This window comes from Saccostrea echinata, unplaced genomic scaffold (assembly GCF_033153115.1).
Source record: "Saccostrea echinata isolate AGI-Se365-2 ecotype Australia unplaced genomic scaffold, CSIRO_AGI_Sech_v1 ptg000012l, whole genome shotgun sequence".
In the NCBI taxonomy this organism is placed as follows: domain Eukaryota; kingdom Metazoa; phylum Mollusca; class Bivalvia; order Ostreida; family Ostreidae; genus Saccostrea; species Saccostrea echinata.
Genome location: NW_026889761.1, coordinates 19004290 through 19065632, shown reverse-complemented (window position 1 = coordinate 19065632; position 61343 = coordinate 19004290). Strand labels below are relative to the sequence as shown.

The window sequence follows — 61343 nt, the reverse complement described above, 5'->3', positions numbered from 1 at the left end:
ATGGCAACTGTAAAAACTTTTGTGTTAATTAAGGGATCAACAGTATAAATTTGAGAATTGGCATGGGCTGATAAGTCCACTTTATCTTTGCACTGTTCCTTTCATTGTATTTTATTTCTTCCCTAGTGAACAGACTGGTGAAGCGATGGGTATTACTGTTGAAAATCATATAAAATCAGACTATGTGAAAGACTGAAAGAAAAAACAACAATATAAATAAACAAATTTAGATAGATAGATAGATAAATAAATAAATAAATAAATAAATAAATAAATAAATAAATAAATAAATAAATAAATAAATAAATAAATAAATAAATAAATAAATAAATAAATAAATAAATAAATAAATAAATAAATAAATAAATAAATAAATATAGATAAAGTTTATAATATTCTTACTACCGGTATATCATAAAAAAAAAAGGGGGGGGTGTCTTATTTTTAGCTATTCCCGCTCTCAAAGTTTTCGTTCAACCCCTCCCACCCCATCCCTATTTCATTAAACCTGATTGGGTTTTGTCAGGATTTTATGGTTTAAATCACAGTCTCTTAGTAGAACTTTTTTTTTACCGTAGAGTCATATTATTTAGCTACTTGAAGAGGTTTGACCTGCAAATGCTTCTGTAGATAGTATATTGCATTTTAATAAATTATCTTATAACATCATATATCTTCAAACAATTGTTCGTGCCTAATCATACGCAAAGGAAAAAATAGAGAAAAACATAAGGTACATGGAGAATATTCATCAATACAAACATTCCCTCACTAGATTAAAAATGTAATTATAGGGCCCAGGGATCTAATCCAGTTTTCCGTTTTTATACGATCTGCTACTGTACTTCCGTTTTGAACCGTCTTCTAATGAGCATTACCGACGCCATCTTATCTGACAAAGAGTGGCTGCAAATCAGGGACAAAGTTATCTCTTATTCAGACATGTCTTCGCCAACAAAGCCGCCAATGGAGGCCAAGAAAGAGGACTCAAAAGCAGAGGATAATAAAAATCAAATGCAGGGAAACAAAAATAATCCAGAACAGCAGGGAAAACCACAAGACAACCGTGGAGGAAACCAACGCGGTGGTCGTGGAGGATATCGCGGCGGTGGTAGGGGTGGTGGCCCAGGCGACAGGAATCAAAGAGGTGGTAGAGGGGGTGGTGGAAATAGAGGCCGCGGGGGAATGAATCGTGGTGGTAGTGGGGGAGGAGGTGGTGATAGACGAGGAAATCAGGGTCAGTTTGAATTTGGCCAAGGTGGTTTTAAGCAAAATGAACCACAAATGAATGTCATGGCTCAAGATACTGGCCCCAAAGAGCCCAAAAAGTTCACAGGCAGATGTCGATTGTTTGTTGGCAATGTTACATCAGAGACATCTGAGGAAGAGTTCAAAGAGCTGTTTTCCAAATATGGTGAAACTGGAGAGATGTTTTTGAATGGGGCCAAAGGTTTTGGATTTATACGTTTGGTAAGACAAAAATGATAAACAAAATGAGTATCCAGGATGCAGAAAAAAAAAGCACTCATCCACTTGTCATGGAAGAGTAAAAATCTACCAAGGACAAGTGGGTGTCATAATCTGCTTGCCTCTCGTCATGCTGATGTCAGGTGACAAGTAAAATTTTTGATATGGTACTAGACCAGTGTTTTTTTTTTCAGTACTTTGGGACTGGGGGCCGGGGCCCTCAAAATTTGGAATTTCAGCGTCAATTAGGCTAAATTGGAAATCTCCCAGAAAACCCAGTCACTTAAAAAGCATTGTCAAAAAGCTTTGTTTTTGTCTTTGTATTACTTTAACACACAATTGTTATAACAAATCAAGACTATTCATGGTATGAATTATCTAATTACTTGATCAAGAACAATATTGATATGAATAATCTAATTATGAAGAAATCAAACATGGCTGAACAACAAAACCTGCTTGAACTTCACTGAAAAACATGCAATAAACTGAATTCGATAACATATTTTGTAAGTTTTTCTTTGGGAAAACTTCCACTATGGGAAAATACAGGCATATTTTCAATTGGGACTGGGGCCAAATTTCGGCCCCAAATCGGCTATAAAAAAATCACTGTAGACAACTTCATTCCTAAGAGTTATCTCTCTGTTGGCGTAACGATCTTTTTTCTCACTATATCCTTTGTAACTTACCAGTAAATATTTTAAACCATCAAACGCTTTCAGGCAATTTTGTTTTTTTTTTTCACCTGCTGAGTTCGTAATAAAATGCCAAGTCTTTGATTAAACATCGGTAAAATGTAGTGTATATTTTTCTTTTTTTCTCTTTCCGTACATTTATTTATGTTTGGGTTATATTTATAGGATATTGAGTGTTAATAATTATTCTTTGTATCTTTGATATAGGACTACAGACATAATGCAGAGGCAGCAAAGGCAGCATTAGATGGAAGTCAGCATAAGGGAAGAACACTAAGAGTAAGATTCTCTAACCAGGGTTCAGCCATCAAAGTCAAGAATCTCTCTCCATTTGTTTCTAATGAGCTTCTTGAGATGGCCATGCAGCAGTTTGGGGAAATAGAACGAGCAGTAGTTGTAGTTGATGACAGAGGAAGGTCTACTGGTGAGGGAATCGTAGAATTTGCAAGGAAGCCAGGTGCTCAGCAGGCTTTGAAACGCATAAATGATGGAGTGTTCCTATTGACCTCGTAAGTTTTGTAAATGCACAAGAGTATATTTATACCCCCAGTTTAAAAAGTGGGGGTTATATAGTGATGGGGTGTCTGTCTGTACAACTTCCATCCATCTATACTATAACATCCTCATGTCCGTAACACTTGGTGGTATCCATCTCTAATCGGCAACTCCTCCAATGCCACCAAATAAAATTTAATGAAACACACACAGAATCTTCATTACATAGTCCCATTGTGCACCTCTTTCCAAACAGAATCTTCATCCTTGTGTCCCTCCTATTTTACATTTTAATCAAACAGATATTTGGGGTCTACCACAGCAAAACATGGACACAGGCATTCTTTCTATAACATTGGGGGGTACCCATCTCTTATCTGAAACTCCTCCTATACCACTAAGTAAAATTTAATGAGATGTTCATATATTCTTTATTAAATAGTGCCATTTTGCACTTATTTTACTTTCTGATCAGACATTTACATGTATTTGTGGTTTTCTGTAGCAAAAAAAAATGGACTTTGCCATTATACTGACTCATATGGGAGTATGGGGTATCATTTTGTGAGCTCATTGCTCACAGTACCTCTAGTTAATGTTTGAAAGACGGCATATTCATACTGATTGAAAAAAATCAGTGATTTTATTAATGTATTTATAAACTTTTATTGAAAAGGTAAAGTTTAAACAAATGTGTATTCTTGTTTAAACTTATTGCATATATATTATCTAATTAGGTCCCCACGACCCATTTCTGCTGAAAACTTGGAGGCCAAAGATGAGGAAGATGGACTCTCTGAGAGATTCATGCCAAAAAATCAACAGTACCAAGCAGAAAGAGAGAAGGAACCCAGATTTGCACCCCCAGGATCATTTGAATACAGATTTGGTCTAAAGTACAGAGAGATTGATGAGATGGAAAAACAACAGATAGAGAGAGTAAAGCAGGAAATGGACCAACAGAGACTGAAATTGGAGAATGAAATGGAAGGAGCCATGTTTGACTTCCAGGCCGAGCAAATTAGAGCAGGTAATGCACAAAACTTGAACAGGATATATATTGCTCTTAAAAAACTTTGTATATTTAAATTCTTGAAGAGTATTTGCTATTTTCACTAATTTATTGAAATAATGAAGAAGACCCACAAGATTTTGGTATACATTGTTTGTTGATAGATTTACTGAGACAGCAGGAAGAACTTCGTCGCTTAGAGGAAATGAAAACGGAGAAAATGAGGCGCAGACAGGAATTTGACTACAGGTGAGTTTTCTGCATATATTGTTTGTGTTGTTTCGTAATTCAGTTTTTAGAAGATATTAAGTTTTCATTTAACTTTGAAGTGATAAGATTAAATGGAAGATGTTTAACTTTAATTCTTTTATATGTGATGATTGGAAATTCTAGGGGTTGAATGTAAAATATTGCAACATTTTTCTGGATGCTGATTTATTAGTACCATAAAAATGAAACATTCCTATCTAAAATTTCCACTTTGTCATGTTGTTAAATTTTTAGTTTAATTGGTTTGAAATATTGAATCCTGCTGTAGGTTTGAAGAAGAGCAGAGGCTGATGATGGATGATGACAGACAACAGATGATAAGAGGAGGGCGACCAGGCATGGACCAGGTCAGTTGGTTTTCAGACTCTTTACTCTGGCAGATTTTGCAGTGTGGAGGATCATCCATGGACTTGATATTAGGGTCATTAGCTATTAAGGGTGGGAAGAAGAGGTTTTATAAATCTCAGATTTTGGTAATCAGGGTCGCGTGTGGTGGAAAACTCTACTATAGGCTCAGAATTTTGAGTAAAAACTTGGAATTCTTCATGTCAGTTGTGTTTCTGTGTGTAGGGTTGTCCCTAAGCCCCAGGGACCGGGGAATTTCCCTACCTATTATGACATAATACCCCGGTTATTCTGGTATTCCCCATCAACCTGCACTTTGGAGAGCAACCCCAGATCACCTTCTAGTTCAAATCTTTGGGACAACCCTGTGTTTGTATTAAAGATTATTAGATTTAAGAAAAATCATAAATGGATTCAAATGGTCATGGCATAAATTAAAACCATACAACATAAAGTTTACATTGCAACTGATGCATACGAAATAAGTTCTTAATGATTTATTTTGTTTCACATAATGTTTTAAAGAAAAGTATACAAATACAGTTAAGCTTATTTTGATGTGATATCTTGTAGCCTGGTGGAAGCATGCTGAGAGGTGAAAGCCAAAGAGCGGGAGGAGGCACACCTCTCCCTCCCCCTCCTGCTCCCCCGGCAGGGATGGGTTTTGACACAGCTGACCAGGTAAGTCTTCTGTTTTATACTGAAAACTTCACCACACTGAGCTAATACATAATGAAGGTGGTGTTGGCAGAGGACTGAGCTGTGAGGTTTGTATATTTGATATAGAAGATCAACCTAGCCCAGGAGAGAAAATTTCTTGATTACATCTTACTAAATTCTTTTTCAGTAGCAATGTGTCTGGCTACACAGGATGCAAAAAAATCACTTTTTCGTGTCATCAACTGACAAATTTTAAATGTATTAAATTACTGTATCAAGACACATTTTGTAAATTTCCTAGAAATATCATTAGCAAGAGAGGTGGATCTCCTGAAAAACTCAACATTATAACAAACGACACAAGTGACTTCAGTCAAATTTTTGTATGTAAAAACAGAAAAGAGAAACCAGAAATATGACAATGAGAAGCATAATCCATTTATAAGTTTTGATGCATTGTTCCTGGGATATTATCATCAAATTATGGATGAAGGAACAAATAAACATACGTGTGTTGCAAAATGGCCAGTCAAATTAATGCCGGACTGAAGACTGCTTAAAAATGCAAAAGAATGTAAAGAAAGATGTTTTTGATAGAGTATAGTCAGGTTATGAAAATGAAACTATTTTTGAAGCACATTGACTGTCAAGATGAGGACCTGTATGGGCATCATTATAATTTATGATACCAGGATCGGTCTTCAAACATCTTATTAAATGCTATGATGGGCTTGATCAACAGTTAAACAGGTTTTAGGGCTTATATTTTACAGAAATCTTTGGAAGCACATTCGAAAATATTCTATCATTTAAACACTGCGCGAAGGCATTTAAGCAGTGAATAGTTTTAAATCAAACTGAATGTCTGAATCCACAGTGGGGGAAAAATTGTTGACAATGTGTGTCATTTCATGGGATGGCATAGAAAATAAATTTACAAAACATTCAGAGGTGTGCAATTACAAAAATTAGTTACTAGCCTGTCGGGCTAGTGGCAGTAACAAAGTTACTAGCCCGAGGTTGCCAGTCACTAGCCCATTAACTACCGAGAACAATACATGTATAAGTATAACAAAAAGGTTTCCAAAAAACATTTAAGTTGAAATAAATAAAACAAATAATGGTTTGCTCTTTGTTATTGTCAGGTACTTCTCCCTATTTTTATCGACTATAATTGTCACTGAAACAACTGGCGATAGCAACACACAATACATATAGGTTAAAACGAATTAAAGATTATGATTTTATAACAAAGCTAATTCATACATCAATTCAGTCGACGTAGATATAGGTATACTTTCGTATTAGATTTACTAGCCCAGGTGTCAGGCGATGGTAATTGCACACTCCTGAACATTTGAGAAATACTTCATTGAAGGTTAATAAGAAAACATATACTCCTGCTTAAAAAGTGGGGGGGGGGGGGGGGATATAGTGGTGGAAGTGCCCATCCCTATGTCCTTTCGTCCATCCATTCGTTACACTTGGGGGTAGCCATCCCTTATCCACAACTTTCTTACTCCACTGAATTCAATTTATTGAAACTTTCATGAAATCTCTATTACAAAAAGCATTGGGCATATCCTATTTTACTTATTGCTAGGACACAAATTTGGGTTCTCCCAGAGCAAAACATAGACACTGTCATTCTTTCTACAATATTGGGGGTTTCCATCTCTTTATCTGCAACTCTTCCTATACCACTGTATTAAAATTAAGGAGACCTAGTTTTTATTACATAGTGGCTATGTGCACCTCCTATTTTACACTTAGATTGGACAGATGTTTGGGGTTTCCCCATAGCAAAACATAGATATATTCTTTCTATTATATTGGGAGTATGCATCTCTTATCCATAATTCCTCCTACACCACTGAATGCAATTTAGCAAAAAATTTCACAGAATTTATTACATATTACCGTTGTGCATCTATATGTATTTTATGTTTCAATCAGACAGATATTTCGGGATTTTCCCATAGCAAAATATGGACACTGCCATTCTTTGTACAATATTGGGGATACCCAAGTCTTATCCACGACTCCTCCTTTACCATGGAATAAAATTTAAGGAAACTTTCACAGAAACTTACTGCATATTCCTTTGTGCATTAATTTATTTTATATATTGATTGGACAGATATTTGGGATTTACCATAGCAAAATATAGACTTTGCCATTATACTCATATGAGAGTTGGGGTATCACAATATCTATAGTTATTTGTTTTATATTGAGGGGGGGGATAAGACAAAGTACAATATTGTAATTTTTTCTCATTTGTTTTTATTGTTTATTGATTTATTTGTTTTTGTTTTATGGTATGCCATACATTTATTAATGATACATTGTATGTGTATTAATAATATATGAGAAGAGGTTCAGTACAGGGTAAAGTTCAAAACCCCAAATGAAGCACTCAAAAAAAGGAGCATTTCAGAATCAAACTTCAGAAAAACTGAAATGCTGTTAAGAAATGATTAACAAATTTTCAACACACATTTTCAAATGTTTAGATGCAAAATTTAGAAAATCCAGTGATCTAGAAGATGGTAAGAAATTGAATTGTAACTTGAGAGAAATAAAGGTTGTTAAATAAATATTTTACACAGATTTCATATAAGCTTTTGGAAACTTGTAGTTGTAAATGCTGGTTTTACTTAGCACCTTAAGGTATCCGACCCATATTAGAACCTAATTTTCTAACCATAAATATCCATCATGTATTAAATAATCTGATATTAATTCAAAGCTTTTTAGAGTAGAAAAGGATTTACCAAGAGAAATTTTCAAAAATATTATACCTAAGCAGTAAGTAATTAATGAAGATTGCACTGAGGTCTATGGGGACAAGCAAATTTTTGAAAATAAAAATTTAGATATTAAGAATATCAATAAATGCTATAGTGGAAAGATGTATTGAATTATTAGGAATATAAAAAAGATTGAAAACTAATTTTTTAACAAATAGATTTTTTGAGAATTGATTTTTTTATTGATTAAAAGCAAAGGGGGATAACTTTTCATGGACAGGACAAGGTCAAAAATTAGGACACATTCCACTCTTACATATTGATTTGTTTGTTTATGTTGTTTAACGTCCCTCTCGAGAATTTTTCACTCATATGGAGACGCCACCACTTGCTCGGCACTATGGCCATTGAGCAGTGAGGGATCTTTTTCGTGCCAGCACCTACTGTGACAGGGGACTTCGGTTTATACGGTCTCATCCGAAGGACCGGTCTCCACATCCCACAGTGGGATTCAAACCCACGACATAAGGATCAAACTCCTTACTTCGCGACTCTAGAGCAGACGCTCTAACCACTGCGCCACACAGGCAACTCTTACATATTGATACTAAAGCATGAAGATTGTCTAATTATACTGAGTATTCAGCCAATATATATCTTTTATGCATTCAGATTCATTGGATCTGAGGCAATTATGGGTTGGATACCTTAGACATTAAAATATAACAATTTGGCATTTTATCAATTACAAATCAGCATTGAAATATTATAAATCAACCTTGATATCTTAAAAATCAATCATGGTACATGTAACTTACTTATTAAAATTGAACAGAATGTAAAGTAGCATTGAACTGAAATTTTAAAAGAAAAAAAAAAAAAAAAAAAGGGGGGGGGGTTAAATGTTTTGTACTTTTAAAAAAGGTGATCTGCTCTGAAAAGTGTTTTTAAAAAAATCTGATTTGGTGAAAATTTTACTTCAAAAATTAAAATCGTATATTTTATAGCTAGATTTATTTTACATTGGTTAGGGGTTACATCTTGCCATGTTTTACAAGGTTCTCAAAGTAATGTAGTATCATTCTGGTAATATGAGGTTTGATTCAAAAGAGAACATTTAATGAGTTTAAGGGGAACAAATTTTGTCAATACATCTGAAAGAACCTCTCTTTATTGCTAACTTTGAGGATCTTGTTACAATATGATGCTAGGTGATAAACATTGTTATAAATATTTACGTCTTCCTCAATAGATGCCAAGCGGTTCCTTTGGCAAAAAGGGAAGTGATAAGGGAGACAACAAAATGGTAATGTATCTTGTGGTTAATCACAAATAGGGAATGTGATTAATCGCTGTGTTGGGTGGGCTTATTTTTGTGCAAAATATATTTATTCATTTATGATTTATTTAATTATTGTTTATCAAATGTGTGATGGGTTTATTCTCAGTCCAAAACAACATAAGGTAAAATGGCAATAAAAAAAAAAAACCCAGAACAGATGGCCATTCTTCATAAAATATGGTCCATTGAATCATATTGATTTTTTAAAGCCCTGTGTCAAGAAGTGGATGCCTTTTAATAATCACTACATCTGCCTGTCAAAACATCTATGTGATGCAATAAATTGAGTACCTTTCAATCTACAGACTGGTTAGAGTAGATGCAGATTTTGAGGACAAAGGTCAAGGTCAAAGTCAAAATTTTAACACAATCTTAAATTGTATATATATTTTATCCTACAGTCTTCTTCATGCTTAACTACATAGCTTAACAGTTGCTCAAGGGACTTTTTTGGTTTGTGACTTGAAATTACTGGTGTGACCATTGTGATGCAATGTTAGAATTGTAACCTACAAACTTCAAAAGTAGTACAGTACAATTCATTTTTTATCATACCGGTTTTATATCATACTTCTTTTTTTATCATAGATATCTGAAACACAAAACCATTTCTTAATAATTCATTATAAATTTTGTCTGTTATTATCATAGGTAAAAGTATACACTTCGCTTACTATAATAGAAAATGTCTGTCCGTAATATTTTTTTCACACCTTTTCACTCTTGGGACAATCAACAAAACAAAAGATAACACCTATCTACACCTGTGGTTCATGCATTGTCGCTTGTCTATACACAATGGCTCGATTTTCTCTTTGAAATTTGCCGATAGTGAAAGACTGGGGAGATTAGTCACACTTCAGTGCACTTACCTGAGCGATTGACAGGGAGTCTGTTTATTTCATGAAGTACATGACAGGATAACACGAACTCTTTTTTTTCATAACTTATTTTCTTCTTATGTTAATCCTGAATTGTACGTTCGTAATAAATACGTTTTACCAAATGTGTTGAAACTAAATTTAGTGTCAATATTAACCCAAGCTTTCTTACGCTTGGTGTCTGGATCAATGTTCATAGTTAATTACATTTACAAAACTACCCGATTAATTAAAGAAATAATTAAGTGAAATTAACTCTTTCACCAGTCTGTCCAAGCGGCTTTGAATGCATATGCTCATCAGTGTATCAATTAATTTTAATTACGGCGACATTAAGTGTAAATAGGTAATTTTTTTTATGTCTACTTTGGATGAATAAAAGAAACAATTTGAATGCATGCTTTGTTGCTGTGTTAATTTATTTAATATGTGACCAAAAAAAAAAAAAAAAAAAAGCCCGGAACGAAACATTAGTAATTTGAATTGACCATAAATAAAAAATGAAAGTAGATCAAAATAAACAACATGGATGCCAAGGGATCTAGAAGATTGAATTTGAAGCGTATTAAGCTTTATTTAAGTGAATTTATTTATAATAAAAAGTTGAAACAGTAAGTACATATTGTGAAATGATATGTCAATTAACTTGTATTTCAAATAAACCTAAAAAATCGAAATTATATGTAACGTAAGATGTATAATACATCCAATAATTTATACAAACGTCGTATCGTCAGCCGTCCGACATGAATTTCAGCCAACTATGGTTATTGTAAAAGTCGCTTATTATAAAGTTTTGGCCTGACAAATAAACTATGATAATAAACAAATTGTACTGTACATAGGTAGAGAATGGTAAGACAAACAAAATTCTGGAGAATAGGGGGTTATTTGAACCAAGGTCAAAGGTCGAGATAATTGAAATGATCACTATGATGCAGTAACTATGACATTTTCATAATCACAGACTTTCTATATATAATGTAAAGTTTAGAGGAGAGTGATCGAAGGAAAGTATCTGTAGACTATGAGAATACTTCATTAAAGTCAAGGTTGAAGGGTGAACTTTTTTATATGACCAATTTAATGCAATACCTTCAACATTTTATAGCCTATAGACTTCATATAAGTATCTGAAGTGAAGAATATATTTTTAAAGACACTTATTATGTGATACAAATCTGTGAAACAAGTCCGAGAGTATTCCAAAATTCTTATCATTACACAATTCAAAGAAACCCCTATAGATTTAAAGGCCAAATGCTCAAAGGCAAGGTCAAGTTTATCAATCATGTTAATGTAAGTATACCATGAGACCTGTATGACTTTGTCAGTTTTTCTAGTTATTAAACCTTCTTGTAATTTATTTTCTTGATAAGATGCTTAAATTAATCGTAATTTTTATTTTAACTGATGACTTTATCCATGAAAAATATTGAATATACTGAATATTGAAATAGCGAAATCGGCAAAGTTGAATTTTGCTAAACTGGAAAAATCTTTTTCTTATCATGCTTATCTGGAGTAGGCATTGTTTTTCCAATAGGCCATAATAAAAAAAATCTAGATTTTCATCACCATCTACCCTGATTTTTTATAATTCTGTTTTCACAATCAAAATTTGGAAATTTTAGTATTTCTACATCTTGATTCTGTTTGGGAATCAGTATACAACATAACATTCAGCTTTTGTTTCAAGTCTTGCAAATAATGTTACCATGATTTTGACACCTGACGGGTGGTGTTTTCAGTAATATGTATTAAACAAGGATCACTGAATGTGAAGGATTGATGAGGTTGTAAAATAAGAGATATGTACATTTAAATGGAACTTGACAATGACTTATTCTGGTATAAAAGATAACTGCACCAAATGACAAGGTCAACCAAAAATATCAAATAAAAGATAAAATCCACCCACCCACCACAATTTTTCCAAACAAAAAATGGATCAGAAACTAGGATTTTTTTTTATTATGGTCTTATTGACAGTAAAATGCATTTTGAAATTATGAAATACCAAAAAACAAAAAGAGCACTGTCTTACATTTCACAGAGTATTTACTCCATAACCTTATAAACAATATGAAAAATATTTAAAGTGAAAGGGATGAAAATCCGTCTTCAAGAGTTTTGTCTTAACAAGACTAGAATGTTCAGGTGATTTTAAGGTGTATATGTGCCTAAGCACCTAAAAAAAATTTCTGCATGTTCAAACAAAATTGTATCAGTGATTCAGTTCATGTACTATAATATGACAACAAGAAATTCTTCAGTATTTGTACCATTAACCTTTGGTTTGATGACCTCTGAACCAAAGACCCAAGCTTTCTACAAAGAATTTTTCATATTATCCCAAAAGTTACTACAGAACATTTTGCCTCATGTCATGGTAAAATTGTTCCAAGCTACAAGTGACCATCATCAGTAGCTGGAATGAGAATAAAATAAAATACTAAAAAGACAGGCACTGGCAAGAAATTCCCAGATTTTTGCCATTAATTGTCTTAAATGCCTGTATTATATGGGCAGTACTATCAAGGAAATGTTAATGTTAATCATTGCAAAACAGTATGTAGCAAGTTATGTCTATTCATTCAATTTGTCATGCAGTAAAAGAACAAACTTTGATGCAACACAAAATTTATAATTCCATAGTAGAAGCAAAACTGCCCATTTCTGCTTACCCCCCGTTCACACAGAGCTGCGACTTTACGACGATCATCCCGATCAAGCCACGATCTGAAAAAGTTTTGGATCGGGGCGGATCGGAGCCGATCGGCGTCTAAATCGAGCAATTTGGCAAATTATGGTCTTCATTACGACCGTACTACGATGCCCCTACGTCAAACACGCTGCTAACACGCTTCTACTACAATGTTACGCAGACCGTTGCCGACCAGCGGTCGCGTTTACTGCGTTTACGCTACGCTGCCGCTACGACATTCAAGATCATACTACGACGCTACGCAGACCTAGATGACTGTACGACGATATCGCTACGGTGGTGCCGATTTTATTACGATTGTATTACGCTTCTAGTACGATTTTGGCGATGATGTATATATATCTTGGGTTTGAAACATATTTTTCACTTCTGTCCAAACTTTACCACGGGGTTTACGGGGCATTTTAATTGTAACTGTAACAAGATGTGAAAAGTTCGAAGTCTCAGCTGCAAATGATCGTCAAGTATAGTGTAACCCTTTACATGTAGTTGACAGATGATGCTTGGACAAATATCAGCGCTATAAAAACAAACTGCTGCCTGATAGGTCGTGGTATGATCGGCGTAAGGTCATTGTAGGTCTTCGTAGGATCGTCAGGAACGTAGAGAGATTGTAGTGGGAACGTAGTAAAAACGTATTCGGAGTGCTGTAGGAGCGTATACTTGATAAGTTCCCAATCGTACTACGCTTTTACTGCGCTTTTACCACGATCACGAAGATCTCTCCACGATGCTTCCGCGCTGCTTGTACGATTACGGCGCTTCTACTACGCTCTTTTTACGACTTTACCCCGAAGCGTGGCGAGAGCGTAGAGCTCTCCGATCATGAAGACTCTACCGCGATCATACTGCGCTTATAAAGACTCCACTTCGTTTCTCCTGCAATTTGTCACGATCGGCCACGTTTTCGGCCACGCTTTGATCGTAGTAGAAGCGGCGTCTATGCGTGAACGGGGGCTTAAGCCAGGGCGAATTGAGCACACATTCAAAAATATTCTTTGAAAAACATAATATGAATGTCAGTGCTAATGACCCCCAAAAATTGCCTGATTTTTAGACTGGAGAGAATCTGCCATTATCCATACTTTTTTATGATGCTTCATTGGTTTTTAACATTTAATTTTCATGTTTTACTTTCTTTGCATACATAATTTTATCAATAATTTGGTAAACAATGATTTTGATGATTTGAATACTGAAACATAACAGACATATCTTTTGCATCATGCTTGAAGTGTTCACAAAATGTTCAGCCCTACAATGTTGCAGTGATGTCTCTGGTGTTGTGTTTATAATGCGATTCCAAGTTGTGGTGTTAAAGAATTTCATACTTTGCAGTTAAATATGTAATTTGAAAATGTACATGTTTAAATTTTTAAGGTGTCTATTAAGTGGAATTCTAGATTTTGGAGCCACTGAATTGCAGATAAAAGTATTATTGATATAATATTTACTCAGTGCAGAGTAGAACATGTTGTTTTATTCATCACCAGTATTGGCAATTTGTTTAAGCTTACAATACTTATGTAAATTTAAGAAAAAATATGTGCTCCTTTGCCAAGGAATACAATTTGCCAAAATATTTTCATGAAATGGCTGTCTCATTTGAAAGAAAGACATGTACCATCCAATAACTTATTAATAAATATGATTTGAGTGTCTCTCTCCTGACGGTTACTATTAAATTTTGAGAACCTATTTGACAATACCTGTTCAATGCAGGTCCAGTAGAAGGACCCAGTCTCTGTTTAAAAGTGACTCTTTTTTCCCCCCAAAATGAAGGTAAAAATTCACAAATGACAAGCAGGTTGAGTTTTTAGTTCATTTTAATAAAAATCTCTTTCCTAAATTTTCAGATAGTTCATAATAATGTGAATATTAATTAAGAGTTACAATCTATCCTTCTTTCACAGTAAAACATGATACAATGTTTCCCAATTTTGCTACTTTTCAGTTTTTGAATTCCAAAATGAAAGGGTACAGGACCCTGTAGAAAAACAGTCAATAAAACATTGAATATGTAATAATAACCAAATGGAATAAACCTTAATGGAGTCTTTTTGTTGTTGTGTACATATAAGTTGTAACGGTACAAGTAAGAAATCGTATGACATCATGTTTGATCTAAAAGTACAATAATAGTAAGTCAGCACCCGTCATTGGAGAGGGATTTGTTCTTGAATTCTCTTTGTATGGTTGTTTTATTATGAAGTACAGGTCTGGTTATTATTTTACTTCTGATAGATGGAATAAAGCTGAAGTGAATGTAAGCATGTAAACACTGAATTTTATTTTAGACATGCCACTACATTCTTTAAGATTTAATTCTTTGACAACGGTTTTGTGGAAATGGATTGAGACATCATGGAAGCAACATTGTGGCTTTTATTATTATATGATGCAAATGATATGCCTATTGGTATGTAATAATTTGTAATGTGCTGAACTGTAGTTAATATAATTTAACCATGTAATGTAAAGTTTATTGCAGGAATCAACCAAATGATTGTTGTGTATTAAAGAAATGTGTGGAGGTTCAGATCAGAGGGAAGTAACTGGTTAAATGATAGTGACTTGCAACACTACTACTGGTCTGACATTAAGTGATTAATAAAAAGAAAAAAAAGAATATTGCTATTCTGATATTTTTGTGTCAGAAAAGACTATTGATATGTTGGAGAAGTGTATGCTTGTAATCTGAAGGAAAATTGTGATGTATTTTAGGTAAGAAAGTAAAACAATTTGCCTTTGAGATCAATGAAAACAGTTCCAGTTAAATGGATTTTGCATCATATGCAAGAAAAATTTATACAAATAATTAAAAACACATATTGATGTCAGACTATGCCATGGTTTACATGATAAAAACATTATTATCTCCTTTCCCTGTAAGTATTGGATGTGTAGCTATTTAATAGAGGTACTTGTATCTTGAGCGTTGGTTAGAACATAACATTGAGCATGTTGAGGGGTTTGTCCGATTTTCAGCAAAAAAATTTTTCTAAAATCAAAGCTGAATGTTGTGAAGTGTATGTGTTTTTTGAGATACAGCAAGGGTGATATTGGAAGTAATAACCTTTGAATTGTTAATTGGTGTTTTGAAGGCTGATTTCAAACATCTCTCATTTAATTTTTCTTTAATTGGACATTTCATTAAAGTATACAATGTCTGCTAATTGAATTTTTATTGCTGATGCATATGATTGAATACATCTGATGCATTGCTGTGTTAACATGGATATACATGTTGTATTTGATGTGAACTTTCATTTTGCTGAGTGTCCAGTACACAGTTGAAGACAGTGCTGGGTTTTAGTTTTAAACGTCCATTAAAGAGGGAAAATGAGAGAAAGAAATCAATGGGTTTGGGGGGGGGGGGGGGGATAAGAGATTATTAGAGAATTTAACAGACATTGATTGCAAAGTGAATGTAAAATACTCTTATAGTGTTGATTTTTTTTTTTTTTTTTTGGTTAAAACTTGAGCAAAGTGAATTGGTGCTGCAATTTGAACAGACCATTTCATGTCCTGACTTCGACAGTTTTAACTTTTATCCCCTGGATTGATATAAATATCACCAGACCGTAGTGTTGCTGTCCTGTCTAATGGTTACTCCCAGAAATGAGTATGGACCTCTCCACACATCAACTCTGTAAAGCAAGGTTACTGGTAAGAGATTCTAACTAATGATATTTTTTTTTCTTTTCTTTTTTCCCCGATGTTCACTTGGATGCCCTTCGATGATACCTGAAATGTTCCCGATGTGTGATTTTCTGCCCATTGGATATCCTTCTACTTTAATTAAAACCCATACAAACATTCCTGAACACTTTTCTGAATGTTATTTTGACAATGATACAGAATCGTTTTGATTCTAATGCTGGTAGTTTTGGAGGTAGCTCATCCAATTTCGGAGGTCACCCTGGTGGCAATGCGTCTAACCAAGGTGGTATGTTTGGTAATAACCGAAATATGGGTGGGATGGGGAATCGAAATGATAGGAGAAGAGATATGGGGAATGTAGGCGGTCCCAGAGATGACTATGGAGATATGAAGAGAATGAGGAGATTTTAAGCTAGTGTTTATTCGCATCATGAAAACGCATGGAAAATATAGTGATTTGACTTATGATCTGATTTTATCCATGGATTGTTGTAAAGTGCTGGATTTACAGATATTTTAGCACTATACTTCGGAGAATTTAAAGTTCATAACTCTGAAGAAGAAATCTGTTATTGCTTATTTTCTAAAATAAAAAAAAAATATTTTATCCTGTAGATAGCTATTTTTATATGGAAGAGGAATACTTTTAGCCATTTCTAAGCCATAGAAAATAGAACTACATATTACTTTGCTTTTGACTTGAAAGCAAACTTTAACATAGTACATGTTGTGTATTAAATGAAAGCAAAAAATCGTGTCATGTATTTCTTGATAATTGATGTCATTATTTGTAATTCATTGTATCATACACTAATAAAGATTTGAGTCTATATAAGCTGCTGAGGTTGAAGTTTTTCATGTGATTAAAACATTAGCAAGTATTTTTAACATATTAAGTAATTTACAGTTTGCCAGCAGAGTTACTAGGTAGAAACTCATAACTTGTAGCTCTTCAAAGAACGTCAAAAAGGGAAGGGGGTTGCATTTTCATTCTTATCCCATAATTAAAAATAATGCTAGGATGTAGCATGGTTTTCAAAGTGAGGCATAGTTAGAAAAATTACTGGCAATTGGGGGGGGGGGGATTCTCAATTCCTAACTGATGTTCCTGAAAAAAAAATCTCAGTTACAATGGCACAAGAGGGTCCAAACCTGCTGCAACAGAAGTTGGATTGCCAACCAGCCTTTGAGTTAAAACTTCCATACACAATTAACCATTTAAGATTATTTGAAGAAAGGGGGATTGGACTTGTGCCAGAGCCAGTAAGAAAATGCAGATCTAGAAATATATAGCTCTTGGCAATTATTTGATATTACCAAAAATGGACTTAAGTTTTATTAAGTGATATATTAACCACATGCTTATCTTTCCTTTGTAGAGGCAACAATGGTTCTTTTTTTACCTAACCTTTTTAATGGCCCAAAATTTGTATACAGATTTCATCAGATCTAAATTATATTTTGAACCTGCAAGTGTAGCATCCTTATCATAAGAGCCAAGTTCACTAAGTGCCTTACTTGGCCTTGTAAAATTCAGAAAAAATGAAATGTAAAAGATGAAGGTAACAAACAGTAATCAATTTCATAAATCCAGTGAAGAATACAAACTAGAAATGGAGGTGGGATCAGGTGCCAAAGAGAAGTAAGCACCCCTTATCGTGAGCCCTCTGTATTAATGAAGTAATCTGTTGACAAAATTGTTTAATTTTAGTGTACAATTCAATGTTGGTTGGACTTGAGACCACATAACTATTAGAAATAATTTTCTCCCTTCTCCATGTATTATTTCATAAAACATAACATTATTACTTTTCATGAATATTTTTCCTATTATGAAACAACATTTTTGTAAGGAGAAAAGCCTCCATTTTTTTTTATTTATTGATAGAACTGGTACTAACATTTATTGCACCTATTTTTATTTTTGGGATCAAGGATTGTGCTAAAAATATTGCTGAATGTACTTTTTTTCCCTGTCAAACATAAGAGCACTGCAATTTTACAAAGCCCACACTCCAATACGTAAAGTCTGAAAAAGGAACTTCTTTATGTGGAAATGAAAGCATGACGTCTAGGATTGAAGTTTGACCGAGAAAGACAACCGACTAATTTGTCCAGAGGCAGGGCCATTTTCTGATAATATGAACTTGGTTCTAAAGAGGCTAGAAAATGGAGAGATCTGTCTTACTACTACACCATGTGTGAGACTGCATTCTCCAAAATACATCTGTTACTCAAGGATTAAAGTGCTCAAAGGAATACTGGTAGCAAATGGCACTTGCTCAAAATGAGAGAATAACATTATAGTTATTTTTCTCTTTGTTCGTCAACAAAAAGAAGAAAAAGAGACTTGCTTCTTAGTTTCAGCATGAAATAATAAGGCTTATCTTTAAGAAACATGCTCGTATTTTCATGGGTAGAGGGTTGCATTTTTATTTATGTTGTGGATTTTATGTTATTGAAACAAATAATGCCTTAATTACAAGAGAGTGTTCTTCGTTTGCCATCCTGCGAAAGCTTAAAGCTATACGCAACATACCCACTGATAATTTTTCAAGATATTTTGAATTCAAAATTATTGAACCATCAGATGTTCATGGGCAAAAAACCAGCATGCATTACCAGGGGTTTTGAATAGATATCAAATGATGAAAATTCTTGTGTTATTCAAAAACAAATACACAAAAATTACTAAGCATATATTCAAGATGTTTTTTCCCCATCATAATTTGTTTTAGAAGTATATGTGGATTGTCTTTGTCATAAAAAAAATCCTTCTTGTAATATCTGAAGCCAATCGAAGAGCAGCATTAAGATTGGTTCAGTTTTCAATTTTTGTTTAAAGATCATTTAAGACCGTGAATTTAAGATTGCACAGAATATACATTACAACAACAACAACAAAATAAAAAAAAAAGAAAAAAACATAGATGAAAATTTTATTTTAGGCAGTTACAAGAAATTTGGATTTGAATTTACATGAGTTCTGTTATCAGTAAAACTCTAATTGGACAACACAGTATAAATCGTTGTAGCTGCATAGACCTAGAACCGTTTACCCAGTTGAATAGCTGGGCTAGGACTGTGGGTTATAAAAAGAAGGGGTAATTTGGTGAAAGAATTCATAGTTATAAACTTGTCTGGTAGTCTGTCCAGTGTCTATGAGCTTTCATATCACATAATCACTCCCCCCCCCCCCCCCCCCCCCCCCCGAAGCATAAAATTAATGTTTGCATTGTTTTATAGAGGCACATATGAACATTACGTATGAACAGTAGTACTTTTGTCTAAAAATGACGATGCCAAACTTTTTACGATTACATGTATCAGTGTGACCAATTGCTATAATCGTCATTATGAGTCATTCTTGATTAGTTAAAAAAACATTTTCAGCTTCTTTTCTGAGACTACTATTTTACCAATTTCCTCTTCCCAGGTTGAGACTAAGTTGCTCATACATTGGCAATGAGCCATATCTTTTTATATCTCCTTCTTTTCTGGAAATTCAGCTAATAAACTTTGGCTTGGTAATAACATGCAATGAAAATTGTAAAACTTAAGGACAGATGATACAAAAAAAAAATGGATGCCTGGATTGGTATATATTTTTTAACCTATTTTGGTTCTAAATGATTAGAATATTAAATTTCTAAAATATTAAGAAATTGGGAACTTTCTACGATGTTCACAAGTCCACCTTTTTGCAACTATCCTTATTAATCTATACAAATTTTTGTCACTTTAAATCCAATTATTGTGAAATTTTAAAAGAAAAATGAAAATCTATGCGGTTAAACTTATTCAATTTACTTATATAAACATGACTTTAGTTGTTATTTTCAAGATTTTTTATAAAAAATTGTTTTTATCATCTGTCCTTAATTGTCCACAGGGTTCAGGTTTCATGTCTTAGCTGGACTGAGTTCAAATATTGAATATATTTTATATTTTTTAAGTTCTGGGAATTTAGCAGATGAATCCTTTGCATATTAATATTAAAGTCTTAAACCAAAAATGTAAAATTCTGCTTGCCTCGTACACAGGATTTGGCCACCAGGATGGGCCCAAGTTGATTGCAGGTTGATAAATCCACGATAAACGTGTGACTATCAAAGCATATGGGTTTGTCTTTTTTTTTTTAACTTTTCCATTTTATTTATTTGTTAATAATATATTTTTCTTTTGCGTCGCACAAATTTATTGCAGAAATTTGCGTTAATGCACACCCTTCAATATATCAAAAGGAAACTTGACCAATTTACAGTCATTCTACAAAAACATGCCCAATTAAGCATTTTTTATGTTGCTCACAAATTTACCGTTGTAATTTAAAGCAATATGAGCTGCAACTTTTATATCGGAAATTTTTGTTGCAATTTTGTAAGTAACTATTTCAATGACAGAAAAAAGAACCTTTATACACTTTTCTTGTTTATATTTTCGATGGAAAAACCAATTTTAAGCTTTGATTTAAGCAAAATTACATTATTGTCGTCCTGTACAATATTGATTTGTTATATAATACTATACATTCCATTGTACAGAAATCTTTCTTTTGAAAAAATTTGATACTTAAATTCAGTCTAATTGATCATAAATGGTTTCAATTACGTACAGATTTATCATAACAGCACATTTTAACAGCAAAATAAAATTCTCAAAAATACAGCTCATATTGCTTTAACTATAAATTTAAAGATCGATTTCAACTCTAAGACTTAACATACACACATGGTTTTGTGAATATTTACCGATATGTGTGCAATTAAAGTTTTGATTTGAACATAATGTAATGTTTAAAAACGTAGTCCACTGCAAATCTTATAATGTCGCTTCATTTATTTACAATTTTCAGCCGTAAAAGCGTTCCGAATAGATTGCAATGAATGTTTAAAAAAAAATATCCTTCCTATATAAAAAGCAATCAAACCAATTCTTGCAAAGAAATGCATGGATCTTCTTTCATGCGAAATCATAGCATGTCGCTAAAAATCGATTAACTTCCGTAACGATTTTGTTTTAAATTTCACGCACAGAATGCAGATTTCAAAAAGAACTGAAACTTATCTGAAAAGTGACCACGGAACATAATATCATCGATTCTTTAAAAATTTAACTTCCGTAACGGTATGTCAGGAAAGGTTTTGCATTAAATGTATAAATTTCTTTATTAAATTGGGAGCGAAATGCTTCATACTTTCGTTTAATATCAGAAAACAAACTTTGATTTTAACTTTGCCGAGAATTTTAACTTTGATTGCTGGGAATAACTAGTAACTTCCGTAACGATTAACTTCCGTAAGGATGTTTTTCCCGAAATTTTAACTTAATTTCGGATTCATGCAAGAGTTCATGAATCATACTTTTTAGCATTTTATACTGAACACCAGAAATGTAAAATTGGTCAAATTCAGCTTTATTTTAAAATAATAAGACTTGATCAAACATTAACTTTTAACATTACCTTAAAATCAATGGTATATTGAAATTGTAAAAAGTTAACGATACCAGATTTGTGGACAATTTTTTTTCAAGTTCACTGATATGTCCTTTAGAGAATTATGATGTTCATTTTGCTATTTGAAACAATAATTCTTTTCATATGTTTTATATCCTGAATTGGTCCATTTATCGTAGAATGACTGTTTAATGGAATATAAATTGTTTTGTTTAATCATTTTCCCACTTACCTAATTATTATGAAAAAAAGTGAAGATAATAAACGGTGATCGATCTCAAAAAACCTACTTACTCTACAAATATGAGAATAGGACCCCGGATATTTCAGAGGTGGGATCAGGTGTTTAGGAGGAGTAACCATTCCTTGTAGACCGGTCACACCCGCCGTGAGCCTTATGTATTGATCAGGTAGACGGATCATTCCGTTGAATAAAAACAAAGGTCTAACTAGTGGTATGAAACACATAAACTAAAATATAACGCAGTCATGTTTTATAAATATGTTAACAAGGTCATTATGACGATCATAGAATTAAGGAATTGCTGATTTTAAACAAAGTTGTTGAAATCCCTTTAACATCAACTTATCTGTCAGTAGCCTGCCTCTGTTTAAAAGTCGATCGTGCCCAGGACATGTTCTTGAGTATCATATAAGATTGGAGATGTAAACACCATATGCAGGTGATAGCGGAATGTATCTACATAAACAAGCATTCCGTCAAAAATTAATGAAGCGGGATGAAATGCAAACTTGATCTATAACTAATGAAGGTAAAGCCACATACCAAAAATCAGCTCAATATCTACAAGCGTTTAGAAGAAAATTGCGGAAAACTCGTAAAAATTGAAAAGGCCGTAATTCCGTCAAAAATCAATGAAGCGGAGCGAAATGCAAACTTGATCTGTAACTCATCAAGATAAAATCAGCTCAATATCTGCAAGCGTTTAGGAAAAAAGTGCGGAAAACCAAGTGGGACAGAGGGACAGACAGACGGACGGACAGACTCAGAGGAACCCTATAGTCCCCTCCGGTTTCACCGGTAGGGGACTAATAAGGAAAGTTGACTACGGAAAGTCTGAAGTCATCTCGGTGTTGTTATTTTGCCCTTATCGTCTATAACTGTGCTAAAGAAATCCAGGATATTACCTAAATAACTATATCATAACAAAATATTTGTTGGGTAAAAGGTTAACTTGTGGTGATAGGTAAAGGGTTAACTTGTGGATTTTTAAAGAAATACGAAAGTCTGAAGATTTATTGTAAAAGTTGGATAACTTTTGAACTTAACATGTTCAGTTATCGATTTGAACGTACATTATTTATCCGTTAATTTTTTTTAAAAGTTTTTCCTTTTCCAACTTTGCCAGATTCAACCTAACAGTCAGTGTTAATGTGAATATTTTTTTTGAAAATGATTAAGACCAGAAATTCATTGTATTAAGAAAGCCAATAAATATATTTGTATGACTGTGTGTATATATTTTGGTGTTTCTGTGCTCATTGATTCTGAGCTAGATGAAATGTGATGGCCTATTGGTGATATATGTTTAATCATTTATTTAGAGCATTTGTTAGGATATGATTAAAGGAGGCTGAATGGTGGTGTCGATTTCCTGGACTGTTCAAACTTCCTGAAAAAGTTAAGTTCTGAACTAAAATGGGTAAATTTTGCACTAAATATTTTAGGTAGAACATTCTTTTCTTTAATTAATAATTTTTTAAGGCAAGAAATCAAAATTGGATGTGTATGGTAATTTGTTGACCACCCAGCCTCCTTATTTAATATTATCATAATCATAATACTTTCATCGTGGCTAAGTGAATTCATATTTTGGCGATGTCCATGAATTGGTGCCATTTTGCCGTTAAATGTCTTCAAATTATACATTTCATTCCAGTCGCCTTCCATAAATCACAGGTAAGCTTCTGGGACAAGGTTTGTTAAATAGACTTTTTTATTTTTCTGTCAAGACTACAGGTAAGTTTTTTAGATGGTGGGAGGGGGAGGGGGGAGACGTGGTAAGGGAATATAATTTAATTAATGCAAGATAAGAAAATATAATGTTACATTCAAAAAAGATATTTTTGCGAAAACCATAGAATAAAGTAGCTCTGGTATTTATATATCTTGTTCAATATGAAACGGTATTCTAAAAGACAAATGTTTCGACCTTTTTAAAGACCTAACTGGTCATGTGATTGTGTGGCAAATGGAAAGTTAGCCAAGATTTTTTTGAAAAGCCATGAAAAAGATTTAGAGTAGAAAAAAGATATTTGACTTCATTTAGTTGTTTGATTGTTTTTTTTTCATAGTGTGTCAGGGGCATAAATAGAAAGATGACGGACAAATTCAGTCAGCTGTTGTATTTCAGATTTGTTTAAATAGATTCGAAATAACACATTTTTGTACACTTTGTTTTAAGCCTCATGAAATTAAAAAAAATTACAAAAAACTTTCAAAAAAATAAAAATATATCAATTTAACATTGATTCTTTTGCCGATATATTTCCCATATTGATATGCCACTAAAAATCGGAAATAAATCTTCATTCTTGATGAGGTCGTACGACATCAGTAATTTATGAAAGATCAACGGTTTACTTGTGGGTTGTTCACAAGTTCCGAAGATTTACTGGGTATCACAGGTGCTTGACAAATTTTCTGGTGAAAGATATTCAGTTAAGTTTCGAGATGTATATTTGATCATATTTAAACTTTTTCAATTCTTTGATTTAACAAGATTCAGCGAAAAGATTAATTGTATGAATATGTAAAATTTACAAGATAAATAAATATGATAACAGTTTCAATGAATTTGTGCATATCTTCAAACTTTTTTTTCATGCACACTGGAACTGAGCTGTTACCTTTGTTCATATGCAATATAATTATTTCAGTGTTTTCCAAATGTCATGCAGAGCTAATGATGGAAGTATTGAATTGCAATTATTATCTTGAATTAAGACTGTTGGTTACTAGTTTATTTACATTCATCATATCTAAGGAAATATGAAGATAACGAACAGTATTCAAGCTTGAAGTCCATTTAAACTATACAAATCGGGAGAAGAGCAAAAACGGACCTTTAAAATCATCAGAGGCGGGATCAGGTGCCATGGAGTTTAGTGAATGCATGACGATATTCATGTATGCATTAAAGACGCATCTTCCCAAGTCGAGGGTTTCTTATCCACTCCGCTGTACAAATCATGGACTAAATGGGGTTAGAAATGCCCTCTCTGACTGGCTTCCTAAAAGTTTGCTTGAGCCAATCAAAACATTGTTTTATCTAACCTGAATCTAAATACACGACAGCTTTAGTCCGAAGAAAAATGTCTTTATCATCAAATAAAGTTAAAAGTTTTTGCCTTAGCTTTGAAGTTGAAGTTATGCTGAATTTATTATCTTTAAATATTTAATTCTCTTACTCTGGTTGGGCAGTAGCAGAGGATAACGGAGTACAAATTGTGTATTTTCACTAGATGGCGCGAAAGTAAACCCTATCAAAGTCAGTCTGTTCGGTCAAGGGCTTAAATGTGGATCAGAAACCCTTGACTTGAGAAGATGCAAAGACGGTGCACACGGCGATAAAATTTGAATTTGACCAAAAATAAGCACATTGAATGATTATGTAACTTAAAGCAATCAAGCTAGCTTTTTGCTAATTTACCCATTAAAAATCAAATTACACCACTGATTCCAGTTGCCTGAAGCATAAACCACAGGTGAGCCCCAGATCTTGAAAAAAATGTAATTTGTACATATAAAAAGAGAATATGATAAAAATTAATATTATGTTGCATTCGCATTTTTTTCTTCAAAGTTAACACAAAGTGGGACTTGATTAAACCAAATTTGGTCGTTCGTGTATGGGTATTGAAGAAAATTACTGAAATTTATACCTCTATATTTTCATGTATTTTGGGATACATTTACTTTGTAGATACCGAGAAAAAAGCGCCGCCTTCAAATTTAACCTCCCGTGCGATCTATTTAAAATGCATAAAAATGTCAAGTTTATCATGATTTGTATGTAATGTCTTTTTCATTATAGCATTTTACTTTGAACATTTTTCTCAATTTTTGCATTTGAATCTGCATGACTATTAAAGTACTGCATATAAACTTTCTTTTCAAAAAGGAAATGGGTGAACAAGGCGTACAGAATGCCTATAGCTTCAGAAATATAAAAATGATACTCAATTTTTGAATTTCGTACTTTGAGTAGAGTTCTCATTATTGAAATTTATGAAATTATGATAAGCAAAACTTTTCTGGGGAAAAAAATCTCGGCAAAAATTATTCTAATATATAAAACGTGATAAGAAATCTAATATATAAAACGTGATATTCGTAGGGTTTGAACCCTAGTAATGAAAATCCTGAGTATCATTTTTCTTTGAGGCTAACGCGCTAAACACTACGCTACACAGCTCCTGATGAGTAGTGGCATTTAAATCATGTTTGTGATATGACCCTTGACTAAATTGACTTCAGGTATTTCTCGGAAATATGCGAATGTTGTGTCATTAAAGTGTATTTTTAAGGTATAATGGGTCTGTGCTCCATGTTATTGTTAACCAAAAAATGTATATTTTTACGCAACTTTGAGGATAAACTTTCAAAAAAATGGAGGAAGACCCACTCATACCGAAAAAATTGTATAAGAAAATGGTCCTTTGTCTTCTTTAGTGTGTGTATGTTATTTCATAGGCAAATAATTTCAATCTTCGTGAGGTTTTTGCAAATTTTGGAGATTTTACATTAAGTATACTTTCTCGAAAGTTCAATGAAACGATACAGATTTGGAGCAGAGCAAACACGGACCTCAATTTAGAGGTGGGATCAGGTGCCATGGAGGAGTGAGCATCCCCTGCCGACCGGTCACACCCGCCGTGTGCTCCTTGTCATGATCGGGGGGGGGGGGGACCAAAAAAACCCGCAAAAATCCGTAGTTCAGTGTATAAATAATGGCCTAACAATTAGTATGAAAAACGTCAGCATATGACTCAATGATAGGTTGTATGTGCTGACAAGGTCATTGTATCGATCGTAAAACTTGCGAAATGATGACTTCAAATGAGACTGTTGATATCCTTGTTTCATCAACTTGTTTGTCAATAGCTTGTATCTGTTAGATGAAATATCAAAGAAAATTTTGTTATAATTGAGATTTAATTCACCTTCATGTTTGTAGCACTATAGGCATTTCGCTGGCTTTGTTCGCCCATCTTCTTTGTAACATTGATTTATGAGTAACTTAAAAACCACAAGTTTCTTGTATTGGAAACATAGGAGCTGATGACGAAAGCAATAGAACTAGTCTATTATATGTTGCCCAAGTTGTGTCTTGTGTACAAAAGAAGTGAATCTAAACCACGAGTTGTGACCTTTTTAGTTGATCGCATTTATGAATGTAATTTAATGTTTTATTTTTTACCAAACAGATGATTGTGTTACGAATGGAAGATTCATCTCAAATTTTACACTTAGTAGAGGAAATTTTATGTAGTTTTAATTTGGATTGCATTTAGTTTCGTATAAAAAAAAAAAAAAAGAAAGGGGGTGAATACATGTTTGACGTGTTCAAAAACAACCAATTCAGGACTGTATAGTTTTCAAAAAATAGCAGGTTTCATTTTTTTTCTGATGCCGAGGAATAAAAATTTATTTTCTTGTAGGGGAGGTTCAATTAAAAGGGGGGGGGGACTGCATAGTTTCTTTTACGAACTATGCCTAACAGTTTCTGTTGTTTTAAATTCTGTAATTTGTACAAAAGCAACCACATGTAATTGCAATTTAAGAATACATGTAATAACATTATAAATGATTGTCATATCTTTCATTTCAGCTATATATTGATGCCACTCACAACGAAAAATTTGTCCTGGTGTGACGTTATTCAGTTTTGCTCATAAGCGTACGAAACGTCACAGTAATTGTTCTGCATTCAAGAATTATAACCCTCTTGACACAACGCAATTCAGTACTCTGCATTTCGAAAAAGAGTTGGCTCAAACAATAAAAAAATATTACTGGAAAAATTTAACAACAAAAAAGGCTTTCAAAACTGGCCTTGAGAAATAAATTTTATTGTGTATGGCTAAGATAATAAAGATATTGCCAACTCGGTGTAAAAAGTAAATCAAAGATTTGTAAAGATTTTTTTATTTGCATACGAAACAGGAAAAGTATTCTGGAATAAATTTAAAGCCAAGCCGATGTTCATTAAATTGAGTGATATACACTGTATGACGGAAAATTAGAAAACAGCAGACCTGTCCACTCTCCTAATCTACCTGTAATTTTTAGGATTTTGTCCACCTGCATATGCTCTACGTTTTAAATATCTAATCTCTCTATTTCCATATTTTCACAGTTTTCGGTTTTAAAATTGATTAAAGATTGATTATAAGTTGTGTATGTCCCATTCGAGGAGTTTTCGCTCGTGTAGAGACGTCACCTTATACCGGTAAGGGGGTTCAAATTTAGACCTTTACTCAGAACTCAAGGCCTTGAACAATGCGGGATATAATATTCAGACGTGTCCTATGCTAGTAAAGCGACGAATAATTTGTTTCAATTTTCTTTGGTGAAAAACTGAAAATTGAAGATTTTATGCATGAATGTCAAATCTTGCGAACAAAATTGCAGAATGCTACTGATGACAGTTTGGAGAAGGCAGGTCTGAAATTGGATTTGACAAATTCAAACTACATACATGTACTCGTATATTTTAAAATATCAATTAATATCAATTGTTTATATTGTTTGGATTCAATCATATTTATTTAAAAATCCTTTTTTTATCCTTCGCTTTCGCTAAAATAGGATGATGTTAATTTGAATCTGTCCGCTCGTCTGTCTCATCCTGTTCTATGTTTAACACTAATTTCTAAAAAAAAAAAAAAAAAAAAAAAGTTCTATGACTTAAAGAAATTCTCTATTTTTGAGTTCTTAACAAGTGGGAAAGGTCAAGAACACGATTTTATTTATAGAAAATCAAATGGTTCTTAGATGATAATTTGTAATTTGAGAAAATCTGAGAGCTTTTTCAGCAAAATAAAAGAGATGGGTGAACAAAGCGTGCAGAATGCCTATAGCTTCAAAAATATAAAAATAATATTCATTTTTGAATTTAGTATTTAAAGTTATTTTCTCATAATTGAAAATTATGAAATTATGATAAATACTGTAAAACTTTTCTGTGGGGAAATTTCTCGGCAAAAATTATTCTGTTTAAAAAAAAAAATCGGTATTTGTGGGGCTCGAACCCTAGCAATAAAAATTCTGAATATCATTTTCCTTTGAGACTAACGTGCTAACCACTACAGCTCCTGTTGAATATTGGCATTTAAATCATGTTTGTGATATAACCCTTGACTAAATGGACTTAAGTTTTTCTCGGAAAGATGCGAATGTTTCGACTTAAAAGTGCATTTTTAAGGTAAAGTGGGTCTTTGCTCCATGTTCTTGTTAACCAAAAAATGTATATTTTTACGCAAACTTTGAGGATAAACTTTCTCAAAAATGGACCCACTCATGTAAAAAGAAATGTATTATAGCATGAGAAAATGGTCGTTTTTCCCTCTTTAGTGTGTGTATACTATTTCATTGGCAAATAATTTCAATCTTTGTGAGATTTTTGCAAAATTTGGAGATTTTACATAAAATATACTTTAATATTAGATGAAATATCAAAGAAAATTTATTATAATTGAGATTTAATTTCTCGTCTTCATGTTTGTAGCACTTTAGGCACTGTGCTCGCCTTGTTCGCCCATCTTCTTTATATCATATGTCCCTATGAATTCTCTGTATTAAGCTTCTTTTTAAAAAAAAAAAATACAATAAAAGTATACAAAAATCTAGATAAATACAATTTACACCTAAGTGGGTTTTTTTTTTTTTGGGGGGGGGGGGGGAGGGGGGGTTGCAACGTTTGATTAAATTATTTAGCATTAAACTGTTCTTTAGAATTTATTGAAAGCGATGTCCTTGTTTTGACGGAACATCTTGTAGGAAATTCGTATCAGGAACATTTTTGATAAAGAGGGTGTTGCATAATCTCGCAATTATTCCCTAAATCGAGAAGGACATTTAAATGCGCACGACCCATGAAGAGTTATCTCTAAATATTGATAATGCTACGTAGATGACTTTATTTATACGGCGGGTATATGTATGGCCAGCTTGTTATAACAAAACATTTCACATTTTACGTTTATTTCATGCATAATTTTTCCTATCTTGTTGATTTATCCGACTTAAAAATAAAAGGGTCCAGTAATCACGCTGCTAATGCAATATCCAAAAAATTCCATTGAGTCATTTCAATTTAGTTGTTTCAAGTCAAATTTGAGCCACTAATTAACAGAACAATAATGAAACGAAATGAGTATGAAAAAAAATAAATCATTTGAAATGATAGTACTTTATTTTTTAAGACATCGCCACTACATAATAACATAAAATGTATGTCTTATTAGTTTTAGATCACAATATCAAGGAAAACAATTTAATTCTGCATGCATTTAAAATATTACCCATTAACTTTCTGACATTCTCTCCCTCTCTTTTTCTCTCTCAAGAGAGATGTTACATTGTACTTCCAATATTTAAGAAAAAAATATGTGTATACCAGTCATTCCTGGATTCGAACCCATTCTCAGGTAAATGAATCTTTGCATAAAGTCCACTCGCTTTACCACTAGACCAGCTCCGACACTGAAGTATCAAGTGCTATTTTATGTGCACATTTTGCATTTCGGATGAATAATAATTTTTATTCGATTTTTGTGATTTTTCAAAAATATGCCTGTTTGAAACAAAAATCGGAAATGGCAGTTTTGAAGAAAAATCCTGTCTCTTTATGCGTATATCAAATTCATTCTGTTTCAAGGAGGCAATTTTACAGAACAATGGGGATTCCCTATTTGAAAAACAGAAAACTTGACTTATTTTGCTATGTGACTAATTTACACTTCATTTAATGGCAAATTGGTAGTCGATATGCAGTTTCTAAATATTATTCTACATTGTGCTGTATATACTATTGTACCTGAAAAAAATTAAGACCGTTTTCCGTTACTTAATTTTTTTCTTTTAAACTGCTACAACTTTAGGGAAAATAACAATAGAACTGCAACACCCTCTTTAAAGAAGAGGTTCAGATAACATGAATGTTAAGAAATACTCTGGTAAATAAGAAACAGTTCAAGACCCACTAAATATATTGTTTGATATTTTGATATTTTTCAGCCCAGACGTCTGAAGTTCAATAGAAGTGATTTTTTTAACACACTACAGAAGCACTTGAGCATATTATATGTTCAGTCGTTCTGCGCAAGTTTAAGGCACTATATGTGTTTTAAAATTTCAGCCACCTCCACTTGGGAAATTAGAGCTTCGGGGATGTTTTAAAGATAAAAAAAAATACTGATTTATTGAAATATCAAAGAATTTGCAAATTTTTGACAGTTACATATTGATGGAATCAAGTCTTCATACACCGAGACTGCATATATGCCGTGATCGTGAGACCTTGGACCAATAATCCTTCTTAGTTGATGCATTTTAGAGAGGGTGTTTTGCAATCCATAAATAGATCTTGATGACTTAATTCAGTTTAAAATTTTATTAGTTTAGATATGCAGATCATGTCCAGATTATATCTTGCATACTATGAAGCATAGGACTATTAAACCTAGTTTATGCATCAGTTGTATTTGGAAAGTGTCTTGACCCACAAGTAGGTCAAAGTCGGTCGTTTTGGAAAGATCGAAGATAATGGACAGTGATAGGAATTTATAAAATTTATAAAATGAAGACCATTTCAATCCTGTTCTTCTGATGAAATTTATGCTTCACCTCTTTTTATTACTTGCTTAGTTTATAAACAGTTTCTTCGATGCAACTGAGGAATCAGTTGTTCAGATAAAGGACTGCAGTGATAAGAACGCACCAAGTACCCCAGTCTTAAAATAGATGGGTTTTGTTCTTGCAATAGACTTACCTGGAGTGTTTATAATTTTGATATTCTAGTTAATTAAAAATGCATCATTTTGAACTAATTTTATTCGAGACCTTGTCGCAAATATACAAGTAGATTACTTGGGGGGGGGGGGGGGGTATACAAGTAGACTGTTTTAGGTGTGCTTAAGATTTACAGTAGTGAGCTTAAAACTGGAAGTCGTTCCGCCTCTCCACGAACTACAATTTTACCATGTACCATGCACCCAAGAAAAAAGAAAAGTTTGGTCAATTTAAACCCTCTCTCTCTCCCTATCGTAGAACTTGTCATATTTGTAATAAAATGAATTAAAAAGTTTATAGTTTTAATATTGTATCACTGGTACCTGTGCTTTCATCACATTGAATGTCAGTGTTTGTGCTACATTGCAGCTCCAGAATAAGTTTTGATCTTGTACATATTTTTTTGTACATGTTCATGTATCTGATAGTAATTACTACAACTTGAGAAGGAGATGATGCACATTTTACTTATAATTACACAATCAAGAATGACACTGTGGATTGCTTTTCTACTCACTGAAAGTAAGTAATTATCTATCAACATTAAATATTTACAATTTGTCCGTTGTATAAGTGTGAAGTCTTATTTTAAAAAAAATTGAAGTGTGTATTTCCATAACGTTTTCTTTATAACTCCTTGGATGAGAAATGCATTCGATGTTTGTAAAATCTTCTCCGTCTGTTTTACAAGCTACATGTAATTGTTTACAATATAACTATCACAAAGGCGATATTTTTTCTAAATATTTTTGAATTTCTTGCCTTGAAACATTACAAAAGCATTGTATACGATTTTCAGTGGCGAGTGTTAGGTTTTGGTCCGATTACAAGTCGACTATACACTAACACACATGGTTATTTTGACGAATTGTTTTGTTATGAACATTACTGAAAATTAAAATCCCCAGGAAATTCTTAGAAAAAGCCTCTTCTACAATTTTGGTCCGATTTAAAATTAATAGAAAATTTCAACGAACGTTTTTATGAAGTTTTAAAAAAAATTCTACAATATTCTTTCTAAATGCTACTCCTTCTACCTATACAGTTTTAATGTGGTCTTATTGAGACTTGTTACACAAGCTGGCTACACTAAGAAAATAAAATCTTAAAAAATATTTTGATGAACGATGTTGAGAAACCCAGCTGCTTCAAGTTCAAGCATTCCTTCTGTGATGTACATAGGAAACAAGATCCATACCGTGTCATTTAGTGTAACACAAGGCAATGCTACAATATGTTATTGATGTGCACTATAATCATGGTTCTTCGAAAAATACTGCTAGATCATGTCTGAAAAAATTACGACGAACTGTGCGACATTATGTAATAATTTTTAAAAGCTATTCTAGAAATGCACATGGTGGCCGGTATGTAAAGAAATCTTGCTGTAGAGGATTTCAAACGATTTATTTGTTAAAATTTAAGTAAAACAGGAAAAAGTCGACAGGAGTTAAAAAATCTAATGTTTAGGTATTGATCCTTGCACTTTCAGCTCACCTGTGCTGAAATCTAAAGTGAGCTTTCCTAATCATCTGGCGTCTGTCTGTAAACTTTTCACCATTTTTGACTAATCAAAAATCTCTGGGCCAATTTTTGCCAAAATCAGGGAAAAAACATCCTTGGGTGAATGGAATTCTTAATTATTCAAATGAATGGTAAAACCCCCTTCTAAGGGGAGAAATCAAGAAAAAGCAAGAATAGGGTGGATCCATTAAAAAAAGGTCTTAAGAACCACAGGGTTAGAAAAGGTAACTAATGTGGAAGCTTTCTAAAATAGTGTAGATTCTAAATTGTTCAAATCTAGGGAAGGCCCATAATACGAAATTAAAAAGTTTTACTCTGAAATACATAGGGAAAAAGAACCACTGGGCCAGAATAGATGAAACTTACGTAAAAGCTTTCAGACAATTTCAGATTCTAAATATTTCAAATTATGGCTGCCGGGGGTTGGGTAGGGTATAAAGAAAAGATATTCAAAATTCTTCAAAAGAATCATTCGAGCAGAAACGGTGAAATGTTAATGAAAGCATCCTGATGTATAGTGTTGATTCTAAGTTGTTCAAATCATGCCCCGGGAATAGGATCGGGCCACAATAAGAGAACAAAGTTTTTACTTTAGACTGTGAAAGAAAATAATTAAAGTCAACTCCCCCCCCCCCCCCCAAAAAAAAAAAAAAACATTAATCATAAAATCATTTGCAAATATTTCCAAGTTGTTTTGAATCTTTTTTTTTTTTTCTTAAAATTTCTGACCCCTGGGTGAGAGTTGGCTAAAATCAGAATAAAATTTTACACTACACATGTATACAAAAAATCTTAATAACTGCAAGGCCATGTAAGTCATTGATATTTAAGCAGTACCATGTTGTGTGGATTTAGAAACCCCTTACAGTCAGGGTGGGGCAGAGTGAGGGAGGGCCATAATACGAGTCACAATTTTTCATTGGAATAAAATTCTTTTTAAAAAGTGATGGAAGAACAGTAGTGCTTTAACTGAGGGGAGCGTTGTGGCTCATGTGTCTCTTGTTTGAATTAGTGTAGTATTGGATTTCCCAAATTAAGATAACCGAGATCATTTTGAGGGAATTTTTTCTTGTATTATTCAGAATCAATATTAGATGACAAACTCAACAGTAGTAATGTTGAGAAAAGTCATATAGAAGGATCTGGAAATGTTAAGAAAAAGTGTCTGTCGGGAACAATAATAATATATGCATGTCATTTCAAATGACACTAGTAATTGAGACCTATGAATTCTAATGGATAGATCTAGAGAACGAGAAAATCCAGATTGAATACTGTACCAAACCGAAATTTATTTCCTGGTATATGTAATGTCATTATTAAATGTCATTATCTTTTTTTTTTTGAATAGCTTGTGATTCAGCGTTAATGTAATGCCCCATTGTTTTTGTCATTAACAGGATCCAGTCTATGGCGGGTGAGCAGAGTAGAGCAATTTTGATCAGAGGAATCAATCAAAGGCAATCAGAACTGATGCTGAAGATCTAAATCCTATTAAGGAAGTTAAAAAAGTAAGTTTTAGGCCTCTCCTTAACTAGAAAATCATTTGATTTGAGGGACATAAGTTTCAAAAGTTTAGGTGCTAAATTAACAATGAATTTCCATATAAGCTACTCAGAAAAAAGGGGTATAATGGAATATATTGAAAAATATCCCATTTTTGTATGTAATGAAGACCATTTCTTGAATTTGAAAACACTCACAAATCTTGTAGGTTAATTATGATTTTATAAAACTATTTTTGTATCTTTGTTTGTGGTCTTTAGATATTTATTAAAAAACATCTCAGGATTGGCTTCCAGACAGTCGGCAGTTCCACCAAGTCACCTAAAAGGATGAAAAAAAGCAATAAAAATGAAATGGAAAACAAAAACAAAATCAAGTAAGTGTTAGAGTAAATTGTGTGCTTGACTTTTCAAGTCGAATTCTCCGATGAACTCAATGTACATCTATTTTTATTTGTAGCATGGACAATATGTGGCGGTTGTCAGAACAAATACAAGTGATGATGTGAAGTGATGAAACATTTCTTAAGAAATTATTGTCAGTAATTTCGTGTTTAATCGTCTTGGAAAATGCAATTGATGAAAAATAAATGATATTGAAATGAAATGGAATCATTATATTAAGCAGATTTTCTTGAATGAAAAGATGGTTGATTGTTGAGTGGAAAGCCATGTTTATTGATAATGGTTATTTCAAAATGAAACATAAAGTACTTTATTGACATTTTTGTAATCTTCGTAGACCAGGTCTTTCAATAAACTGTTGGAATTTCGATGGGCACTAATTTTTTCCTTTATTAGCTGACCTTTATATTTCCCCGAAGCAGGATTTATTCAAAAACTTACATGAGAAGAAGAAAACACTTGCTTTGGCCTTCAACTCGACATTGAGATATATCGACTACGTTTTACCAGTAAACAGTTGTTACTCCCCTTGATACAATGATGAGCATTGAAGTGGTAAAATTTTTCGTTCGAGTGGAACGTTTTAGTTTCCGTCTTTTTTCGAAGGTCAGTTGACACATGAGTTAATGACGCCCATTTCTTTAGAAAGGAGAAAGCAATATCCGTTTCGGTGTTTTAAGACACCCACTCTCTGTGACTAGCAAAATAAGTTTTGCTGAAATGGAGATATTATGAAGTTATAGGAAAGAGAGTTTAGAGACTCACTGCTTCTGTATAAAACTCGCATATTGCAACGAATACGTTTGTACAAAATTATGAATTTGTCATGTTAAATGAAGTAATTGCAATACATGTGTTGGTCGAACACGTGCTTACTTTGTGTTTGTGTAAACTGCCAGTCTGTTTGTTCCAGGGGTATTTGAATGAACCATTTGGCCCTTTTCTTCCTTTCTGAAAAAAATGAGCATGTTATTATGTGACGATCCGCGTTCAGAGGAAAGCTCAAAACGTTCCATTCAAACGGAAAGTTTTACTACTTCAATATGAACCATTGCATGTCGACTCCATATAGCCCAGTGAACTTGAAATAAAAGACAGAGTCTTCCACATCTGTTTCATAATTGGATGCTGTACTGACTGTGGACAATAAGGGCCAACTAACAATACAGTTGTATGACAAACGAGATGACTTCAGCTTTTCCATCATCAAATTTTCTTATTTATGTAGTAATATTCGGGTATCACTTACATATGGTGTGTACGTCTTTCAACTAATTCGATATTCAAGAACATGCTCCGCGTAGTATCAGTTTTTAAATTGAAGCTGGCTACTGACAGATACCTTGATGTTTCAGGGATTTCAACAACTTCGTTTAAAGTCAACATTTCATAAATTCTAAAGTAGTTGAAATGACCTTGATAACAAATAACCTATCATTCGGTTGTATTTTGGCAGACTTGTTTCATTTCAATTGTTAGTCCTTTGTTTTTTTATACTAAAGGGGATGGGCGAACATAGCGTGCAGAAAGCCTATAGCTTCAGAAATATAAAAATCATGTTCAATTTGTGAATTTAATATTTAGAGTAAAGTTCTCATTATTGAAATTTATGTAATTGTGATAAACAAAACTTTTCTGAGGACAATTTTCTCGGCAAAATTTATTCTTTTATTAAAAAAATTAATGTGGTATTCGTGGGGTTCGAACTCTAGCAATAAAAATCCTGAAAATCATTTTCTTTCGAGACTAGCACGCTAACCACTAGGCTACACAAGTCCTGACGAACAGTTGCATTTAAATCATGTTTATGATATGACCCTTGACTTCAAGTATTTCTCGAAAAGATGCGAATGTTGCTCCATATTTTTGGTAAGCAAAAAATGTATATTTTTATGCAAACTTTGAGGATTAACTTTCAAAAAGGTGGAGCGAAGACCCACTCATATCGAAAATAGTGTTATAGTATGCGAAAATAACTCTTTTTGCCCGCTTTAGTTGTGTGTCTAATATTTCACAGGCAAATAATTTCAAACTTTGAGGGATTTTTGCAAATTGTAGAGATTTTACATAAAGTATATTTTAATGTTAGGCGAAATATCAAGGAAAATTTTGATATAATTGAAATTTAATTTTTCATCTTCATGTTTGTCACACTGTAGGCTTATCGCTCGTCATGTTCACCCATCTCCTTTGACCATGGAATGATCAATACATAGGGCTCATGGCGAATGTGACCGGTCAACAGGGAATGCTTACTCTTCTTAGGCACCTGATCCCACCCCTGGAATTTCCGGGAAACCGTGTCTTATGCCCTGTTCATATAAATATTGTTCATAGATTTTTTTTTAGATCGATTACTGTTCATTATCTTCACTTTTTTGATTGCAAGTCATCATCAGTGAAATATGGAAATAACGAACAGCAATCAAAGCTCAAAAATCCATTGAAACAATACAGTTTAAAAGCAGAGCGAACACGGACCTCAAAAACATTAGAGGTGGGTTCAGGTGCCATGGAGGAGAAAGCCACCCCTGCGGAAAACTCCGCCGACAATTCAGTTTGTATTTTAAATAATGGTCTGACAATTTGTATGAAAAACGTCAGCATTTGCCTTAGTGATAGATTGTATTTGTTGACAAGGTCAATTGTATCGACAATAGAATTTGCGAAATATTGTCTTTAAACGAGACTGTTAGTATTCTTGTTTCATCAACTTTGCTTTGTTTTAGAAATTGTTCGCACGTAGAGTATGCTCTTGCGTACCGAATCAAATGAGAAATATACATGCAGATGGTATAAGGGTATACTGCTATATGAATAAGGGAAATTGACTGTGGAAAAGTTAAGTCATCACGTTTATAAAGTTTTGTTAGATTACCATTAACTTCTTTTTTGTTGTTAGGTTACCAATTAACTTCTTTTCTTAGTAAAATATGAAACAGATGAGTCATCTGAAGTCTTGTAACAGAAAAAGTATCGGTATAAAAGTTAGAAAAATAAGTGAGAAGAACAATTATATGATAGGAAGAATGTATTAAAAAATAAAGAATGAGCGGACCGTTGTTTATTCAGCTAATTCAATATTTTAACTAACAATCAACATTTATTTTAAGTTCAAATTATTGTTCCTCTTGATGTTTTAAATTTATTTGAAGTTTTGAGCCTGTCAGTAGATTCTCCGTGACCTTTCAATTACATCTACCATTCAGTCGACTTTTTATTATATAATAAAATAAATAATAAGCTTTTTTAACTTAGTTATTTTATTTCACTTTTCCCCATTACAGTAGTACTTGTATTAAACTTTTCTATATTCGAACAAAAAAATTGAATAACTGTGACCCTGAAAAAATTTCGCAACAAAACCTTGCTACGGACGAACTGGTTTATAAATACTAAAAAACCTGTAGAAATCGATTTAAGGCACTTAGATGACCTCTTATCAAGGAGCTTAGTGATGTATATATATCTAGTATACATCTTGTATATTCTTTGTTAATTTCGCAGAGTTTGGGGCAGATCGACTTATTAATTTACACGCCCCTATCTGGATAATGACAATTATCGTCGACGGACATTCGCTTTTTTTTTTTAAAGAAATGAATCGAGAAAAATCTTCAACTTAGTGATTTTCAACATCGATCACCTGAATCACGTGGTTTAGAGATAACAAATCGTGGTCAAATAAAGAAAACATCAGGTTCCCATGCATGTTTCTAAATGTAAATGATCAAAAGTTGTTTATTTATATCGGACATATATCAAAGTGATAAATACATTTAAGGATTAAGATAATTTTATGACGTGAATTTTGATGCATTCACATTCTGCATTTTTTGAATGTAAATCCTTACAAAATGCACACCGTATGATGTTGAAAAATGTTATATTATCATTTAATTTAAAAGTATTATTTCATTGAAGTTTTATTTGTAATTGTGTACTGTGTTTTGTTTTGTTTTTTTTTTATATAGATTTGCCACCTATTTTATATATGAAATGCTCATATAAGATTTGTGGTTTTGAAGTATCTATTGAACTATCACAGTTGTGTATCATATGTTGAAAACATTGAAGGACTTTTGATTGTGATTGAATAAAAATTGAGTCGTTTTTAATAAAATAGATTCTAAATTAACAAAAAATAATAATAAAGAAAACGTTAACGTACTGGATGAAATAATAAACGCAAGTACATGTTGATTAATCATATGAGTAATTAACTACAGTATAAAATAAAATATGGAGATAACGAACTGTATTTAAGCTCAAGGTCCATTTAAACAATACAAATTGGGAACAGAGTAAACACGGACCTCCAAAACATCAGAAGTGGGATCAACTCTGGCTTAACACGGTCATTGTATCTGGCACTCTTCAAACGTCTACCACTCGAACATCATGTCGCATCACTTGTGTGCTCTGGAGGTTGATGAGTAAAGAGGTAACTAAGAAGATAAAAAAATTATAATGCTTTTTTATCATATGCTCAATCTAGCCCTACTCTGGACCCTGAATCCAGGGACTTTAAATTTTGCATTTTTCATGAACTACAAAATTGCTAATTATATTTATGCTAGATGGTAATAAGTATACAAAGAAAAGTGTTTTTGAAGATTACATAATTTTTTTTTATAGTAATGGCCTCACCCCAGTAAGGCCCGGGTCTGTGGATAACGTATATATAAATTGTTTCCATTCGTCCATAATTGCTCCATACATGTATAGTAACAGAGAAAACTAAATGTTGGGTGGCGAATGACGAAAACAGACAGCAATGAGTCAACGTGCCAGGTGACCTAAATGTATTAACAATTATGTATTATGGGCAGTACGTACCGCATTTAGACAGTTTATTTTAATTCATAATTGTTTTCACTAGCCACACAGACTACGAGCAGAGTAATGAGGTAGCTTGGTTTCCAGAATAGAATAATTTTGAACGGATTGATAAACATTATAATTTTTGCGGGTTTTTAATTCAAAATAGAGATCGATTCAGACTTGGCAGACCGTATCAAAACATTGTGCTGACGTACTCGTACTATAGTATTGGACTTGATTTTTATCAACCGATCTTTTTTTACTCCATGTAGAGGTCAAGTAGTGCCCAGTTTACAACAAGGAATTTAAAGCTCTACATTTATAGATTTGTGTATTTAGATAGAGCAGTCGCTTTATATTGTTGGACTTCGTGGACATTAGCGTAGGACTATGGCTGTCTCATGCTTGTTTACAAAGTTTTTGCCGTACGGAAAAAGATATCACATATTTTTCTTTCACGAAAATTCAACCAGGGATAGAGAATGGACAGAAGATGTCATTAAAAGAATTGAATACCATGGGTATATTGGCGGGTGCATTAGCTCTAATTTTGATTCATCTTTAACAGTGTTTGAAAACGTTTGTTCGAAATGCGACCAAACAATAATCCTAGCCTTCGTTCTCTCTCAAGAATCAACACATTCAAAGACTTTTAAACGTATAATTGAGACAGCCTTGATGCACACTTTGGAAAATAATGAGGATAAATCAATGATTCCCATTTTACTTGATAAGTGCAAACTTCCGCCTTGTTTGCTGCACTTATCCCCTCTGTGTGCCTTTGGTTGTAAAGTGAGATGGTGGAAGACATTATTGAAGGTCCTAGAAATTGAAATTCCTTCATCAAGCAGTGGTGAGTCGGACGAAGAACTCCGCGAAGTACATGAATTGCTGCTGGAAAGACTGATGAGGAAAGGAATAAGACAGCAGAAGAAATTCAAATCGTTGTGTAAAAAGTCTGGAATAGCATATTATACTAGTCAAACCGGAACTAGATCAATGCACGTAAGTCTCATGAAAGGATGTGGTGTAGAAATTTTAAAGAAAAAACTAACGTTAGAATGGGACAGTTTTGAAAATGTGATAAGAAGAAGTCCTGACACTTTGAACAAAATTGTTCATTTCAACCAAGAATGCTCCATTAGTGAAATCTCTATAAATTTCACGAAAGAGAGTCGTGAGGAGTTTTGTAGTGGCTTTTCACTTCGGTGTTCAGAACTTCTACGATTTCTAGAAAATTCATTAAACTACCAATTAAGCAAAGGAGATTATGACAGAATTACATATAATGTAAGGTTTCGGGGACAAACAGACTATGAAATGCTTCACTTAGCAAATAATTTAGTAAGAAATATCTATCTTCAAAATTTCTTAAAACGTTCATCTGAGTTTGGTGATATTGAGAAACGAATAGAAACGTTCAACAATTCTCCTTACAGTGAAGAAAGTATACTGACTTTAGCATTTGCAGGTTTTATTTATTCGGGATCATCTGATACTATTACTTGCTATTCCTGCAACCAAAGTTTATAAGGTAAATTCGAACTTTCGGAGACAGCTTTAATTCTTCAGCACATAGAATGGAATTCCGACTGTGAGCACTTAAGACAAAATTACAGTTTTTCTGAAACCAGAGACCATTCCATCGACCCATACGGACCACCATCAAACTTATCTACGTTAGAGAGATGGATTTTCAATTCAAATTTTACAGATATTGATTTTTATTTTGATAGAGTTAGATTGGCAAAATCAGGTTTTGTTATTATGTCTGATAATGGAAGTGACATGCAGGTTGCGTGTACCGCATGTAGCTATCATGATTTTATCAGCGCAAACCTTGATGAGCTGGAGAAAAATCACTTGCTTTGGTCAGGCGAAAATTGTCCAATCCTCGTTAAGAAAATTGGATTACAGGCCATTAAAAAATTCCGAAAGGAACATGAAGTTAGAATACAGCATATATCGTCAATAACACTTCAGACTATAATGATGAGAAAATCCAACTGCAATCTAGAAAATAAGGATATTTAGTTGAATATTAAGTCAATGGCTATTTTAAAGTTAAATGCTAAATTAACATGATAGTGTTCTCTTGTAAAATTGTAAACCTTTATCAGTTTTAGGATCAAATACGTTTTTGTAAAAAATTCAAAAAATCAAACTACATGTAGAATATGTCATTGCATGCTGAGGTCAGACGAGACGTTCTTTAATAATATTTTTTTTCCAAGAACATGTGACTTAAGTATTCCTACTTTAATAACAAGTTTCTCCCCAAAAAATTTAGGAATATCACCCACGCATTTGTGTAAGATAATTGATGATGTTGTTTCCTGTGTATTCTTTTGGACAGCTGATTAATATGCTGATATCACAATGTTTGGTGTTTATATCTTTTGAGATATTTGAAAACAGTTTAGAAATCACAAGATACCAATATATATTATAAATAATTTTGAAATGTTACTAAAGAGATACAAAATCAGATATCCGAGGAACGTATCGTGTCAAACCTTGAAACAATCAGAAAAAATAATTGTGTGAAAGTAGACCACACCTAATAATAAAACAGGACCACAACGTTCCCCTGAGTCATATGGCCCTGCTATTCCTTATAAAATTTTCCCCCTTGTTATATTTGATTCCCTATTGTGCCCTCACCCGACCCCCAGGGGAAATGATTCGATCAAATTATGATCTAAACTACCTTATGAAGTTTTCACATAAGTTTCAGCTTTTCTAGCCCGGCATTTCTTGAAAAGATGACTTTTCCTATATATTTTAATGTAAAACTTTGATTCCCTTTTGTAGCCCCGCCCTACCCCAGGGACCATGATTTGAAGAATTCAGAGTCTACACTACCTTAGAAAGCTCTCACACAAGTTTCACCTTTTCTGGCCCAGTGGTTCTTGATAAGAAGATTTTTTAACGTTTTCCTATATATTTCGATGTAAAAAGTTGATTCACTATTGTGCATTCACTATTGTAGTTACTGAAAAAATCTTCACTGATGGTTATTGAAAAATGCTATTTCTCCTATAGTTTAAAATGATTTCAATGAGACCTTCTATATAAGTAGCCTACACTAAGAAACATAATTCTGTATATCGTTTTTATGGTGTTGCCATAGTTACAAAAAAAGGTTTTATTTTCCTTGAATTTCTTTCAAAACACCACTCTCTTACAGTTTTAATATGATTTCGATAAATCTTTCTGAGCTAGATTACGCTAAGATACACAGTTCTGTATGGTTTTTTTTTTTTTGGGGGGGGGGGCATACCATGTTGCCAATGTTACAAAAAACAGAAATTTCTGTGAAATTCTTTCAAAAAAGTACTCCTCCTTCAGTTTTAGTGTGATTGCAATTAACCTTCAAACCCGAAAAAAGACTAAATAAAAAAAATCTAATAGGAGTTCTTTAAAAGTTTTCAGAATCGACACTTTTCGAAAATGAACAACATATGAAAGCGTAAAAAATACTATATATTTTCTATAATGTCTGTGCTAGACATTTATTATATTGTTCTATATCTGTGTTAGACATTCATTATATTGTTTTATGTCTGTGCTAGACATTCATTATATTGCTCTATAATGTCTGTGCTAGACATTTATTATATTGTTCTATGATGTCCTTCTCTAGACATTTATTATATTGTTCTATAATGTCTGTGCTAGACATTTATATTGTTCTATAATGTCTGCTAGATATATATTATATTGTTCTATAATGTCTGTGCTTGACATTTATTATATTGTTCTATAATGTCTGCTAAAACGATATAATATATATTTTTTAACTGTGCAATGCAGACGTGCATGAATAAAAGCAAGCACTTGATGTTTTTACTCCTCTAAAAATTAAAATTCAAGTAAATTTAAGTGTAGAAAACCTCCTCAGTTATATGTTCAAATGTCATAGGTATTGTTCAATACACAGTTGATATACATAGTTTTATACGTCATATTGAAAACATTGAACACGTGTCAAAGAATCACTTTAATATCTGTCTAAATACCTCATCTCATCACTATTGTATAAGAATTCTAACTTGACAAAATTATGAAAAATAAAAAATAAAAAAACAAGAGGCCTAAGGGCCTTTATGGTCACCTGAGTATAATACAACAATTTAGAGGATCCATAGAGTTTAAAATGAACTGAAAGGTGAAGCTTTGTTACCCAAAGCAAGAAAAATAGGGTGATCAGGATCAACAAAATAATTAGTGTAGCATTCATTAACAGTTCATATATTAGGTTCTAATCTGTTCCCCATTTATCACTATCACCATACAGTATATTAACAAACTATCAGTGCTTATGTACTATTTTAATTCCTTGTTAAAATCTCTTACATTGGCCTCTCTTGGTATTTAATGAACATTTAATAAGACAAGTTATTTTTGTCTCATTTTTATTTATCTATTACTTACAAGCATACCTGATCATTAAAACTATGAAAGTACTTTTTGTATTATACAATAAAAATTATTGCAAATTAATAGATCCCTGGCCAGGACCAGAACACTTGAACAAATGGTCCAGATGTTCAAAAATCTGGTAAAAATACCCTTCCTTATTAAAACTTTTACTCTGCCTCCGATATGCTCAGAAGCAGAGAAAATTCTCAAAGAAATAATACATTTTTACTACAGAGTCACTGTATTATCAATAGAGCCAACCCCCCCCCCCCCCTCCACACCGAGAAGCAACAGAGCCTCTGACCCTAGGACCAGAAGACTGCTCATTATAAGTAATCACTTTGTTTATCTGCTTAACACTAAGGAGCAGACAGGATTATTTAATAGAATTAAAGCATTTTCACTATACTATCAAGAGCCCCATCCTTACACCAGAACATCTGACCCTGGAGCCATGAAATTCACAATTTTGGTAGAGTCATCCTTTCTTATCGTAACTATGTATTCAATTTGTTTCAATAATACCCAGGAGCAGAGAAGAAGATTTTCAAAGAAATAATGCACTTTCACTATATGATCTATATAGCCCCACCCAAACTCCAGGACCCCTGACCCTGGGGCCATGAATTTCACAATTTTGGTAGAGGGCTTAATGTTTTTTACAATCATGCCAACAGTTTGACTGCTTGATGTCCAGGAGTAAAGAAGATGATTTTTTAAAGATAGCACTAATTTTGATGGTTTTAGCCCCACCCCTCAGGCCGCAGGGAGGCAGGGACCATGAAATTCACAATTTTTGTACCCCTTCACCCATTGATGCTATATGCCAAAATTGGTTGAAATTGGTCGAGTGGTTCAAGAGAAGCTGAAAATGTTCAAAAGTTTTCGACCGACGAACGACGCACGTCGCACGACGACAGACAAAAAACAGATAGCAATAGGTCACCTGAGTGACTCAGGTGACCTAAAAACAATTAAATCTCATTAAGACATGGCCACAAAGTAAAATAATAGTACATCATTAAATACCTGAAGGAAACGTATTAGAAAAGCTGCAACCTATAATCTTTGAAAAACGTAAATGCATGCCTACAAGAATATATAATATGATAATATATATACATGTATACCTCTAAAAATTGAAATTTATATAGCAATCAAAACCTTGCATAATTATAAATAATTACATTGAATTTTATTAATTTTAGTCTAAATATGTACCAATTTCATTTAGATGGCCATGTCCAAGACCATAAACTGAGAATTGATTTCAAAGGTATTCAAAAGAATTCAAATTTGAATACTTGTAACTTGATTTTTAAATTATTTAAATTTGAAAATAAAACCAAATTTTCAGGATGAGATTGTATATGTCTTATACAAGAAATACGAAGATAATGAATAGTTAATTTGGAACAGAGCAAACGCGGACTTCTACACATTCAGAGGAGAGATCAGGTGCCATGGAGGAGTAACCATTCCCTGTGGACCGGTCATGCCCTCACTCCTTGTGCTCCTTGCATGTGATGATTGACAAAGGGAAAATCTGTTGTCAATTTAAAGTTAAAATAATGGCCAAACAATTTGTTTGAAAATTGTCAGTCAACTTTCGACTTTAAGATAAATTGTATTTGCTAACAAGGTCATTGTATCGACCATAGAATCTCCAAACGGGACTGTTGATATCCTTGTGTCATAAACTTATTTGTCGATAGCTTGTCTCGTATTTGTAAAATAAAAAAACCAAGATGTTCAAAATGTTATAAAATTAAAAAAAAAAGCAATTAAGATGTTCAAAAATCAAAATCTGGACCTAAGTCTGTTCTCAGTTTATAGTCTTGGGACGATGTGCTTTCACCTAATTGCAATACACATGGAGAATAATTTTAAAAAAAACAAAAAGATCTTAATTCATTTTCTCTTCTTTGATCCTCAATGATAGATCTTTGGTTAGAAATAACTCTCAGATAATACATGTTCTTGAGCTCTATAAAAATTTGCTGCAATATTTGAGCGTAATAAGTTCATGAAATGATGACCACACCTCAGTTATATAAAATAACTATCGATGGTTGTGAAGAAACACCAAACCTTTACAAATCATTACAAAACATCACATTCCACATTAAATCAATCAATGCAGGATCTTTTATTGATACAAAACCACACTCAAAGTTAAAAACTTGATCACAAAATCACCGGGAATATGTTAACTTCAGACGATTCAATGTTCCAAATAAAAGGCGTCGATTGATTGATTGTTGTTTTACGTCCCTTACAAGAATTTTTCACTAATGTGAAAAAATGGAGATAACAAACAGTATTCAAGTTCAAAGTCCATTAAAACAATACAATCACGGACCTCCAAAACAGAGGTGGGATCAATTGCCAAGGAGGAGTGAGCATCCCCTGCCGATCGGTCACACCCACCGTGTGCTCCTTATCATGATCGGTAAATAACGGAAAATTCTTTCGATAAGTCAGTGTGTAAATAATGGCCTAACAACGTCAGTCAGTATATGACTTAAGGATAGATTATATTTGCTGACAAGGTCATTGTATCGACCATAGAACTTAGGAAATGTTGACTTTAAACGAGACTGTTGATATTCTTGTTTCATCAACTTGTTTGTCAATAATGAGATGTCATCAAAATCCAGTGAAGAGCTTGTAATTTATACCTATACTCAGCACTAAAAACCATTGAGCTGTGAGGGTTTGTCTGCCATGACACAGGATCTATGTTTTAAGGTTATATCCGAAAGACCCGTGACTTTTACTGCTAATGCCAGAGGCTTGGGGAAAACACAGTTACAACCTATGACTTCTTAAGTTTGACCGGACCTCCCAATCACAAAGCGGGCGCCCTATCACCAGGGTACCGCGACCGGATAAAAGCGTTGAAAATGCAATATTAATTTTTTTTTTAAGTCTAGTAAATCAAATTTTAAAAAGCAGATGATCATGAATTACACTTGTTAATTATTTTTTCCCAAAAGTTTTACCCTGGATAAAAAAGCTTCTCAGGTGAATTTCCACATCATAAATTCACTAGTGTAAATATACTTCGTTAATTTGTAGATTCACATGACACCATACAATAAAGAATACTAAAAGGGAGTCCTATACTCTTTTTTAGTCATCTTGTAATAAATTTCAGTTTTCCACTGGTAGTTTCATATTACATTTAAAAAAAATAAAAACATTAAAATTATTTCATCATACAAGGAAAACACATTGCTATACAGAAGCACGATTTTCATTCATCCTCCTATGATTGAAGCATAAAAAATGTAACTTTGCTGAGATCAAATACAAATAAATGCAAATAGAAGTTAATATCAGTAAGAAAACAAAAAACAAAAAAAGCAGTGTTAAGACATCTCTGGTATTAAATGACATTCTTCCAAAAAAGTGACCAAATAATAGTGTCACTTAGTAATTTACCCATGTAACATGTTTGTAATTTTAAAAAATCAATTTCAATTCTAAAATTGAACATACATGGCTTTGTAAACATAAAACGATATATATGCAGTTAAAGTTCTAACATGGACATAATGCAATGTTAGAAATCCTAATCCAACTCAAATCTTAATTCAGCGTCACTCATTTACAAATTTCAAGATAATTTTTTTAGTTGCATGAGCGTTCCGAATTAATTAAAGGGAATATAAAAAAAAAAGTGTTTTTTACCCTAAAAAGAAAACAAACATCTTCTTGAAAAAGAAATGCGTGGATCATAATCAGACATATGAGTTAATTCTACATATAAATGACTTAACAGTTTTTTTTCACTACACAATCAAAAAGAATGTTCCTGATAGGCTATATAGTAGAAAACCACAACACGACATGTTGGAAGGGATCACTAGGTTTTGTCACAGAGAGCACAAGTTTGTTGGGATGTGTTATTTTGCAACAAATTTTATCAGTCTCTGGTTTTATCAAAAGAAAAGTTGAATTCATATATATTCTTCCCGGAGCTTTGCGGCTATGTAAATCTTTAAACAAAAACTACTTGAGTAAATAGGCATTAAAAACACGTAAAAATAGACATTTGAAATAAATCTAAACTATGCATTTATAGACTCCAAAAATTTGGTTTCAAACATCAATATCTCTTAGATGGTTCAAAAAGCAAACGATTTTTATCCAGGTTCACTGAAAACTATTTGAGTAAGGCATTTAAAAACAGGTAAAAACAGAAATTTAAAATAAATCTAAACTATGCATTTATAGACTCCCAAAATTTGGTTTCAAACATCAATTTCACTTATATGGTTCAAAAATACAACGATTTTTATCCAAGTTCTGCAACGTAGAATTACAAACCAACACTAGTTTTGAATTTTCATCTTCTCCTCTTCGCACTTTTCTGTGCTGCTTCTGGAGGCTGGGTTGACTCTGTAGAATAATATTTGAATCATTTTAATAATTCCACTCATATTTAAACTTTTAATATGTAAGAGCCAGTTAAACCGTATTTCTGCAGAACAAACAGGAAAATAAAATCTCTGTTGAAGTACTGTTACATGAAACTATTTGAAAAATAGGCATGTTAAAATTTTTTGCTTACTTCTTTTCTTTTTTTATATATAAAAAATTACGTTCAAACTAAAAAAAAACTTGGTGAAATTACAATACATAAAAACACAGAGGGATCACTTTGAAGAAGTCGTAAATTTAAAAATAAATCCTATAAATCACAGAGGAGCCAAATTAAGAGGGAAAAAAATCAAACACAGAAACCAAAAACAGAGAAGATGTTTTAAAATCTATAATTAGTTCGGGGAATGTTAATTTTGGCGATAAAGGTACATAAATAAAAATAAAATTAACAAGGTTAAATTCAACACTAGATATTGTTCAAGTAAATAGAAAATACTATGGAATCATTTCAATTTGTGCGGGCCAGATTTTGTAAACTGTTGCAAATAAAGATTCTCAAGGACTTAATTTCAAAGACAAGGGTTTTTCAAGAAATGATATCTATATCAAATTTGTTGAGGGCATGGGGCACCGAAGAAATCCACAACGACTGATGCCAAAAAAATACAATTTCAAAATCTGAAAATATATGTAGATGTTAGAACATAAAGCTAAAACTTTTCTTAATGAGAAAAATGCTTTGTGTTTGAAAAAAAAATTGAGGAATGGTTCAAAGCATGAACTGTTGTTTGGCAGTGATGTGCAATGTCTGATTTTTTAAAAAGTATCTGATTATATGATGTGTTAGATAAGACATGTGATAAAATGCCAGCAGAAACAAGATGAAATTGAACATTTAATCTATTTAAACAATATTTTACTGGTAAAACAGTATTTCTTGTTTAAAGTATCAAGAATTATAAGGTAAGAAATGTTTCACACTGAAATGAGGAGAAAGTGGGATTAAAAATATTTAAACAAAGGCAACAGTAAAAGAGATTAATCTACAGATAATGAAAGATAAATTTAGATAAAGAGGTTCTTGAAGTAGCTAAAGATTTGTCATTTAGACAGAAAAAGCTCCTCATTGATCTTTTTCAAAAGTCAACATAAGTATAAGGATACATAATACAAACTAAAAATTTTGATGCATTGATTGATATAACAGATTTTGAATATAAATGACATAGTGTCATAAGTAATAAATCTATAAAATATAAAGAAATTGTAAGTTTTCTCTCAGGATTAAATATGCGACTTTGTGTCATTTTCAAATTAATCTATAAAAAAAAAGTTTGCAAACATTTTTTTAATATTATTACAAAATGTTACAAAATTTCCAGTTACCTTGGCCAACATTATTCAGGTTACCTAAATCTATCGTATTTATTGCTAATTTCTGAAAAAAAAGTATTTAGTTTTCTATCCTTAGGTTATTTTAGATTTTATGTACGGATCGTATTTGATTGCAATGAAGAGGCACTGGATTCATGTTTAAAAATCAAAGGAAAATGTCAAAACAAATCAAATGTTGCACTAAAATGAGAAAATAGGAAATTGGTGGTCAAAGAAAGAAAAGCAAAAAAAAAAAAAAATTGAACAACATGACTTGGCAAGAAGACAGGAGATAAATCAGGAAAAACAAAACGCAACTGTTGTGAAAAGGATGAAATGTTACGAAAGCAATTGTAAATATACAAAAGGAGTGAAGAGAAATTTAGGAACTAATTTGTCAAAATGTACAAAGAAGCAATATAAAATGACACTTACCCCCTGGTTCCTCATTGATTGTTGGTTGCCTCTGCATGCTGGTCCTCCTAAGTTTTGCATTTTGCTGGGAAGAATCAAGTTCTTGTTTCTCTTTTGCTTCAAAACATTCATCTATTTTTCTCCTCAATTTCATCAGCTCTGGATTTCTTTCCCCAACATTCGATGAATCCTCATCCGTGCTAATTTCTATGGAAGTTGAAGAAGTGTATGATAATCTTCCCTCTGTGACTGACTTAGATTCACTGAGTCTGTCTTCCAGAAAGTCCTGCAGAGAACCTTCTCTTGAACCTTTCCTGGCATATCTCTTCCTCCTTGCCTCAATATCCTCTTCTTCTAGTGAGCTTTGTGAAGAAATTGAACAGTCAATGGTTCTTCTTTCTAAAACTTTCACTGCAAACATTAATAATAAAACATCAAAATTTTAAAACACCTCCGCCAAATATCTTTATTTAGCATTTTGAGACTCGTTTAAACATCATCATGTCTATGTTTATCTACCGGTCTGTACTCTTCATTTTTAGATGTCTTCTTCTTTTTAACCCCAAACCAAACTAGCTTTGCCACGATGCAATAATCCTCTGTTTAGTTTGATGCAGAACTTATAGTTCATTGTTATCACTTTATTAATCAGCAATGAATGTCATAGTTTAATATTTGAACATCCTCATGCAGGACAAGGGACTCAGTTTTAGTTATTAATATCGCTTCCTTAACCAGTGCGAGTTAGTAACTTTTTTCCAAAATCGAGTTCTTCATATTTTTTTCATTTGAGAGAGACACGAGGTTTGCTGAGTGCCTCCTGAAAGTTAAGAAACAAGAGTTTGTGAAAACTGGTTACTAATAAGACTATTAATGGTACCTGTTTCTCCCATTATACAAAAATGGTCTTGTACATTTTAGGTTCACTTATAAAAGTGCAGAAATTAACAGTCATTCAGAATCGTACTATGTGTTTCATACCATATAAATATGACACATATTGGATGAACAGACTCATCCAAACATTTTACTAAGCATTGAATTCTTAAGATGTCGTCGGTCCTATAACAGCACCTGGTCGTGCCGACAAATTGAATACGCGTTAGTACGGTATGATAATTTTTCAGCATAGACAGGTGCTCTTATAGGATCTACGACATCCAAAAACAAGAATTCAATGCTTATATTTACGTTCTCTATCTCTCTTTATAATTTTCAATTTTGTTAATCTTGATAATTAATTCAGCATCTTTCAGAACTGGTTTGCTTAATAGACGTAAGTTTGTTTGTTTGTATGTTGTTTAACGTCCCTCTCGAGAATTTTTCACTCATATAGAGACGCCACCACTTGCCGGTGGAGAGCTGCAAAGTTTGTCCTATACTCGGCACTTACGGCCATTGAGCAGTGAGGGATCTTTTTCGTGCCAGCACCTACTGCGACACGGGACCTCGGTTTATACGGTCTCATCCGAAGGACCGGTCTCCACGTCCCACAGTGGGATTCGAACCCGCGACATAAGGATCAACTCCTTACTTCGCGACTCTAGAGCAGACGCTCTAACCACTGCGCCACGCAGGCGACCTCAATAGACGTAAGAATCGTTGTGACGTAGAAAGTTAAAATACCGCAAGGGAAAAATGACAAATTAATTTTGAATGTACAATTGTTATATTTTTACAATAATTTAGTAGGATAAATGTTTTAATTAAATTGAGCCAAAACAATATACACTTTGGTGTTCCAAGAGTATTGAAAATGCATATAGTTCCTACTGTGTATTCTACCACGCAGTGACAAGGCTTCGTGAGTGTTATAGGGTATTGAATGTTGTAGATTTCCAATGGATTTCATAAAGAAAATTACACTAAATGTAAAAATATAAGTAATGAATGAAAATCCACTAACTTGGCCCTTCATCTCCTTCATCATCACTATAATCAACATCCATCTCCATCTCCTTTGCTTGCTTCATTAGTTGTTCGCAAGAATTTGAGCTATCCAGAAAATCAACTTCTTCAAAATCCTCCTCAATAAAAAATTCATCACCACTCAAATCGCCGTACTGCTCTCGTTCTTTCTTTGGACATTTCCGAAACACGTAGTTGAAGTTCAGTCTTGTTTTTCTTAAATTAAAAGTTGGGGTCTTTTCATCGCTTTTATTTGGTAAAGGCAGCTGGGGATGCCGTGAAGGATCATCATCACTATCTTCAGAAAAATCACCATCTGAAGAGGAAGCTACAGGAACATCAGCTCTCACAAAAGCACCTGCTCTGGCCATGGTTTGTAGTTCATCGTATATGTGAAAAAATTTTGTTGTTTCTTTCTTGCTCCTCCACTTTTTTCGTGTAGCTTCAAACTTCCTATTCTCAAAGTCCTGTGCCATAATAAATTTTTTGTCTCAAATAATTAAACTTATTTTGACTTTTTTCAGTTAAATTCAGAAATAAAATTTTTGCACTTTCTCGATTTGAACCTTTTGGTATTACTGCCAAAAACGCAAACAACTTAACTCACACTTTTGACCTGCTTAGACGCTATGATATAAAATATGATCAAAGTACAGTACATGTAATTAAGACCAAAAAAAAACCCTCCTTTTAACCTGCTTTTCAAGAGTGAGAAATATATTTCATTAGCCCAGCTCAGGCTCTTTAAGCCACCACATGTGTGGAAGATAAGAAATTTTTAATCAACCCAGTGTGTCCTTAAACTTAAAATTGCCCACAATAGATGATGTGAACACAAGTACATGTATTATTCTTAATCATAAAAAAGTTCAGTGAAATACATGGAGATAACGAACAGTTTTCAAGCTTAAAAGTCCATTAAACAATACAAGTTTTGGAGCAGAGCAAATACGGACATCTAAATCATCAGAAGTGGGATCAGGTGCCATGGAGGAGTGAGCATCCCCTGCCGACCAGTCATACCCGCCGTGTGCTCCTTGTCATGATCGGAAAATAACGGGAAAATCCGTCGACAATTCAGTTTGTAATTAATTGTCTAACAATTAGTATGAAAAACGTCAGTCAGCATTTGACTTAATGATAAATTGTATTTGCTAGGTCATCGTATCGACCATAGAACTTACGAAATGACAACTTTAAATGAGACTGCTGATATTCTTGTTTCATCAACTTGTTTGTCAATAACTTACCTCGTTTTAGAAATTGTTCATACGTAGAGCATCCTCTTGCGTATCGAATCAACTGAGAGATATAAACCCTGTATGCAGGTGATGAAGGTATATATTGCTGCATAAATAAGGGAAGTCATCACGTTTATCATAAAGCTTGGTTGTTAGATTACCATTAACGTCTTTTTCTGGTAAAATATCTAAATATGAAACAGATGTGTCAGCCTCTGAGGTGTCTTTTATTTCAAGTCACCAGGATATATTGTATCAACATATGAATGGAAATAACCATTGTTAATTGACAATACGTCATCGATATACCTAAATGTCGAGTTGATGGCCACAGCAAGTGTTATTTTCTTTTCACTTATATGATTTTGGTTTTTATGTTGTTGTTTTTGGTAAAATTTTGTGATTTCAATTTTTCCAAAAGTTCCTTAGAATTCTTAAGTATCCACATCTGATTTACACCACTTCTCGAATGCATTCTTGCACATTACTCCTGAAGTTTCTCCTTCACTACTACTAATATTTCAGTGAGGAGTAAAGAAAGAGGCTTGGTAGAACATTTACTGGAACCTGCTATGTATCTTTGTTTGTAAGGATTTTTATGAAGTTTTGGAATCCAATAAAGATATGGTAATTCAAATTCATGTTGGTTGTTGGAAATTTTAAAAATACTTAAAAGTGACATATGATTTTGAAGAATTTCCTCCTTAGAGAGGGAGCTATGGGTATAAGTTGGATTACCACTTGTAGAATTAAATTCCAGTTCCTCTAAAATACAATTAAAGTAATGAGCCTTACAAACGAAGACAATGTTTTTACCTGTTTTGTCAGCAGGGACCAGTACATACTTTTATCTCAAGCTTATCGGGATATAACGTATCGACATTAGAATGGAAATAACCATTGTTAATTGACAATACGTCGTCGATATATCTAAATGTCGAGTTGAAGGTCACAGCAAGTGTTTTCCTCTTTTCACGTATAAGATTTTGGACAAATTCTGATTCAAATGAATAGAAAAAAGGTCTGCTAATAACGAGGCGCAATTGGTACCCATGGAAATTCCAATGGATTGTTGGAAGACTTGGTCTCCAAAAACCACATAGATATTGTCAATCAGAAGCTCAAGCATCTTTTTGATGTCAACTATAGTGTACTTGTGTGTACAATCAGAATGTTTTTTAACAAAATAAGTTTGCAAATGACCAATGACAAGGTGAGTAAATTTATGAGTTCTATTTTTATTGAAAAAGCAGCTGTCAGTGATATCAAAAAGCCTGGACTTTAATTTATCGTGGGGAATGGTTGTGTATAAAGTTGAAAAGTCGTAAGTTTTTAATCTTGATTTTGGTACCAGGTAAATTCTTGTGATTTCAAATTTTCCAAAAGTTCCTTGGAATTTTTAAGTATCCACATCTGATTTACACCACTTCTCGAATATATTGTTGCACAGTACTCATGAAGTTTCTCCTTCAATACTGTTAATTTTTTGGTGAGGAGTAAAGAAAGAGGCTTGGTTGAACATTTACTGGAGCCCGCTATGTATCTTTGTTTGTAAGGATTTTTATGAAGTTTTGGAATCCAATAAATATATGGTAATTCAAATTCATGTTGGTTGTTGGAAATTTTAAAAATATTTAAAAGTGAAATTATGATTTTGAAGAATTTCCTCCTTAGAGAGGGAGCTATGGGTATAAGTTGGATTACCACTTGTAGAATTAAATTCCAGTTCCTCTAAAATACAATTTAAGTAATGAGCCTTACAAACAAAGACAATGTTTTTACCTGCTTTGTCAACAGGGACCAGTACATACTGGTCGTGTAATCTATCTAATTCTTTTTTCACTTCTGAATTATTGAACACAGAAGGATAGTTGGTTTTCATTTTGCCCCTCAATTGCTTAAATGCCAGATTTTAACATACATCTGATACATCTAATCCATTCTGACAACGTTTCTAGGTCTTTTTTTCATGTCCGGTCCATCGCCTGGTGTAATCTTCCACAGAATCTATAATATTTATGAAATTATGACGCCAGTTAAAAGATTGGGGTTCCCAATATTTAGTACCTTTTAAAATTAATGATTTAAGGTCCTCATTATTAACTATATTTGTAGGATGATGAAGAACATGAACAGGAAGGAGGATTATGCTTCAGATGCTCAATATCCAGGCTCTGTAAAGTTTCCTTGTAATTTAAGAGTTTGGAAGCAATAATCGATGTATATTTGTAGGAAATACAAGGTGTCTTGCATTCGACCATATTTCAAGTTAAAGCCTAAACCCTGCATTTCCTACAGATATTTCTAAACTGTTTTTTCTAAACTTTTCAATTTCAAACAAGCCTTACAGTGCCTAGACATTGAACATCTAAAACACAATCCTCTTATGTGTTCTTGCTCTTCTTCTTTCAACTAAAGTCGCACTGAACATGTTATAACCAGTGATTTTTAAATACATGTAGTTGAAAATGATGTCCTGCAAGCAATGATCTTAAAAGGTCCCAAATACAGGGGGTCCCGATCTTTTAACTGGTGACAAAACTTCATTTCTATCACAAATTCTGTCAAAGATTAAGGGCTAAATATGAAGAAGAGCTGAACACTTTGTTAGAATGGATTGAGTGTTTTAGAAATATATTACAAATTCATGTTAGAAAGATAAAAGGCAACATGAGAACCATTTATTCTTCCGTTTTCACTAAATCGGAAGTGATAAAAGAATAAATAAAAAAAGACTGAAAATATATTATGGTTCCATCAGACAAAATTTGTAACATTATCGCTTTTTTTGTAAGAACTTGGTTTTCATTCTACATTGGAAATCCAATCTGTTCTCACAGTTCACTTTTTAAGGATGAAACCATTCAAAATCACATTTCAGTGTTTTAATACTTTCAACATTTCAGTCAACCATAGTGACTTCAATCTACACTACCTATGCTGAATTCCTAAACTTCATTAAAAATCCTTACAATGAAAAATATATTTCCAGACACATAAATGCTCTACCAAGCCCCTATCTTTATGTCTTACAAAAATATTAACAGCTGTAAAGGTAACTTCCAGTGTACTGTGCTACAGTATATTCTAGAAACATTGTAAAACAGATCTGGATTCTCACAAACTCCAAAGAAAATTTAAAATCACTAAATTTTTACAAAAGTAATAACATCAAAAGTCTTTTCTACACTTTATAAACCATCCCTCATGATAAATTAAAATATAAGCTTTTTGGTATATACAACTGCTTCTTCAATAAATAATGGAACTCTGATATTTTCATACTTTGTGATTGGTCATCGATAAAATTAGTTTGATATCAAAAAGTAGCTGGAGTTCCTCATTGACAACATTTATGTTGTCTTCGGAGATCAGGTCTTCCAACAACTGTTGGAATTTCAACGGGAACTAATTGTACTCCTTTGTAAGTCAACCTGTTTTATATTCTTATGAAGCAGAATCTATTCAACAACTTCTACACTTCTAGCGAGAAGTAATTTTAGCGATTTTTTTTATTCCTAGAAACATATCAGTTTCTTCTGATGCAGAATGAATTGTTAGCAATATTCAATTTTGGCGATCTCTACACCCTCGCTAAAAATGCCAAAATTGAATCCTCGCAAAATTTTTGCTTATACGGTAGTTATTTCCATTCTTATGTTGTTTCGATATATCCCAGTGAACTTGAATTAAAGGACACCATAGAGTCTGCCACATCTGTTTCATATTTGGATGCTTTACTGACTATAGACAATAAGGGCCAACTAACAATAAATTGTATGACAAAAGAGTTGCCTTTAGGTTTTCCATCGTCAACTTTCCTATTCATGTAGTAATATTTGGCTATCACCTGCAATTGGGGATTACATCTCCCAACTTACTGGATACTCAAGAACATGCTCCATGTTCGATCAATTTTTAAACCAAGGCAGGCTACTGGCATATGAGTTGACATTACAGGTATTTCAACAACTCATTGGTAAATTCTATGGTCGTTATAACGACCTTTTAAGCAAACATAACCTATCATTGGGTAGTATTTTGGCTGATGTTTTTCATATCAATTGCTAGGCCCTTATGCCCCCATATCGAAGATTTGGGGGTATAAAGTTTTTGCCCTGTCCGTCCTTCTGTCTGTCTGTCTGTCTGTTTATCTGTTTGTCCGAAAAATGTTAACATTGCTCAAATCTTCCGATTGGTTGGAGCTATAGCTTTCATATTTCACATGTGTATTTGTTGTGACAAGACCTTTCTTTGATTACCATATATGACCTTTTGACCTTTGGGTTTGACCTAGTTTTCAAAATTTTACCCAACTTTAACCTTGGCCATGACCTTTGAACAGTTGGTGCTAGGACTTTCATACTTCATATGTGTAATCTTTGTGACAAGCCCTTCCTTTAGATACCAACAACTTTGACCCTTTGATCTTGACTTAGGAGTTTGACTTACTTTTGAAAAAAAACTTTAATCTTGGCCATAACTATAGAACGGTTGGTGCTAGGGCTTTCCTACTTTACATATGTAATTTTTGTGACAAGACCTTCCTTTGGATATTAACAACTTTGACCCTTTGACCTTGGAGTTTGAACTACTTTTGAAAAACTTTAACCTTGGCCATATCTTTTGAACGGTTGGTGCTAGGGTTTTCATATTTCACATGTATATTTCTTGTGAGAAGACCTTTTCTATGGTGACTATTACTTTTGACCATTTGACCTTGATGTTTGACTTACTTTTGAAAAACTTTAACCTTTTCCATATCTTTTCAACGGTTGCTGCTAAGACTTTCATATTTCACAGGTATATTCCTCGAGACAAGACCTTACTTTGGGTACCAACATATTTGATTTGTATTTGAGAAAAATTAAACTTCGCTATAAGTTGCCATATGGGGGCATCAGTGTTTTACAAACACATCTTGTTCTTCTACTTAATTTGACTACCGAATATTTTGTTTATCTGATCAATGTTTAGGGCTCACAGCGGGCGTGACTGCTTGACAGGGGATGTCTATTCTTCCTAGGCACCTGATTTCCTGGGGTCCATGTTTTATGCCCTGTTCACATTTTTGTTCTTATTTATTTTCACTATTCATTATCTTCACCTTTTTTATGTAAAACAAAATCAACAAATTTAAATATATTACTTGCTGGAAACATCATCTTAATGGAAATTAACTTTTGATTTGGATCTTTATCAACATTATGACCTTATAGAACTGGACAGCTTTGGCTATTTTCGTGTTTTCTTTGACCTGTGTCAGAGCCCAGATATGGTTATTCTTTATGTGTTGGTATTCTGGATGATCCATAGGCAGACCTCCAAGTTTTATTAAATGCATCAAATGCTCATAGTCTGTAATGGCCTCATATAACTTCTTAATGGGCTCATCTGCAATTCAAAAATATATGCTATTCTAAAATAAAAATTCCCTTGCCAAAAGATTCTCTGATTGAAACACTGACTAATAAAATTTTATGTTTAAAAAAATTCCAACTTGGCAACATATACATTTAAAATTATTATGTTCCCCCCATGAGAGGAGAATTTCTGATTTAGCATGACTGTCTGTCTGTTCACTCCTCACAAAATCATTTTCAGGCATTTACAGTCTCAGGAAAATAAAGATGTTATGCAATATTCCACATCAACTGAATTTTTAAGTGTGCATCCCTAGAGGCAATGTTCATGCAAGTTTGGTTTGAGTAGAGCTTATACTTTTACTTAAGAGTAAACCTGCTCCATAAACTTTAACCTGTTTAATCATCCAAAAAATATATGTCAGACGCAGACATTTCAAAGAATGTCTTGAAGTGTGTATCCTTGGATGCAATATCCATGCAAATTTGGCCCAGATAGGCTATATATAGTTTCTTGGTAATTAACCTGATCCCTGAATTCTAACCTGTTAAATTGTCCACAAAATTGCACCAAATGCTGCATATGGAGCATGTCTGCTGATAACCATAGTGTACACCCCTATATGGATGCATTATTCAATTTTTATGAGGTAAGCTACACAAACAAATACGTAATAAACAAAAATTCTTACATTTGTCTATTTTTTTCTGAAAGTACTCCCAGTAAAGATAAATGGCCCTTTCTATCCTTATTGTGGCTACATCATGCTTTGTGGTGGTTAAGGCTTCATGGGAAGGGGACATAACCAACTCTCTCAACTCGTAAGCTTTTACTATGTCATCCTCAGCTAATCCCATCTCCCTCAACTTCATCTCTGCAAAAGCTAGGGATCGCTGCACTTCTGCAAAGCTGTCAAACTTTTCCATTTTAAAATGTCTGAACAGTTTCATAGCCTGTTTGTAATAATTCTCTGCATCTCTGAAGCATTGTTTGGCTTGCTCTTTTTTGCTTCTTGTCTCATATTCATTTCCTTCTCTGTAAAAACATCTCCCAATATTGTGAATATACAGAGGAATATCAATGTTGTTGAAGTTTTCTGACTTTTTGTATGCAATACGAAATGCCTTCAAGTGATTGTATTTCGATTTTTGAAGATTTGGTGGTGTTAGATTTGCATGCACTTTTCCTAAAGAATTGTACACCAATGCTAGATCAATACTGTATTTGTTTCTCACGGTCTTCTCTAGTTTGTTAGCCCAAAATTGCTTTGCATTTTCGAAGTAGACTTGTGCCTCTGAATATTTTCTGTCTTTGAGGCACAGCTTTCCAGCAAAATAAAAAGTAGCCCCTGCTACTTCAACAAATGGACCAAGACTTCCATTGTCTAGACAACATCTGGGTAATGTTTCTGTTAGAATACAGTTGAGAATATTTTCAGCTATTTCATTTCTGTCACTTTCAAAAAATTTTCTTCCCAGGTGTACCTGCCATAACGCAGTTTCCAAGAAATCACCCCTTGACTTTGACTGCTCAATGAATTTTTCAAGCAGCTTAAACTTAACGTAATCTTCAAGAAATAGATCTGCCACTTCTGATATTCTTTTACAAGTCAATATTGACCTTGAACTCTTCCTTAATTTATGAAAATCAGGGGTTATGTTTTGGATCAAGTCATAGTATGTCTTCAAATGAACCTTGAAGTCTTTTAAATCTTTCCATGCCTTCACACAGTTTTTCTCAAATTTCTCAAAAATGTCACTGTTTTTCTTCTCTATGTACTCAATGAACAAACATTTTGCCTCATTGTCTGCTTGTTTAAACATTTCATCATTTGCAATTTGAGAGAGAAATTCATGGACTAATGGATGTAGAGAAAATTTTACACTCTTTGATTCAGTTTGAATATCTTCATTCTCCATTTTGGTCAAGTCATCAACCTCTACAAAATGGCGGCTCTTCAGATATATCAAATTTGCTCTGGTTTTTGCATGTATTGGGCCTTCGTTATCATAATTCAAAGTGTCCTCACCTAACACTAAAGCTACAGAGGCCAAGTCAAACTTTGCTGTCCCAAACACATGTAACTTTACCATAATATCTTGTTTTGGTTTATCTAAGGTTTCAAATGTTTGAGTGAGACATCTACTTTCCATTTT

At 33.1% G+C, this 61343-nt stretch overlaps 2 protein-coding genes and 1 long non-coding RNA gene across 4 annotated transcripts in view; 2 read left to right on the top strand and 1 right to left on the bottom strand.

Annotated features, from left to right (window-relative positions):
- The first annotated feature begins 909 nt into the window (after positions 1–909).
- Positions 910–17149, top strand: LOC133185484 (non-POU domain-containing octamer-binding protein-like). 2 transcript variants are annotated; one of them, XM_061320735.1, is made up of 8 exons: positions 911–1470; positions 2373–2674; positions 3398–3690; positions 3837–3921; positions 4211–4289; positions 4861–4968; positions 8953–9006; positions 16513–17149. In XM_061320735.1, exons 1-8 carry the CDS (start codon positions 943–945, stop codon positions 16723–16725), a joined length of 1662 nt encoding a protein of 553 aa, XP_061176719.1. In that variant the 5' UTR covers positions 911–942; the 3' UTR covers positions 16726–17149. The 2 variants fall into 2 exon arrangements, with proteins under 2 accessions (XP_061176720.1, XP_061176719.1); XM_061320736.1 differs by lacking the exon at positions 8953–9006 and having other exon boundaries at positions 910–1470.
- Positions 17150–31915: 14766 nt separating this feature from the next.
- LOC133186071 (uncharacterized) lies at positions 31916–35615 on the top strand. The gene is made up of 3 exons (XR_009720996.1): positions 31916–34846; positions 35102–35217; positions 35301–35615. It is a non-coding gene; the product is annotated as an uncharacterized LOC133186071 (long non-coding RNA).
- A 23384-nt stretch (positions 35616–58999) lies between these two features.
- LOC133185098 (uncharacterized) overlaps positions 59000–61343 on the bottom strand; it is a 40915-nt gene continuing 38571 nt past the window's right edge. The window contains exons 16-17 of the mRNA XM_061320157.1: positions 59879–61343; positions 59000–59217 (exon numbers count right to left, since the gene is read on the bottom strand). The exon at positions 59879–61343 is cut by the window's right edge and continues 150 nt beyond it. Coding sequence (XP_061176141.1) covers positions 59000–59217; positions 59879–61343 — 1683 coding nt within the window. The remainder of the gene's footprint in view (positions 59218–59878) is intronic.

Excerpts from the sequence above, each read along its gene's own strand:
- LOC133185484 (XM_061320735.1), top strand. The coding sequence starts at position 943 with ATGTCTTCGCCAACAAAGCCGCCAATGGAGGCCAAGAAAGAGGACTCA. Across the intron at positions 1,471-2,372 it reads GTTTTGGATTTATACGTTTG|GACTACAGACATAATGCAGA; the intron begins GTAAGACAAAAA and ends TCTTTGATATAG. Across the intron at positions 3,922-4,210 it reads AGACAGGAATTTGACTACAG|GTTTGAAGAAGAGCAGAGGC; the intron begins GTGAGTTTTCTG and ends ATCCTGCTGTAG.